The 64,143-nt window shown below is 36.4% G+C and overlaps 1 long non-coding RNA gene across 1 annotated transcript; it reads left to right on the top strand.

The window, feature by feature from the left end:
• The first annotated feature begins 10,916 nt into the window (after positions 1-10,916).
• Positions 10,917-39,876, top strand: LOC106887374. Its single transcript, XR_001411869.1, has 5 exons — positions 10,917-10,965; positions 22,199-22,272; positions 25,249-25,344; positions 39,536-39,619; positions 39,805-39,876. It is a non-coding gene; the product is annotated as an uncharacterized LOC106887374 (long non-coding RNA).
• The last annotated feature ends 24,267 nt before the right edge of the window (positions 39,877-64,143 follow it).

The raw sequence follows: 64,143 nt of genomic DNA, 5'->3' as shown, positions 1-64,143 counted from the left end.
CAATGGGCCCAAAAGTAAAAATAGGAAAATAAAAAAAAAAAAAAAAGCTTCCTTTTTTTTTTTTTTTTTTTTTTTTTTGTTTGTTACTGTAAGAGTGATCAAACAGTGGGACAAGTTGTCCAGATGGGTTGTGGAGCTTCCATGCCTGGAGATAATCAACACTTGACTAGACGTGGTCTGGGGAAACCTGTTCTAGCTGACCCTGCTTCAGATGGGTGATTGGAATAGATGACTTCCAGAGATCCCTTCCAACCCCAATGATTCTGTGATTTTGACTAATTAAAAGGACAAAATAGAAGTTTTCAGGATCCCCAAAATGAGTTCCCAGGATACTATGATTTAGGTTTTTGTTATTATTTAAGATGGTGCTGTTTAATTTAAGTTTTGTCTCATTTCCCTCTATTCTTGCGTTCTTTCTCCACCAGAAACCTTCTAGTACCCAAGAGGATTTTTTTCACAGAAATTAGTTATATTAAGAGAAAAAAAAATCCTAAGCTACCAGTGTCACAATGTTTGAAAAATGGTGGGGTAACCCCCTCTCCACGCCCCCCGCCCCCCCAAAATGATAAAAACAAATCTGTGAGAAAAGGGTCACATCAACATTATTTGTACTAAGAACATTAGATTTCACTTCCCAAGTACAATGCTAAAGGCACTGAGCAGAAAAATTACTAGACTAGAATAAATTTACTGGCTTGCCTTTGAGAAATTTTAATAACCAGAAATGTTAATAATTAATAATTACCAATAAAAGTCAGTCAGCTCGTCTTTACTCATTTCCCATGGTCATTTCCATATTCAGCACTTGATTAATGTGAATTCATTGACCCAAAAGTAATTACCCAATCATTATCAGACAACAAAATGAACCTTAGTAATAACTACCAATCAATATAATCACTAATGCATTATGTTTCACATTAATGATCCAACATTCAAACTTCAGTTTGCTTAATATCCAGGTTCAATAGTCCTTCTCTGTGTGGATACCGCATTCATAAGAGAATGCTTAGATTAAATATCCATTCCTTTAAATGTCAGTCCTTTGAACGTTACACATTAGATTTCCCCCCTTCACATTTACATCTAAAAACGTGTATTGGTAAATGTCCAACAATGGAAGTTAAGCAAGTACAAGCAAGCAAATTTAAAATTCAGTATACATCTACATTTACCCACAAGTTCCCTTCTGAAATGATTCTGTGGTCAGAAAGTATAATTAATAATATTTCAGACTTCATCAAATCAATAAAACTACTGACTTATGGATAAAGACAACTATTTCATGCAAGTTTACTTGAACACCCTGTTTATATAAGTTACACAGAAATGAGTCTTGCAAAACATTTGCTGGGTTATCATTAAGATACTGTTCATAGAGATAGAGATTCTTGAATCAAATTGATCTTTCCTTCACAATGAAACTTCTTCAAACTGAGATACAGCTAACACCATGTCTCTTCTACTTGGTTTCTCTGAGAACTGCAAATATATCCCCTCTTGGCTTGTGACATTTTATATTTCTATGGTTGAAAAGCTATGGCTGTCTAATAGAATTTTGCTTAATAAGTCTGATTATAGTTGTTAATGAAGTTTAAAAGCTTTTTTATCTAAAATACTTCTAATGTTTTCTTTTAACTTATGTTAAAGCTACATACCACCCTTTGTATACAGGTAGATCAAAATGAAATTGTTGATTATTAAAATTATTTACTTACGTATTAATTTCCTATTCAATGTTCTTTATACTCAGTGTTTTCTAGTTTAAAATGTTAAAAGTCATTTTCTATGCAGAATGGCCTTATAACCATGTTGACTCTGACTCTGCCCAAAACACCTTAACATTTTCCTTGGCTTCCCTGTTTTTGCCCTATTTTAACTCTCTCATCTTTTATTTAAAGTATTTCTATTCAATTAATAATTAGTGAAGTCATTACTTATATAAAATACATGTATATAGTAATGAACCTTTACTTGAAACCATATGTTTATTTTGTGCTACATTTAAATTTAAAATCATGACTTCTAAACCAAGCATATTTGACAATATTATTTAAAGGAATTCTCACTTTCTGTAAAAAAAAGATGTATTCTTCAGACTTAATGAAAAACACATGGATTTTAATATTACATTTAAAAATACCGAGCAGCATTTCTCTATTTCCCTTAAATGCATGATCTTAATATTACCCTCCCATGATGTTTCAAGATTTCAGAACAACAATGGCCATCTAAATGCTTTCAGAATGAGGGAGTTTTTTTGAATGATAAGTCTTTAAGAAATGTAAGTATTTTAATTTGAAAAAATGGAGAAATAATTGTTTTAATTCTGCTTACCAGGAAAGTTTTCCTTTTACTTCATTAGCCAGCTGTAGATTACAAACAAAAAGAAAATCATTAGCCTTTAAAAAATGCTGGCTTTAAAAAGATTATTTTAAAGGGGAAAGATATGAGTTTTCTATTTTTAGAAGCTTCATCAAATTCTTTCTCTTTGAATTATCTATGTTAATTAAAATTATCAAATAGCTTTCATGCTTTGTCTCAAAATGTTCTCTTAAAATATATTATGATTAAAAGTTCAGTCAACCTTAGAAAATATATTCCGACACAGGTCAATACAACACCACCTTTAAGGCATTTTATATATTCTTTATAACTTTGCAGGCCTCATTTATATGATGTATTTATTACATTTTATCCCTCAAGTTTACATAAATTGATACTTGTCTTCCAGATGTATAAAACTAGCCATTTGAGGAAAATTATTTCTAAAAATAATTATTGTCCTTTAAATTGAAGAATCAAAATTTAATATCTAAGAGAGAATTAATCACTTCACAAAGTCTTTCTAACCTGGTAAATTTACATACCTATTTATTCTGCACCTTAGTGATGAACAGTTTTTAATGCTCTCACCAACCAGGTTGAGAATTTATCGCTGCAGATTGTTCAGATTGACAAGGTACGGAAACCTCCCAGATTTTGCCAGTAAAGAAAAAAATAATCAAAGTTTACATAATGTAACAGTTCTACTTTAATGAATATTTAGCCCTCAAATGAGAATTCCAAACAGTTATACTATTTTATAGACAGTGCCTCCCGCATGCGAGGAAAAGTTTGCAATTAGTCTGCAAACCTGATAGAATTAGAGTAATCAGATGCTGCACTAGAAATAAAAAGTCTGTTACTTAACTGCATGGTCCTGAAGATAAATTGCTGCTCCAGAGCCCTGCATTCCCTTTGTCAGGTAGCTGCAGAGTTGGAAGTCAGCATGGCAAGGAGAGCAGTTATTGACAGCAGGGCTACAGGTGCCACACCAGACCTTAGAGGATGTTTGGGGAGGTTCCTCTATGCAGGGGCAATGTTGCATTACTCTCAAACCCAGAAACTCATGCCTCCAAAGAGGTGGCTCCTGCTGAGCATCAGCTGAGTGAGGAAGATGGTATAATGGCTGTAGGTGCTGGATAACCAATGTCAGGTCACCAGGAATTGCTCTGGGTTGTGTTGGGAAACAACCTCTCTTCTCAACAGGAGGCATGAGTTAGCACTTCCCACATCCCAGATGAGGCAAGACCTCAGTACTCAGAGAGGACAGCAAGAAAGTGGTTCAGAAACAGCTTGCAGCCAGAGAAGACAGGGGCACAAGGGGCACGGTGCTTGGCTGAGTTACTGTGGGCATCCCAAAGGAAGTTCTTTGTCCCCAGGATTGTCAGAATAAGACAGGCATACAACTGATAAAGATTAGAGACAACAGTGATTTTATCGTAAGATGCTGTGATTTTGCTTGACTCATTATTTTTGCTTTGTTTTGTACTTGCAAAGGAAATGTTCTATTAATAACTGAGGTGCTTTAATGGTTGGATAGAATATGAAATATAAGAGATACGTCATTGAACAAAAAGGTTTTCTCAATACTGATATTATGTCTTCATTTATCATCAGTACCTTTTCAGACCCAAAACAATGAACAGTCTCATTTGTCAGCAAAGCATCTGTGACACCAAGAAAAGAATTCTTAGGATGAGCTTATTTTTAATTGGGAAGGATATTAAAGAGCTTCTCATCATTTCTAAAAACCGGGGTTTTTTAAACCCTTTGTATTGGGGGAAAGAATTGTTATTTTTTACCACCAAAATGTATTAAGACCATTTAAGAGCAGGTGAAAGCATCTTACACAATGTGCTATACAAATATTTTGAAAGAATAATTTGAAGTCTGAAACAGATGTTGTAGTCACAAAATTTCTAATTATATTTTTTATCCAGTAAACCTCACTGTAAACAATATAGTATGGTAACATTCTCCCCAAAATGCATCCGGCAGCAAAGTAAAAACAGGTGCAGGATAGATTGTGGTAACATTAAAAAGTGCTCTTTTGCCTTTGGAAAGATGTGCCATTCAGATGTGGTCCTTAGATTGCCAGAATAAGTGATATGATTATTCAGGAGGTAGAAATTTACTTCTCCCAGTGGAGTGTTTGTGAAAAGGTTAACTTGTACTAATGCCCCTCATTTCCTCCCCCCAATACCATGAGGTAAATACGTTATGGCTCATACAATGCGGCTTTTAATGAGCATATAATGTTTCTCTGTCATTACAGATGTCATTACATTTCTAGGTTGCAAAATCCCCCCAAATTCTCAACTGCAAACCTTAAATGAAAATGAAATAGCATCATTAAGATATCTGTATATATCCAGATCAACTAAAAAAAAAGTAAATGTGAATTGTCTTCCTATTCACTAACATATCAGACTACTTCTTAATAAAACATTTTCATAGTTCTTGGGTTTTTTTCTGTTTTGTCTCAATAGGCATAAACGAGCCTATAACCATTATGTTTACTTTAAACACTGATTCATGCAATCACTTGGACTCAGTTAGAAACAGAAAATAAACTGACTGTGGTACAAAAGCTGAAGGACAGCACAGACAAGAAGAAAAACAGACCTGTCTGCTGGAATCTGTAATCCTGCCATCAGTGTAGAACTGAGAAGCCAGAATAAATGTACAAACGCCAAGATTTTGCTATCCAAATGTCCATAAAAGAAATTCATTTAAGGTCACAGTGTTGGATTCATAATAAGGAGGTAGCAATTCAATTCCTAAGGCTGCAAAAGGTTTCCTGTGAGAATGTGATGAAGTCATTTATTTCATAGATTTGAGAATGTTTTCCTAGTTTTAGGCACCAAATATCTCCTAACAATAACACTAATAAACAATGAAGCAAATTGTGTAAAGCTTGGCCTAAAGTACTAAAATACTTCGCTGAATCAAACCTTTTGAGTTGCTGTTTCCCAAGTGAAGACACCATATGCCCAGTTTTACTTCTGTGAACAATCTCCATCAGCAGAGATAAATCATTTACACAATTAATCCTGAGCTTATTTGGGTTGCCCTGGTCTTTCAGTACAAACAATAATGGTGCGTCTTTTCCATTCTTTATGATACAATGAACTTGATCCCATAAAAAATGGCAGATACCATTAAATTTTGGTAGAAGACTCTTTCTCAAAGTCTTATGAATCCTGTGAGACAAGAGGGAACCAGCGAAGAGTAGGTTAGAGGATAAAGAAGTGAAAATATAATTGTCCCTGACAGAGAAGAGCCTGAATTCAATGTGGGAACAGGCACAAGGCAAAAATCTATTTTATAGCGTCCCTTGCAGTAATAAAAATTGCTGTTGGAGGCCACCTTCTGAGATATTGCTAAAATAATTTCCTGTGAACTCTGAAGCTTGTTTCTGTACAGATATATATATGTACAAAACAGTCTACTATTGGAGGATAAGTGATAAAAGAACAAAAAAAGAAATTGAAGTTTAAATCCTATAACTAGAACTCAAAAACACTGTTCACTTTTCAAGCAAAGAACTGTCATTAAAAAATACATACCAGACTCCCCCATTTTCTTACAGAAATATAAAATTTAAAAGTAATAATAAATTGCACAGCTATTTTATCCTCAGTAAGTAGTTCAGATGAATCAGAAATGACATAAACCTTAAAAATAGTTTGATTAAGCCATTAAGATGGAAATCATCACACTGAAATGCCTCATCCATGACTACTGTGGGCATAAAATTTATTTTGAAATTATTCTACAAGAAAAATAATTTGTATTTTTTTTTCTAGTGACTTATGGTTAAACTACCTCATGTTTGGTTCTAGTACTTAAGGTAGCACAAAGGCAAAAATACAAAAGGAATGCAAAGAGGATTTTTGTGTTTGTTAATCACATTAAAATAGCCATAGGTCTTTTCTGCCTGGGAAGGTCAAAAAGAGCAGCCTGTGCCCGCTTATAACAGCAAATTTTCCTTCTGTTCTGTCAGCAGTCTCCAGACCATCCCATGCTCAGAAGAGATTTCAGTACTTAATATCTGCAGATATTTTGCCAGGCAAATCTGGGCAGGCTGCCTGCAGAGAAGTTGTACAGATGGGTGGTAGTTGGAGACAAAGCATTGGTTGCCAGTGTTCGTGGCTACGGCTAAACTACAGTTGAGGAAGTGGTAGTAGTAAAAATACAGAAAAATCACATCTCTGAACGCTGAGATAGGTGCTCTAGTGGAATGGATGGTGTCATGACAGAAACATGGTGAGAAATAGACTCTGCATTGCGTAATTACTACTGCTGTGAGCCTGTTGGGTGGAGATACAGATCCCCAGTGGGAATTAGGAGAGGTTTTGGCACTTAAGAGCATGCCAAGTGTGATCTCTAAACAGGCCCTTCACGTGAGAAATCAACTCAACATCTCCTTGGCATCTTTGCCAGCACATGTAACAAAACAGTCACCATATCTGTAAGGCTGAACAACTCAGTGCTTCGCTACTCAGCCTGAGGAGACCCTACTTCCTTCAGCCAATTTTGGTTCATGCACATTGCCACAGGCACTCCTGACAAAAACATATTAGCTGTGTACCCCTTTCCTACGTTTTCCAGGGAGCAGAAAGAGTGGGACTGCCCCATAACAGAGGAGGGACCAAGAGCTAAAAGCAACCCAGCACAGGCAGTATCCTCACCAAAGAGCCCTGTTGTACAGTAGCTGATTCATGCAATCTTTATTCTTACCTAGTGAGAGATTCCACCTTCTAAAATATATTTCACATTTTAAAAAGTACATTCTACCTTCTTAAAGTACATCACAACCATAGACAGGAATGGAGATAACTCAGCTTAGGAAAGAGGTAAAGGCACAGGCCTGCACATAAATAGGGCTCCTCAGCCCATAGGCAAAGTGTGTAGGTGGAAGTCCCAGGTGAAGTTGGGTTGGGTTATTAAGGCCTATTAGAGTCCTCAGAGCCCTGGCAACAATACCAGAGTGACTAGAAAAATTGTTCAAGATGATGAAAAACTCTCCAACAACTAGAGTACTACATTAAGCATCATCATTATATATTTTTTCAGGGTGGTGGCTCAACTTGTTTTTTGTTATTCCTGTTTACAGCTGTGTCCTTTGCCAAAATAGAAGGCAAGCCCCACTAACAAAGAGATTTGCTAGGGTTGGAGGGAGATGAATTCTGCGTCCTAAATCCAGTTACTGTTTCAAACAATTAGCGTAAAACTCAGATATTTCAATCTGAACTAAAACATTGCCTGTCCCTCACTTAGGCTGAACACAATCCATTCAGTCCTAATCTTGCACACTCTGAATTCATCCTGCAGTCAAGGACGTTTTGTGTCAAGTGACCCTTCCATCTGCCCATCCGCACAAGTTCACATTCATCTGCATGAACTCTTTAGTCCATGTAGACCAACCTTCAGAGGTGAAGTAATCCCAGACCCTGCTCCCAGTTTTGGGACCAGTGCCCTGGAATTGGGGCTCTGTGTAACAATCCATGGGGTGTAACTCAGGAGCTTGTCTCGCCCTAATGTATATACTGAGAGAAGGGGGGGTGAAGAAGAGGAGAAACTTCCTTCATATTGTTGTTTACTCCACAGCGAGTACTCAGTATTTTTTAAACTTAAGGAAAATTAATGGAGAGAAATTTAAAAAAATGTGGAATTCTATAATAGACTTCTCAAATCTCCCAAGGATTTATTTTATGACCACAGATTTTTTTTTTTTTAAAATACATTCCTGTGTTGTGGAGTTAATTTCAATTTGCTTAATGTGTTACAAAACCATGTAGAAATGAAAAATGTAAAAATGAAAATCTGCCACCTTGACTGCATTTAAGCTACAGTTTTTTGCATTTGGACATCAGCCTGTGGCAAACTTATCTACATCTAACATGATGAGTAGCTAGGGTTTGAGTTCGTACCTTGACTTTATGATCCAAATTGCATAAGGAGTAGTTAAATGTTTATATTTTTTTTTTATTACATCTTTCCATTTCACACTTAATATACTATTGCTATAAAGAGGACACATTGCACCTTTCAGAGCTGTTGTTTCAGGCTATTTGCAGAGTAGAGCACTACGTCTGTTTATATGCTGTTGGCATTTGGAGGTTTTGGCCATAGAAGAGTGTGTTTCTTGCTGTCTGCATCTGTATTGCCTAAGAGAAAAAAAATCTACTAATGCAGATGAAGTCTCTAAGTATCTAGGTATCCAAATGTAATAAATATCAACACTTTTTATTTAAATGAAAGATTAGATTCTGGCAAGCAATTCTATGGAAATGAGAGATTTCCATGGCACAACTGCAATCATAAAACATACCAAACTTGAATGTTGAGTAGCATTTTAGTAAATAAAAAAAAGACAGTATAAGATTTTGTCTCTGAAATTCAAACTTTTGTGTCTGTGCATAACATGCAGGATTAACATTTTGCTTTGATTTCAGATGTTGGTCTGCCTTGGCTTACTAGTCCTGTATGATTGACCGTTGAGATCATCAAGAGTAGCTTCTAGAGCCTGACTGGATGACTCAAGCTTTTGAAGCAGGAAAGTAATGAAGTATGACTTCTGAATACCAGCAAAGGCATTTACAAAGTAAATACTCAGATGAATAATTATTTTTGACAGCATTCGGCCAAATGTGGAGATTCAGAGTCTTTTTGACAGTAAATCTGAAGTTGCTTGAAAACTCTTAACAATGAAAACAATGCAGTTTAAAAGAACAAGAAAATAGCTACTTTATGACAGATAGACAGACAGACAGATAGGCTAGGGGCCAGCACAGGTCATGGACCATGGGTAAGCAGGTGTCCACAAGCCAGCAAATCCATGCCCTCCCCACTTTGTTCTGGTGGGCACAGTCCCACCACACTCCAGTGAGCTGAGTGAGGCCAGAACCAGGAAGGCATGTCCAGAGATGTCCAGGAGAAGCAGGTGCCAGAGTGGTGGGTCAGGTCAGATGGGCCCATGGTGGGGCAGGTCTTGGGTCAAGGGCTAGGGCTCTGAGGTGCTCCTGAGCACGGGGGAAGGACCCCTCCAACTCCTCTCCTGACTCCCTCTCACCCAGCACTTGCGTCGTCCCTGGGTGGGGGGATATTTCCAGGCCTTGATCTCCTGGCTGCCTTATTCCTTTCCTCCAGAGAAGGAATTTTAGAGAGTTTTGTTTACAGCTTCTGAACGACTGTCGTTCATCCAGGATACATCTTGGTTCTCTTGTGAGGTACCTGGTTGTCCTTAATTTCTGTTCTCAGGATTTTGTGGTCCCCTGTATTTCTAGAACATGTTCTTCCATGTGTTTGTAAAAGAGAGAAATCTCACATCTGACCAGCATGTCCAACCATTGAAAGTGCTGACCAGAGCAGAAGTAGTGTTACTGTTTGGCATGTGTTGATCTGAGATTTTGTGTAAGGATAGTCTCAAATTAGAAATACATAAAAGTACCTGAAAAAACCAATAATAAAGATCTCCAGATGACCTACTATCCTCACCCTTTTGTATGTTTGTGCACATACGCGTATGCATGGGTGATAGATACAGATAAACAGAAAAACTTACACTGGTGGGTTTGTAGCTTTTACTGGAAACAGTTTTATATGAAGCTGACATGAAACTTTGAAGCCTTATGAAAAAAATCAGGTCTGCATTCCAAATTAATGTCTACGTTTTCCTTGTAGTGGAAGCCCTTCCGCCCCTTCCCTACTCATGTTGTAGCGAGGATAAACTTTGAAATCAGTTATGTTCCTCAACCAGTTCAGTGAAGGACAAACTCTTCACTACATTTTCCAGAAACGCATCTGAGGGAGAACTTTTAAAAGACAAATCGTTCTCTTTCACAAATGCAAGAATATGGAATTTCTTACAGTGGGCAAAGTTGCAGGCATATTATGAAATTATGCTGCATTACACTGGTGTATATTCAGCACTCAGCAAACCAAGGAAAAAGTAAAAAAGCCCTATGGTCTTTTAAAAATGGATGTGTAAAGAAAGAAAAATATAGACCTGCCAAGTATTATTAACATAGTTTTCTTAAACTTCAAGCTTAGATCAAAACAGGTTTGCAGCCATTAGGTTTTATGTAAGTTAAATAAGTAACCTCATTTTTCAGAAAAAGGCAGCTATTGTTTAGATACTTACATCCAGTTTCTAGATTTTGCAAAGTGTTCGGCTCCTACTGAGCTGAGTCCAGTTCCTACTGAGACCAGTAAAAAACAGAACTGTGATGCCTTTTAAATGTTTTAGATCCTATATCTGCCAAATGACAAACTGTGAGGGCTCAGAAACGTGTCCATTGGGTGAATTCACCAGAATTGATGAGTATACAGTCAGTATGAGATGATAATCAGCTCCTAAAAAGATGTTACTTGAACCTTGTTGCAAGTGCCAAGCTTTGCATGTTTTTCTAAGGTCAGATCTGCGTCAAGCCTGAAGACAAAACAGGCAAAATTTTCTTCTCAGTACAAATCTGTTGCATATACTAAACACATTTCATGCTTGACATTTCCACTGACATCGATAAGAGACTTGCACGCAGTGCAAGTACGAAATTAGCAACACAGCTCCATGCTGGTGAGAGGAGGGATGAACAATAACAGCCAAAGCAAAGACTGCTGTAGCAGATGTGAAGGGTAAGATATTAAGTCTTCCAGAAACTTTTGATCTTTTTGCAGAACTTAAGTTTTACTGAATTTTCTCTAGCCTGTGCAGAATTGCTGTTTGTTCATCTTTTTCTTTCTTTCAATTCTTTTTTTAATTATCTTTTTATTCCCTAAACAGTTTTTATCCTTTATGTGTAATCTTCTTTTTCCCCATTTAGTTGCTTACCTACCAATTAAAGTTAGACTGAGAACATATTAACTCATTTTGTGTAAAAATGTTAATCACTCTGGGTCTTCACCTTCAGCCACATTTGGATTAACAGCCCGTTCATGGCAGAGAGCACCACCTTCTCTATTTAAAAAGTGTCTATTTTTGTTGTGGTCCTGATTCCTTAGTTCTTTATGTTGTGTCATTTGATATAATAACAATCTATTTAATTGTAGATTAGATAGAATATAATTCTATCTTTCCTGAATGAAACTGGAAGATTTCTAGTAATTCTCAAGTTTGCTGTTCTGAAATATAGGCATACATACCCTACAGGCTTCACAAATGTTAGTACAAAATTTCTTGTTTGGCTAAAGTAAGGATGAAATATAATATATAGATTAAATAGGATGCATACAACTCTAATTTTATACTGAGAGAGCTCATTTGCAGGCACAATATAAACACATTTATATGGTAAGGATATTTGTTCAGTAAATCATAAGCATTCACAATCTACAATATGCAAAAAGCTTGTAGAAATTTGTGCCTTCAATCCATTTTACATGATGTTTTTCAGACTTTCATGTTTCCTCAGCCATAAATCTGCCCGAGCTATTAAAAAGCCCACTAAAATCATAATCAAATAAATACTATGAATCTTCTCTCAGAGGTGACTCAGAGTAAAAGTAGCAAAAAGATGTACAGTAATACAATTCTTCTAGCATAATGCCTGTTTACAGTTCAAATCAATGTCTTCCACTGCCCAATCAATACCACCTTATTCTGTTTATCACTACTCATAAGCCTTTTCAATAATTCTAATTTTAAAGACTCATTACTGAAATTGTACAGCCATTGATTGTTTAAAGGTTACACATTGCATGGACAAATTCAATTTTAGTTTCAATTAAACCTGTTGAAAAATTGCAAATCATTTTCTTAAGAAAGTTTCATATCAGTCTTTCAGATGAAATCAACTAGCAACCACAGTATATTTGCTAATTTAGATTAATGGAGGATTTCATTTGTGGGGTAAAGTACCCTATAAGAGGGGTTGTACCCTGACCCAGGATTGAAACGGTTGTCCCTTGACTAGAGCACGGACCATAACAGGCAAACCTGGATGCCATTACATTCTCTGTCTCTCATACTGGATATCTTATCCAGTAGAACCACACACTTGCTGTACCTCTCCTCCAGTCTGATCAGATGCAAGACAGCTTGCATCTGTAAGCTCCAGAGCCATATTAAAATAATTGTAGGTGAATGTAAAAGTCCACAAAAAATAGGTTTCCATGATAATAGCTTCTGCATTTAGTGTCAGGTGTGATCATGCTGCAGGTATGGTCAGCTATTTTTCCGAGACAATTGGCCACTTACATGGACGTCTCAGAAACAGAAAGGCCTTTTAAGGTGTTGAGCTTTTTATTGAAAATCTGGCTTATGTGTAGGCTGTAACAGATAGCACAGTTCAGGGTCACAACGTCACAGCAACAAGAATTAGATGGGAAATTGTTACTGTGTCTTCTCTCAGGCCATCTAAAAGCAGTGGCTTAACTTCTGACTGTCTTTTTTTTTCTGGACCAGATAGATAAACATCTAGTGTACTGAAGAGAAAACTAAACTCCTAAATTGTCAGCTGCTCAGTATCTGCACTGTTACTGTAATTCCCTCTATAGCAACACTAACTCTGTGAGAGCATTTGTTTCCAGGGCTTTGCTGCAGCCTGTTTCTGGCCAAAGGATAGAAATACTGCCAGAATTCTTATAGTTCATTTGCATCTTCTAGGATAAGTTCATCATAATAATTTCAAACATGTCTTCCTTTTTCTCCTTTGTTCCCTTCCCATTTGGGAACTACAGTACAGACATCCCTTGCTGTAGATTTGTTTTGATTCACTCGCTCTTCTGTATTGCAAATAAATTTAAATGGAAGTCTCACCTGGTTTGCTCACTGATGGTGCATGGAGCTAAAGATGGATTGCAATCAATAGAAAAGCTTTTGTTAGCTTTCCCAAATTGAAGGGAACAGGCATGTTTTTATGTATATACTGTAGGTAAATCCCTGCTTAAGCCATCCACTTGAGTTTTGTTGATTTTAGATAGTTCTGCACGTCAGTCACAATTTCTTTAAACTATCTTAACTTTTAAGTAATAGTTCTGTTCAGCAATTTGACTACCATGGGAGTCACGCCCAAAATAAAGACATTTCTTAAACTTCATGAGTTCTATTGATAAGCGCTTTACCTGTTTGTGACTAAAAATAATCAAAATGGAATGGCAGATAACACCTATCTGCTGTGCAGCAAGTTTTTGATCAGTACTATCAAGTGGTTTCCTAACAGTCAAATTAGGAACAGGCTAGTCTTAGGTGCAAGTGAAAGTTGTGTTCTTCTACCTTTTTTGTGACAATGTAGCTTACACCATGTGTAAACTAATAATGTTTTTTGAACTTCTTGAATCATGTGATGGAGTTAGTTAGAAAACTTCAGTTGATCATTCTTCTCAGCATTGCTTTTACGGTAAAAGCTGCTGCTGAGGCGTGAGAGAGTAGTGTGAGCCTGCTCTGAGAGTCATTTAATGGCTAAAACATATAGGTAAGAAGGACTCTGTCATTCCACTTGTCTGCATTAAAGCAGCTAAATGGCTCTTTATACAGTAACTCACTTTGGTTGTAAAAACTGCATTGAAGACTCAAAATAATCTTCTCTCCTCTGCCAACAAGTCATGTTATCTTGGACACAGTTATTTCATATCACTGCACTTCACAGGACCTTCACTCCACCTATAAGAAGAGAATAACCTCTCATTCAAAGAAAGGGGAAAGGATCTGTGCAAAGTTGTGTTGCCAAAGACATTAGAAGGCTTACTTTTTAGAGAATTTGTTTGAATTGAAACCTGCAGACTTTGACATCTAATTTAGAAAGCACCTAACATTCAAAGATGTAAAGTACAAGGCTTTTAATAACAAAACCAACCTGTCTTTATAATCACAACCCTAGGAGAAATGGGACTGATACCAACCCAAAAACTCATGATCTGAGCATCACCAAATTTGTGCTTTCCAGCATCTGAACTTTCTATGTGGAGCTCCTGTGTAAAATGTACCAGAATTTTGGAACAGGAATATCTCAAACCACTGCAGGTCTGAAATTCAAATAAAGCTAAACTATTACATCATCCACATATTTATTAGCCTATGCAAAGTTTCAGTTTTAGTTCAATATGTTCATTAACCTTTTATGAAATTATGTAAGGATTTATACACAGAAACTCAATTACAGTGAGGTTGGATAAAATAGGAACAAATTTGTCCTTTATTTGAGGACAAATATAAACCCTAAAATCACTCAAATTGCTTTAAATATCCATGTATCAATTCCATTTTTGTTTAACAAAGAACTATGCAATTTTGCATGTTGAAAGTAAGTCTTTTACTGCATAATACTTCCTAGAACAAATACAAGTGCTGCTTGCCATTATATTCAAAAAGTTAAGAATGTATGTTTTTCCTCTGCCTTCACAGTACTTTCTAGTGTGTCAATTCAACAAACCTGACTTAAGCTGAGTATTACTTGGTCACATGTAATTCTCTGTCTGCTTTGAGGCTTCAGATAGAAGGATGCTTGCAGTTGTAGAACTGGGTGTAATAACTTTGTATATTTAGTCACTGCAAAAGTAAAAAACAAAAAGAGAAGCACACATTAATAATAAAAATCCTGGAAAATTAGTTCAGTCCTCTGACGACTACTTTCTTAAGTATTGAAGGCAAAAATCTATGTTTCTCTGTCATTTTGAAGGAACATATCTTCTTTACCCGTTCTGTATGGTTTTCTTCATAGACGCTAGAACATTAGTAGCTTTGTATTTTACCCACCTCCATATATGCATTCAGGTATTTTATTGGCATATTCTTGCATAGCAAAATAATTTAATGTTAAATAAAACCTCATTTCAGTCTGTAACCCTGCCATGGAAGAAAGATTTTCTAAGTTCATTCTGCTCTGCACTTTGCCTATCAGGCATATTTACAACTAAATTTTCATACTACCAAATCTCCATACGTAAGGCTTAAAACTTTATATCGTTTAAAATTTAAGCTAAATATGAATAGGAAATTACTTAGACAGTACACAGCAGCTAGAGATCAATGAGTAGAATATAAGGTTATAAACCTCTGCTGTCAAGTCCCACAGAGCAAATTTAGATGCCATCCCCAGTGAGAAATGTTTACGCAAATATACATTTCATCAAGTAAAATGTCTCAAATTGAATTTGAAGATAGGGAGACATTTACTTTCTTCCCTTTTGTGTGTGTAGTGAAGAAAATGAAATGGAAGGAATTAGAATGATTTAGAAAGCATTGCTTTTCACAAGGGACTGAAATTTCCCATTAACTGCAAGCAGTGCACATAATGAATGCACATGAGAAATGTTTAAGGACTCAGCACAACTAAGTTTTTTTGTTTCGTTTATTTATTTATTTACCTACTTACTTATTTCATTTAATCAGTACATCCTTGGCCAGGGGGAGGGGAAGAGTATTTGAGTCATAATCAAGGAGGGGGGAAGACCACAGGCACAGGGTTTGATTAATATTTTTTCCCAAAGAAGCTCTTTACTTTCAAAGTACGTAAGTACAAATTTAATTTCAGGTATCTAAAGTACTCGAATGAATTTTCAATAAAACCACTTTCCAGGGCAAGAATTTACACAAGAGTCTTAGCTTTAATATGAAAGCACCTTCGTATATATCAACTGAAATGGACCCGAATGCTTCTTGGAAAAATAGTTGTCCGACTGGTTGACCACCAGGAGACACTGTTGCTCCGTAGAGATGAAGATGAGGCTGTGGCAATAAATTATCGGAAGTAATACATGTAACAGTCACTGCTATCTTCCAGGTCATTCTCCATTCTTCATAAAACTTCTATTGACCCGGATGAAGTTGGGATTTTTTTTTCTGAGCATGCAGCAAATGTGTGATCTAACACTTTTCACTGTCAGAACCTGCAAAAAAAGAGGAAAAAAAATGGAATCTAGAATTCTCAGTGAAAGTAAAAGGGAAATGTTATAATTTTGTAATACTTAAGGAGATAAAGTCAAAGCTTTAGAATAAAAATTCGAAATTTAAAATACATTAAGATTTGCATTTTTTGTTTCAACTTTAAATCATACGTAATTTGGAAAATGGTTTTGAATTCGTATTTTAATTAGCAAAGTATTAGATATTTCCCAGAAAACATTTTAACAACTATGCTTCATAACTGATAACTTGTTTCTTTAATTTGTAAAGCCATATTTTGGTTGCTATTTAATTATTTATTTATTTAATTAATTTATTTAATTATTAAATAAAACATGAATATGTAATAAAACATTAGATTTTTTTAACTATTATGCGTAATATATAACATATATTACATACATATATGTATGTAATGTTATGCGTAATATATAACATAACACAATAATTAATATACTATAATACAACTGTATACTATAACTTTATACTATAAGTGTATAATATAATATACACGTAGAATACAGAATATTTTGTATATTACATGCTATCGATATGCTGTATACCATATAATATATTAGAGTTAATTCAATATTACATATATAACAACATATATAACATATCTATGCACACATATATACACGTATTCCAACCTAGATGATTCTAAGATTATATATAAATACAATTATATATAATATGTATATGTATATATATTTTACCATGAAATAACCAATAACCAATTATATAGTCAATCATAATGTAAAACTGTTTACAAAAAAACCCTAAGACCTTAGAGCTGAAATAAAATTTATTAGCTGTTAAAAAAAAACAACATTTCAATGTAAAGAAAATTGGATTGTTCAGCCATATCAAAAATCAGCCTTTTCAATACCTTTATTTTTAAAATTCTCATCAAATTAGTGTTACATAAACTCTAATATTCCTGTAAATTTTATGCAATACTTTCATAAGTATATGCAATATTTACAGAAGTACATATACACTTATGTCTACAAGTCGTATTTTCATCTAATTGGCATTTTCAGATCATTTTTGTTCACTTTCCTTTAAAAAGTCCAGTTTTTATCTAGCCATTGTACATTATGCTGGGATTGTAAAATATCCATAACATGTATATACGTTCTGCTTATGATACGACAACTCAGTTGTAATGCTCCAGAGCCATAAAAGGTCGTTGACTTGTACGTACAGAAGGATTTTTTGAGTTTAAATGATCTCAGTACAAGCCGTAAGACTCCCACTAAGCTCTCACCGAGTACCTATAATCTCAAACAATAAACCTTCTCAGGCAACTATGGTTTCTGCATCTCTGCATGTCCAGAACTGCCTTGGTTTGATCATCCTTGGTCAATTTAATTTTCATGTCTTACCCCGGTTCAAGGCACAGACATTCAGGATGGAAATGCAGAGATTACAGCTCAGAGACGATGAGGTTTGTCTCCTTTTCGCAATAATCTTCTCATTCAAGAATCCACCCTACACTGGGGAGTTAAGAGTTCAACAATTTCTTTTTCATTAAGAAGATTATGTATACGTGTACATGTACATAAAATGCATGCATGTATGTTAAATGTACACATATATACTTTATATAAAACATTAAGATTTTTTTAGAGTTTATTTGCAGTAAAAAAGGGGAGTTCTGAAGCACGTTTTTCACAGCTGCCTAGGACCTCTGTCTGACAAGCCTTTCTGCAGGCAGGTAGCTCTAAACCATCCTGTTCAAGACCTTTCCGAGGGCAAGAAAAAGCCTTCAGCAGGACATAACAGAGGGATTTTTTCACTTCACTAGCTAATCAAAACAATATTGGTCTTTCCTAAGTTTGGAACATAGCCATATTTTATAATTCCAAGTTTTATAATAATCTATGTGTATGTACCTAAGTAAATTTTTTTGTGGAAATAAATGTCAGATTCAACGTGTTCCTGATTTAATATATTATGAGAGTTCAAGGTTACGTTTGCTTAGATTTTATTCATTGCTGTTTTAAAATGGATTACATAGTTGTATCATCAGATGATATGCATTTAATTATCTGTGATACAGAGAGTGATTTTAATTTCAGAACTGAGAACAGTAAAAGTATTTAATAGTTTTGAGATCTGTAAAACAGATCAGTTCTTATTTTAAATTTTAATTCTATTTAAAATGGTAAGGTTTCTACTCTTCATTAAATGCAAGAGAATCCAGGAGCTGTAAAAATGTGAGTTTGAACATATCTACTTTATCACTCAAGGAAAGCTCTAGGTGATACCAGGAGCTGATGTAAATCACTGTCGTTTGACAGAAATCCATAGAGTTATGCTTCTTTGCAACAGATAAATATCTATTCCTTTTGATCTTGGTAAGTAGACCCTGTTTACTGAAAAGTTATTGTCTTTGATAGTGCTTAAGGCAGATTTAAAATAAATGAACTATTACTGGTATTTTCAATGACACAAATGAAAAGTATAAGATCTCTCTTGTCACTTTGAAATTTTACTACGGCTACCAAGAAAAAATAGGTAGTAATATATTTTCAGTTTAGTAGAACTGAGTATACAAAAGTGGGAGACATTTATGTTCAAATTTTGAAAAAAAAATATCTTTGGAGACTGATTTACAGCCAGTGACAGTAATACTGTTCAAAATAAGGCTGTTTTCTAGAATACTGTGGCAAAAAAATCCCAAGAGGTAGAATTGGTCACCTAGAAAACTGGCCTCACACCAATTTAGATATGAGCTATCTATTTTATCCAGCAAATGTTATGTTTAAGGTTAGTTTTCCCATCACCTGTAAGAACCTACAAGTTTAAGATAAGAAACTATTTGAAACATAAGCAGGGAAAAAGCACAACAAAATACTGGAAATGACTCTAGACAAGTTCAAATAAGAAACAAGTGTGAATGACTATCAGCTGGAGAAATATACCATGACTATGGGGGAAAGTTTATCCTTTGAAGTGTTTGAACCAAGATTAAGTGTCTGCCTGAATAGCACCTACTTTTGCTCAGGTGGAAATTACAGGTCTGATGCAGGAATTCGTTAAGGAAATTCTGTGGCCCATTGGATGAGATGGTCACCACAGTCGTCTTCGGTTTCAAAATTCTGTGAAAAGAATGGGAATAATACAGGTATAAAACAAAACAGAGACAAAAAGATTTATCACCTCTGCTGTTTTGTTATTTTCAACCATGCGCTTGAATTGATTGTGTCTGGAATGGAGCTGTTTCCTAACAATCTAGACCTGCCGTTTCTAATTATTTTTAATGTAATTCATGTAGGGAAGGAAGGCAAATTCTTTGTGATTCAGTCCATTTGACCTTTTTTAGAAATACACTTTCTCAGAAAACACCGTTCTGAAGTGATAGTGTCTCATTCAGAGTCTTGGTCTTAAATAAAATTGATCCAGATAATAAATAAGATAAATAGAGGTAATAAAGGCCCAAATGGCATGACATCTTAAAGGTTTGGAAGCTGAAGTGCTGATGCTTATTGATCTTTGCTAGTGATTGCAGACTATTTTCTTAGGCACATGGTCATAGGTAAAATTCAGCAATTTCAGAGGACAGAATAACCTTCTGCAGTCTTTGACTAGGGCACAGAAATTGAACAATTACCATTAAGGCTGGAGTTTTGGTAGGTGTTATAGTGATTTCTCAAACTGCTGTTAAAGCAATGCCAGACCACCCATTTTCTCCTTTGGCTGCTCTTTTTTCTGGCAGTGGCACTGACTGTGCTTGGATATGCAGGAAGACCTGTCTGATTCTTTTCCATCTGTAAAAGTTTGGATCCAAAAGGTCTGACCTCCTGAATGACTGCAGAGAGTCCCAGCAGTTTCACATCTGACCTTGCCCTTTCAAGCTTATCTCCTACATTTCTTATTTCCCAGAACTAGTTGATGTTCAAAACACTGTATAAAATTACTCCCTGCCTTGCCTTTTGAAAAAATTAAAGATTTTAAGTACATAAATATGCTTTACATGCTATTGACATGTCTCAATCAAAAGCGTATCTTGGTTTTTACTCCTCATCCATATGCTGAAGGTATTGGTTGTTGTCAGACTTTCTTACTTGCTTTTTTCTTTATCTCTTTTTTTACTATTGTATATATTAATAGATACAGTATAAAGACAATAAAATTATTTTGCTGATAGAAGAATTTCTATAAAGGAAAAATGCAGTTTTCCTAAATGAACATGCATAACTTTGATTACCACTTCTCGAAGGACAGTTATGGGCAATAGGCAAGTAAAATAACAGGATATATAAGCAATGAAATGAGCCACACAAAAAAATTAAGTGCTTAGAGAATGTCTTACCCAAAGATAGCCAAAGGTCTGAGATTGCTCATGTTAGCAAAATGAAAAGAGGCTCTTAAGTATAATAGTCTAGAGATGCTAGACTGGGAACACCTGTTAATTGAAAATGAACTTCAGTATCTCTAAATTAATTTCAAAGTTTACTATAAAGCTTAATCAGACTTTTAATGTCATTTGGTATTAATAAAGACCTTGAGAATATTCGATGTTCAAAAGAATCTCCGTATTCTCTGTTTTTGGGAAAAAAAGAAGCTCCAGCTATTTGAGATGAAAGTATATGGAAACAGAATAAAAACCAGCTATTGTTTTTAGCCCTGTTATACCATCTTTTATCCCCACTGTTTGGTAAAGGCCTACTGGCCTGTCAGAAGCATGACATGTTGGCATAAACTACTCTAAGTCTTGTTACCTTGGGATGGCAACATCCACAACCTTCATAAAGGCCTTTTTTACCTACTGGGAGTTTTTAATTTAGAAAATATCTAGGAAAATAGGAATATTTTGTTAAAAAAAAAAAGCCTGTTTTGACAGAATACTTACAACCAAGCATTATACACCGGATTTCTTGCATGTATGTGTACATGCTGTAAGCGGCACAAAACGCTGGGTTCAGTCATCTGACTGTACAGTGGTGGAGCAATGAGATAGCTACCTGTAGTGTGTTCTTAGCTTCACTGCAGGGCTGTTGTCCCAGGAAAGGCTTTCTTAAGACGTATAATTTTCATTACTTCTTTTTCACTGTCATGGCACACATTTGTAACTAAGTTTGTGGAACATCAGTATTTACCACTCTAATAAGACTTGCTAGCAAGGAGTAAGCACTACTCACACAAAAAAACACTAGGTTGGACTGGAATATTATTTTGCTTGTGTTCATATTTCTTGCTTACTTCACTGGAACAGTTCTGAGAAGCATATATTAAAAATACAATTAATTAAAAATTTTCTATTAAAGACTATAACACTACATTTTTCTAAACTTCTCACAATAATGATTATCAACATTGTGTTGTTTTATTGTGTCTCAGCCATGTGATTTTAGTGACATTGACAGTAAATGCAAGGCTAACTAGGGATACTCATTTTCTGTGTTTATCCCAAAGCATGTATTTAGTTTCTATAAATTGAATACAAAGGTGATAGAATATTTTCAACATAAAATTACCATTTTTTTTAAATGAAGGCTAGTTAGTCAAATGCACAGTTGCAATTTTTCCATTTCTGTCTTTATATTTTTCCAGGATCATTGACTATCCAAAAGAAAATAAATAAATTCATATACCCACTAGCTTAAAAGAAGATGCCAGATTCTACAAATTGTTCTTTTTTTATTTCCTACTTACCAACTTGTTTCTTCTGGATCCCCTCAGAACTTATAATATCCAAAAGAAAATAAATAAATTCATATACCCACTAGCTTAAAAGAAGATGCCAGATTCTACAAATTGTTCTTTTTTTATTTCCTACTTACCAACTTGTTTCTTTCTTTTCCTTCCAATACCACACTGTTATCTCCACTTTACAGACGTGTTCTTCAGACAAAAGAGAGGCTAGTTTCAAAGTCACAGAGATAACTGTTCCGTAGCCGGAACCTCCCTCAACTTAGTCCACAGCTTGTACCTTCCGAGTTGGTCTTCATATAGGTTAAGCTTTAATTAAGATCTGTTACTTCTGGAAATCCCATCAATTCCTACATTCTTCCTCAGGTACCAGACATCCAAAGTCGGCCCCTGAAAGAGGAAGCCAATGGCACAATAAGGACACCTGAACTGATTTCTAGGTCAGTACTCAATACACCATTTCTCAAATTATATAGACCAGGAAACAAGTATTTAATTATTGAATATTAAATCTATATAACATATGTTTACTGAAGTAACTTCAGCATAATTGGCTGTTATGAGACCGTGTCAGAAGAATCATCAGAAGACACCTAAGAAGATCTTCTTGGTAGGTATCCTTATTCCACCTTTTTGTCAAATGATAAAGACAGTACATTCTACCCTTAATGTTGCTGTCACATTGTCATCTTAATATAGGGAGCTAAAATCTTACCTGAGGAGTTATAACTTAAAAAAAAAAAAAAGTATTACTACAGCAGACGTAAAAATATTCTATTATTTCCACATGAATAACAAAAGTTGAGAGCATTCACCTGTGTGACCATCCTACAAGTTATGAAGACAAAAAGCATTCCTGGCATACCTCTACATAATTCCATGTGCCTTGAAATGTCTGCATGGAAACATGCAAAAGAAAGCCTTATGGAAAGAGTAAGTGCTTAATGCTACAGTCTGTTAGCTGTCTTCCGGTACAGTAGGATGAATATTTTCATCTATCAATATATGTTATATATGACTTCTGGTGATGATCAAATTTGCCTGCTATAACAAATAAGTTTTAGGAAGCTTTTTGTGAAAAAATTGTTTATCATTCCTCAAAAAGCCAGATTTTTCCTACTGTAAATACAGGTAATTTCCAACAGCCTCCTCCCAGCTAAGACCCCCTTCCCGACTTGTCTCCAGGACAGTATGCCTCACACGCAAAAAAGCGCTCCTTAAAAAACTTCCAGAGATCTAACTAATCTAACATTGCATCTATAAACTTGTGTGCAACTCTTTTGCTATGAGGACAGAGTTTCAATATTTGCTGGTTAATTTTTATTACTAAACAGCTGACGGCAGAAGCAGCAGACTGTGTCATTCTGAACAGAGTACATCTACAAGCTTCTGTGTATTAATTCCCTCTTTGCCTTTGTTTGGGTTTCCCAAACAAAGCCATTGTCAGAGATTCTGTACACTTTTCCCTGCTCCCCTAATATCCTCAGCAAAAGCACATCACAATACTTTCTAAAATTTGCCATCTGTAATTTCAGAACCTCAGGTATAACCGAGCCAGCTATCTGCAATTCACAATAATTGTTTAATATGTCATAATTTTCAGCATTCAAGCATTCTTTTTCACTTGGAAATGCAGAAGGGGAGATTCATAATGGCACTGAGATTTCCTGCTAAATTTCCCATCTGGTGATCCTCTCTCACTGGCACTACAAAATTCCGGATTTCCATCCATTTACAGCTGTGGCTCCTGCCCCTGTGAGAACAGAGTTGCACCTGGCTAAGCAGCCTTTTAGAAAATTCTACAAATAGTGCAATATGTCATTTTAAATGGCGACTACTCCTTTTGGATTAGGAGGTGACAGCAGGCAGCCGGTAACTTGCTGGCACACCCTACACAAGGCACTTTCCCAATCAGAGTATTTCCATCCTATTTAAGTAGATTTATTGATTTGCTAAAGGCCACAGAACAGATCCATTTTGAAGGGGAGAAAGCATCTTTAGTGGCATCCACAGGCCAATAATGCAACTTAAAGCAGCTGTTCTTAAGCTGCATTAAAGGCAGGACAAGCCCTCCTAATTAGGCAGCTCCTTCCCTGCCTAATGCCTGTGCCGTGCAGATATGCACTGCAGGAATGAAAAGAGTTGCTGCTCTTCATGCTCAGTGTTTTGAGGAATGACTGTGAATCAATGGCTCACAATTGCTGGAAGCGTTTGAATACATCTTGCTTATTGGTTTACGATGAAGGCATTTTGCTGGCCCTGTTTTTTGTGACTGTTACTTATAAAAAGCAGCCATGGAGGCCGCTGGACAGAACAGCGGGCGCAGCCCCAGGAGACCCAGATCCTATTTCTTGTCCTGCCAGCGGCTTGCTGGGAAACCCTGGAGAAGTCAATCCCTTCCCCTAGCAGAATTCCCCCTTCTCTAAAGCCTGATTCTTCTAAAAATACGCTGTTGAAAATCTTCCCTTCATTCAAATGCCATTTTATCTAAATCCATTGATCTCAGAATCAAAACACTGAACAGTGCTGAAAATGACAAATCAGAATTAAATCACAGTTGAAGGTAAAAATGACAAAAGGAAGTTTTAACTCTATTTACTGTTACTGAGGGTTGTTGCATATTACCTTGAGACAATTTTCATTTCTTGTGCCAGACAGGATTTATTTTGTTGTGAATACTTGGTTTAACATTTTACTTCTGAAATCTCAGATGGAGATTATTTTGTTTCTGGAAAAGAATTACAAGAATTCTTTAGCTGTTTCAAGACAACATGCTTGGCAATTAATAACAAAATGCAGCAAGCCCTATTTTCCCAGGTCACAGTTACAGGTAAAAACTGTTGAAACCTGCTGCCATACTGCAACACACTAATGATTAAATCAGGAAGGGAATGGATCTGCTAAAGAATCTGTACCATTTCAAATGGCAGCACCTGAATGTAACTTAAAATAATGACAGGTTCCTGCTTAGACTAGCCTAATCTCTGCCAAAAAATCTGTCAAAAGTAAATATGGACTTGTAGTCATCCACTTGGGTGTTTTGGGTTTTTTTGGCTATTCTTTTGTTTTCTTGAGGTTTTTTTGTTTGTCTGTTTTAGTTATTTTTGTTTGGGGTTTTTTTTTTTTTTTTTTTTTTTTTTTTTCCCTTTTTCAGAACTTTACTCACCTTCAGAAATATCTGTAGTGCTCCAACACAACTTTAGTCAGTTTTTAGGTATTCCCAGACTCTAGGTGAAGTCCCAGTTGGCTTCCTTGTGTCTGTCTGGGTTTGGTTTTGTTTTTTTTTTTTTTTTTTTTGGGGTTTTTTTTTTTTTTTTTTTTTTTTTTTGAAGGCCTGCTACAAATAGTATGAGCTGTCATTCTGTTAGATTTTCATCTTGTCTGAAAGTCTTTTGTTTTCTTTTGTTTTTCCACAGTGCTCCATGATAGGACCCAGACTGTAGCTGCCAGAAAGAAGCTCACCCCTAGTACTTCCCAGCACCTCTAAGGCCGATACATTTCCTACAGTGAAGGTAAAATTAATTCCACTGAGTTAAAATCTGGTTTAGGACCTGGGACATGTGGGATGTGTGCGTTTCCCATGTCTACTGGCAGGCCTTGTGCAAGCTCCTTGAGACGCATCAGTAACCCCACATAGCCTTGGCTCTGGCCAGCCAGAAAACACGCACAGTGGTTTTTGTCCCTGAAGTAGCAAAGAAGACAAGAGGATTAGCAAATCTGGATCTCACTGTAACAAATTTGAGTTTGCATAAGAAAAACGTTTACTAAAGCTATCTATAGCTGGGACAAGGGGAAAAAAAATCCCATTTGGAGTTCACAACATCCACTGGAAACCACTGTGAAAAACAAAAGATGCTCAGAAATTAATATTTTGTCACATACTAGTACTATTTTACAAAAAATTACATTGAAGTAAGAATAGGGACTATAATACCCTGTGTTTTAAGGTCAGTCATAAATGACTATATGTGAGACTGAAATAGCTACAACTCAAACTTTTCCATGGCCTACACACCACATCTAAATTCATCATTTCCATTTCAGATGCACTTTATTTAGATAATGATAGATTTGCATTCCTGAGATTTAAATATAAATTTATGTGATAAAGATTTAGATCCTCTAAAATTGGCTGTATCCAGTCAATCTGAGCCCTCCCAGAGACATCTGAAATTTCAGAGGGACAGAGATCAGTGTTTTTTGAAAACAGGTTCCACCACAGTACCTGAGGGCATAATCGGTGTTAACTTGCGAAACTGCTGTTCAATGAGATTAGTTTATGTGGTCATAATGGAAATATTCATAAAGCATGTATTATATGCACTTGTCCATTTCTTACTCTGTCTTGGATGCTCGTGTTTATCCAATAATGCAGGAAATTTCTAGGCCAGACTGATCATATGGCAGGACAGGTAGTACTGGTTGTGTTTTATTCCAAGTTTTAACAGACACAGAAGCTCTACTAGGGTATTTAATGCAGTCTTTGTAGCAGGTTCCCTTAGAATAGTTGGTTCACTGCCAAAAACATTTGAACAGCTGAAAAAATGAATTTACATGAAATAGGCAAAGGTTACATATTTTTTCCTATCAGTTTATACTCTGGTAAGAACTGAACATTTCATTTTGGGTATGAAGGTTTTCCACAGATTTTGAACAAACTGCTAGTAGTACTAATGACCCTAAGACCTGGTTTGTAAAGAAACTTTTTTTTTTCCCCCTCCTAAAAAAGGAAAAGCCTGCTTTGCAATCAGACTACTTGGAAAGACAGTGAGAGACTTGTTAACACATGCTGGGATTTGTGCACTTGAGCTCTGAAAGGAGGGAAAAATCAATTAGCAAGAGAATGTGTATCTTTTTTTGTCACTTTCACATATAAACGTTTAGAGAGAACATGAAGTCTGACATTGAAGTATACTGCAAAGGCAGAAATTGTAGATTCTGTAAGATATGTCTAGAAGGACAGAAAACTCTACTGAGTGATTTACTGGCTGTCTGCCATACTCTGAATAACTACCTGTCAATGCCACATGTGACATCTTTCAGATAGCATATTCTTTCAAGCAAGTCCATAAAGGTGGCAGATATCAAGAGAGAGTGTAAAAGAGTGCTTGTGTTAATGCTTGAGAGCATTTATATTAACAGTTTAAAAAATAGAATTGCTTAGGCATTGCTTCTGTCGGTAACAATACAAAATGATCACAGTCACCCATTCCCCTGTAACCAGCTGTGATTTGTATTTTGAATCCAGGAAATCCACATATTTGTGTCTCTTGCTGTTTGAAAGACTTTCAGTTTCCTACCATGCAAACTGAATTCTGGAGTTGCAAAAGTCCCTTCCCATGAAATGGTTTCTAATTCTAATTCTCTATTTCTATCTGTGGTCATGGTTATGCTTTCAATCCCTTTCATCGTAGACCTACAAGCTATAAAATTAATTTATGGTCTTTGAAGGAAGGGGAGCAGCAATAGTTCAAAAGAATTAGGTGCTGTCTGAGGCATAACAATATACCTACAGTTCCTTTCTCCATCATAATCCCTCCTCAAGGATCATCACTGCTACGCTATTGTTAAATAGCAACTTATGATGAATATGCTCAACCTAAAAGATGAATGAGAATTTTTTCTCTCTATAAGCTATATGTCCTTTTTACATAATAGGTGTATCTTCGTTACAGTCCCTATAAGTTACCAAAATTTAAGTGAGAAACCTAACCATGGATTTGTGCAGGAGAAATCAGTGTACTGTCAGTCATCACTGTACTTTTAATATGCCTATCATATTAGGCAATAGTGGAAATTTATAGGTATTTATATAAATCAAAACAATCAGAAGCATGTCTCCTGTCCATGCTGTGTAATGCAGCTCACTCCTGACTCCGGCCACTGGATCCTCCATGACAAGTTTCTAGCTTGAATTAGAGCAGATAAGATGCCACACTGTTGTTAAAGTGCAGACCTAAAGCTTTTTTCAGCTAACGCTGCTAAATCAGCTGGTAGCTGTACATTTAAGGTGGCTGTAGCTTCTAAATTGTCTTCTGTGAACAGTAATACAAGACAAGTAAAATCCACTACAGAAGCAATTTTTGGCAATCCATATCTAGAAAAGAAATCTGCTGATGTCCAGAGCAGACAAGATTGAAAGTCTGCCATAGGTACCTGTGGTTCCTGGAGTCTCGGGGACTTTGAAACATACCCGAAATGCAGATCTCTTACAATATCGTCTCATCTAAATTATACATTGCGTTCATTCCAAAGACTGTCTGTGCTTCTCACATCTTTAATGAAACAGCAAACTTTTTGTTTATATCCACAAAATAAGCTCAGACTGTTTTCCTTCTCATTCGTTACTGACTAGGTACTTTGGATATTCCTTTGCTTCTTCTAAATGTAAGTAAAAAATGTCTATTTTCCCTTCCCGATGAAGGAAAGCATTTTTTTATGCTCCCAATGCACTTGTAACTCCCCAGAGATCAAGAGGATTTGATAAACAGGGCCATCTGCCTTCAGACTTGCTGGTTATATTGTCAGAGAACACAGTATCAGGTTCTTGGCACCACGTATTCCATCTATTTATTTCCATTGTCAGCACTCGAACTTTGTCTGCAGAACAGCTTAGGTGATCTATGTGAAAACAGACTCCGATAACATAAAAGAATAACCAAAAAAAAAGGTGGTGGATTAAGAAGAATCAATCCCTGATAGTGCAGCAGTATGTGTTAATTAGGCTATTATTACAATAAGCTTGTCTAGCTCATGTAGTATTAAAGAATAAATAAATAAACTGTGTCTGCAAAAGCGAGAAGAAGGACTTTGACTTAGGAAAACTCCCTGATTTTCTGGGTTGGCCCAGACTAGAGAAAAGCTGAAGAGCGTAATAAAGATGAGTTTCAGCGCTGTTAATACGTATCCCCTGTGCTGGGATGAGAACATGTGAGTTTAATCCAGGAACAGGGTATGGAAATCACTGACCACCAGCACAGCTACCCAGATTCCCTTAGGAGCACGAGTTCAGCTCTTTGGTTCTACTCTGCCGCTAAATGAGCCAAGTCTTAGCTACATCATCTTTTCATCTGCTCTCCAGAAATTTCGTTTATGGCTAGAAGTCAGCGGTATTTTCGCTACGCAGTTTACTGTAAAAATATTTGGAGATTAAATCATGTAGTATTCCTTAAAACCATTAGAAGGCAGTTCTGGGAATCAAAGAGATGGGAACAGCAACAATGTAATTGATATAGATGGAAAGTGTGCAACAGTCTGCACATCTTAAAGCTAACTCTTGTTCCTGTCACTCCAATATTAGATTTGTGTTTATTCCTTAGCTCTTGAGACGGACAAAAACGACCAAGTAGTATTTTTTAATAACAAATTTTGTACTGCTAATTCAAAATACCTTGATGATAAAAACCTGAGGCAAAATTTTTCATTCTGTTCTCGGTAAAAATTAGAGTTAAAAGTATAGATGTACATGGGAGTTAGTTGAAATAAAAATGAAATGAGTTATGACCTGGAAAATAAGTGAAGGTCATTGAAGAGATGAAATGCACTACTGAAAATACAGAGATTATTAGCCATACTGTTTATTTAAACAATACATTAATTACTGAGTCATTAATTGAAGTTATTTTCCCTTATCATTAGGGGAGAGCCATATTCGGGAACAACTTCATTTAACAATATTCTGTTTGAAATGGTGTTACTTTACTACTGGCCTAAATTGTATCCTCTGGCTGAGACACCACAAGTTCTACCAAGAGGGAGGGCCATGCTACATAGTCCAGCTATGTCCTGTTTCCAAAGTTTGATTGCATATAAATAAGCAATGCTCCTGAACTTTTCCGTAATGAGTGTAATGTCTCTCCTGAATCTGTGGTCTTTTTTACACATTGTACAGAAAATCTAAACAAAAGGAGGACGTAAAAAAAGAAAAAAAATAGAAAAATTCACATTAATAGAGCATTATGTAAACAGTTATTGTAAACAGATTGGGAAAATAAGTTCAGTATCAACTCTTGGAAAAACTGTTACTGATTTATAGATGTAGCAAAGAATTGCAATAATGAAAATAAGATCAACTAATAAACATAAATCAATTTCTTCCTTTTCTTTATCTAAAATATTCTGTTGTAATCATGATTTGAGGTATCTGGCTATATTTATAATGTGTTCCACTTTGTTATGAAGTTCTTCCAAATACCAGTTAACTGCAACTTTATTTGGTTTTTAATTTATTTTTCCTGGGAAGTAATGTGTCCTGCGTGTTCCTCGCTTAAGAAGCTGTCCATATAACTTGCAGCTGTGGCTTCACAGATAAGATTCAGTGATTGCTCTTTAAAAAGCAGAAGTCTTATCCTATGAAACTGTCCTAGAGTTAGCTACAACAGCCTATATTTCAACGCATTAAAAAAAAGTGTTTTCAAAACAGTTACATACTTGTAGCTTTCATTTATTTCTAAAGCAGCTGCAGGTGCCCTGAATTGACAGTAATTGTATTTATGGTCAAATATGATTAGAAATATAAAGAGAAAAATTGAAAAGTCTGAAAACTAGCGTGGTGGGTTGACCTTGGCTGGATGCCAGCTGCCCACCAAGCCACTCTATTGCTCCTCTTCCTCAAATGGACAGGGGAATAGAAAAACATGATGAAATGCTCATGGGTTGAGATAGACAGGGAAAGATCACTCACCAATTACTGCTACAGGCAAAACAGACTTGACCTGGGGAAGTTAATTTATTACTGATCAAATCAGAGTAATAAGAAATAAAACCAAATCCTAAAACACCTTTTCCCCATCCCTCCCTTCTTCCCAGGATCAAGTTCATTTCTGATTTCTCTACGTCTTACCTACCAGTGGCACAGCGCAATGGGGAATGGGACTTGCAGTCAGTTCATCACTCATGTCTGCTGTTCCTTCCTGCTGGCAGTCTTCCACTGCTCCAGTGTGAGCTACCTCCCATAGAAGACAGTACTCCATGAACTGCTCCAACGTGGTCCTTTCCACAGGGGTGCAGTTCTTCAGCAACAGATGGCTCCAGTGTGGGTCCCCCACGGGGTCACAAGTCCTGCCATCAAACCTGCTCCAGCATGGGTTGCTCTCTCCACAGGGTCATGGGTCCTGCCTGTTGGCTGCCAGGGCACACTGTTGACTCATATTCAACTTGCCTGAAGAATGAAAAATTATAATTTTTATATATATATAAAAATAGAATTTTATGTATAGAAATTTAAAACTATAAATAAAATTGTGCATAAGAAACCTGAAGAACTGTAAAGCTAAACGAATTTTGATTTATACTGCAAAAAGCTTTAATCTTTGCTTTACTGATTGCTGAGAATCTGACTGGCTCTTTTATACTGAAATATTGTGATATACAACTGTGATCCTAAGTGACTACCTTAGCTTGAAATTTGAAGTGGTTATCTTCAAGAACAATTCTCCAGATGTCATTTTCATACAATCTGCAGAGCACGTTAGAGCAAAAAAATATATTTTTTTAAATTTAGCAAAATGCTGTGTGAATTAAAGTAAACACTACAAAACTGGAGCTGTCAGCTAAACTAGAGTAATACATACACATGCTTGTATGTATATATTAAGTTAATAAGAAAAAAACCCAACTAATCTGTGTGAGTGGTCGTCTATGTCTTTGTTGTGTTTTTCCCTAGAGGAAGGGGAACAAATTTAAAATTCACATTTTTCTTTTGCAATGCTGCACTTGATTATTCAAGCTTCATTTGTGAGATAGGTAGTTTTTTTCTCAACTAGGGTTTAACTAGGTTTAAATTTCTCTTGGATCTTCACCCTTACATACATCACAATAAAGTACAACTCAATTCCAAAGCCTCCATTTAGAAGAAAATCCAATAGAAAATTGATGTACTGATATAACGCAAATGTTACAAAACTAATTCAGAACTCTTACATTTCCATTAAGCTAGACGCTTGAATGTTTATTTCCTATCTTTTTTCCAAATTCATATATGAAAGATAGATGAAATTTTTTTGTTGCTTATGTATCAAAGATTAACAGCCCACAAAATATCATTAGCAGTTCCTGCAGTATGACAACAAGAGCATCTCAAACTGTCACATCCAAATAGACAATTCAATGGGATGTATTCTTTCTGCACATGTGCATTGAGGGCACTGACACTCTGAATATGGATAAACACAGAAGGTGATGATGGAGAATCAGTGCTGCATCTGACAGTTAGACCTGTATCAGAAACAGCATTTTGAACTGCCTTTATAATGCACTGATATGGGGAAAAGACCTAATTAATACACGGCAATGAACACTAATGGCAAAACTATCTGACCAACGGATTACATATACACTAAAAATATGATATTTAAAAGTAATTCTTTTGCAAGCTGAAAATAAAATGCAATATCTTAAAAATAGTTGTGTTGTAAATACTCCCTCTCTCTTTAAAAGACAAAATTTGTATTCTGACTACAGTTACTTCTATTTGATCTGACTATTCTTTACCACAATAAGCTCAACCATCTAAACCTAAGAGTTTTGAATTGAAAGAATGGATTTTTGTTCCATTTAAAAACTTAATTTAATACTGAAAATTTTCAAGGTATTTGAGAAAATGTCAATTTAGCAGATTTGTCAAAATTTAACCATTCATAGCAACAATTAGTTTCAGTGAATTAGCATCATTGCAGAGGAAGCAAGTTGTTTGAAAATTTCCACCCAACATTTTTTCAGAGCACAATGACTAGGCTGTATTTGCTATTGTGTGCAGTTAGGGCTAAGTACAATAAGAACTAATCTGTAATACTCTAGCTTAATGTCACCTAAAAAAAAGATAATACTACAAATAACTTGTAAAAAGCCTTCACTATCAAGAAAAACTAGTGGTTGTTCTTTGAGTAACAAAAAAGAAAAAAAGCATAGAGAACATCACTAACTTTACAGATACCTGTCCAAAATTATTATTGCAGTCAATTTGTTTATCCTTGCTACTTATAGCAGTATACACAATATAAAAAGCACTACTAAAGTCAGCCAAGTAACTATGTGTTTCTTTGCACCATATGGAGCAGACTGTGATTTTTTTTTTCTCCCTTCCCCCAAATTAGATACAGGGAAGAGGGAAGCAGGGAAGAATGAAAATAAACTGTAAAGTTGTCCTTAAATAATTTAATGAAAAAGTTCTTTGAGGACCAAATGTCTTGGCTTATTTTTACAGCTTCCAATTATGGCAAGATGGAAAAAGAATTTTCATCCTCCCAAACTGGTGAAATTGCTGGCATAGGGTACAATACATACAGAAACAGTATGTGCATCCTCAAATCCTATCCATTTCCAGTTGTTCTTACTAAATGTCTCAAAAAATCCCCAAAGTAAGATCCAGTAGAATAAATAGGTGAGAAGAAGAAAATTTGGGAAGGTTGTGGGGGAGACCGTTTCATTTCCAGTGAAACTTATGCAAATAAAACTGATGTCCCTAATTTTGAAAACACTGATACGGATTTAGAATTAATCATCCTGCCCTCATCATAAGGAGCTTCACCAGCTGAGCAGATGCCAGCTCAGCAGAGCACTTTGACTTATTCCATCAAGAGTGGGTGTGTGTCTACACTGGCACTCAATTCATGTCTTTGTCTTGAGACCCTTCAGTTCTTACATAAGTACTAAATTTCCATCCATTTCAATTGAGGTTAACTGCATACCTCAGTGCTTTGAGGAATCAGCAGTCATAAGAAGCTTTTTTTTCCCTTAGTATGATTTTTTTAATGAATAGCTTCAGTAATTTTATGTCCATAAATTTGGAGGTGTGCAAAACCAGTGATGTTTAAAAAGCTTTTAAAAATATTCTGAAGTACCATTTATAATTGGAACTCAATGGGAGATGAAATTAATCTAAGTACTTTGAATTGTAAGTGTAATGTGCATTATATAGAAGTTTTAGCTGCTCAGCTACTGTCTGTGATGTAATTCCTTCCATGAAATTTTGCTTCTTGATCTCTACAACCTAATCTCATAGGTTTGTTTCAAATACAGTGTTCATAAGGGTTACAGCTATCTGAAATATTAAATCCCTCATTTATAAATGCTGGAAGAGCAACATAATAATTATATAACACTTCAAGGCATCCATTTTTTAGCTTTACTACAGTGAATAAAACAAATCACAAATGGCCACAACTCCATACCTGCAGAAACAGTGAAACAGGGCTGTGAAGTGACCATCAAATAAACAGGCAGCTCTAACCAAAGAGATTAGAGACAGTGCAGGTGCATATAATCATAGTGATGTAACTGTGTAACATATACTTGCCAACAATTACAGTTTTAGAGCTGAACAAGCATTTGATAGGCCCTTGATGCAATTTGATAGGCCCTTTTCTCAATTACTTTGAGCAGCTCAAGACTCAATAAGAATCTTTTAAAAAACATGGCGGTCAGTGTATCTGTGTATGTATGGGATTGTGTTTTCCAACTGTATATTTAAAATGCTAAAGGAACTTAAGAAATGATTTAGTGAAATTATAAAGCACATATTGGAATAATTTGTAAGTTTTTTGGAGTGTTCTTTTAAATTCAGACAGTTCACAGTTCATTCAAAAGAAAACTTCATGGCGGTGTCTGCTCTGGAAGAGCCACGTGGTGGTGAATATGGTAACAAGCAGAGTAGGTGGTAACTACACAAGTCTGTTTTGCTGCTGCTAAAAAAAATACATGGGGATCCATGCCCTAAAAAATGCCATAAACAGTTGAGCTTTCTCTTTACATATTCATGAGTATGTGAAACAGGGTGGCACACTGCAGAGATATTTGTTCCACCTCAAATATCTGTTGCTTTGAAATACACAGCACAAAACATTATTGTTCATTCCATTTTCTATGGAGGCAATAGAAGTCAAGTATTCTGCTTTCATACTATTTCTGTAAGGGACAGCATCTAAATATTTTAGCTGAGTGTCTAATAAATATTTCTTAAGTAATATGATATGAATGTACATTCTTTCTTACAAATATGCAAAGAATCATTAATACCTTCTTCCCATGCTACAACAATGTGAACTATTTAAAACAATTCTTGTTCCATTTGATAAAAAAAGTAATACCTTGAGAATTTTAGTGAACTAAAAACTCTCCTACTTTACTTCCCAAAATTCAGCTCAGATCAGTGTTTTCATGCTGCATTTCCAGTTCAGGTTTTTAATTTTTTTCTGTCATTTATTTTTCATTTTTTTACCTGACATTAAGCTTAACGTCTAAAACTAACAAATTTACCTAAATAGAGGTACTTTGACAATATCATAATATTATCTGGAAAACAATGAATTGTTTTTTTTTTTTTCCCCCTTTTTTTTTTTTTAAATAAAGCTAGAAAATTCCAGGTCAGCTTTCTACACCCTCAGGAATCAGCAGAAAGAGCCCAGATATTTTTACCCTAAGTAAAAACAGCTGAATTATCTCATTAAGATAAATCAATTATTGATTGTGTGTTCTTCTAAGTAAGCATTTTAGTAGAAAGGAGGCACTACTTTCTGCTCATATTAGCAAATCTAGGGAAGCTTCAAATAGGAATGCATCTTATCGGCATTGACTAGTTATACAGAAGCAAAAACTACATGTACCTCTCTATATAGTAGATTTGTGACCTCTAATCTGTATTTTTTTACCTTGATACAGAAGCACATATCTCTTTGCAGTTAAGAAGCAGTTTAGGGTTGCAATTTAACATACACTTTATGTCAGGAAAGAGGGTGCTGGCACAAAAGGAAGTAATTGAGTCTCCCTCCTACCTTCACATAAGTTTCAGCCATTTATCTGGAGCCTTTAACTATAGTTCTATGGTCAAACAGTGAAATCATATTGATCTAGATAAATCCAGAAATATACACACATATATGTATAATCACTCTCTGTATGTATAGATTTATAAACATACATATATTTAAAAGTCTGCTTTAATCCAAATCACCCCACAGCTTGCTTTCTTGCCCAGACAGCACAATGCCCTTTACAGCACAGAAGAGGAAACGAGCAGCAAGAACCTCAAAGGAGGACAGTGAAAGTATTAACTTTAGTCATTTTTATTTGTAGGTTAAACTATAGGAAACACAGTTGAAAAGGACTGTAAAATATGAATTATCAGGCAGCAACTTCTACTCTGACAGTCTAAGGGCTGACGATATTAACAAATGCAAAAGAAAAAAAAGACTTCAAATGTTCCCAATAAATTCTAAACTTACATTTATCATAATATACTTAGAATTTAATTTAAACTGACACTAAGAAAAGTGAGTGGATTGAATTTATTGTTCACAGGCAGAGGTACCTATAAGACTTTCAGACTGGTAGATTTTATAGAATCATAGAATCATTCAGGTTGGAAAAGACCCTTGGGGTCATCAAATCCAACCATCAACACCACTCTACAAAGTTCTCCTCTACGCCATATCCCCCAACACCATGTCTAGACGACTCCTTTTACCTCACTTCTACATAGAGACTGAAAATAAGAGGAAAAAAAAAAAAAGCTTTCCTACTTCTTTTCAACTGTGGATGACCTAGTAATCTATTTTAATTAACTGGATAAATTGAAATCAAGAAAATATTCTCTTTGCATATGCAGCAGAGGCTACTGTTTCGCAAAGCTACTGTAGCATTTATAGCGAATTTGCTTAGTTAGTGACTTTCACTGAGGGGTTTGTTTGCCATCAAAAATTTCAGAAATACATGCTGAAAAAGAAAAGATAATTGATTTTGATCCATTTTAGTCAGAACTATAGTTGGTTAATGACTTCTTTCTAGACCCTTATAATACAAATTATCACAGCATCATAAACAAAAGAGGTTTCTCTTTGTGGTCTGATTATAAAGATAAGGCCAAAACAATGTATTTGTTTTGTGTACCTTCTGAGATGTGAAAATTACTCTGATTTGCATTTTAGAGCTTCTTAGAATCCACATGTCATTTTTAGTGCCGCTTATTTGTTCCTGAGAAACTCAATAAGACCTGCATTTGCTTACATCAGTTTTACATTCAGTGCACTGTCTCCAGACTGCCCTGATTTCAGAATACCATCTAGGCATGTGCTTAACTGTTAGTAAGAGTTAGACAGACCTAGAGTTTCATTTAAATATAATGACTCATTGACATTCAAAAATCAGCTAAAAAAAAAATAAAAACACCTGAAAAATCATCATTTCCATTTGTTTAGTTTCTGACTTCTGCAGGACTGCCTACCTGCAGGCTTTGGGAACTTTGCAGGTTTGGAAACCTGCAAAAAAAAATAGTTGGGAGCAGGGACCCTTCTGTGTCACAGAGCGTGCCGGTGCCCTGGTTTGTACCATTGCAATACAAATAATAAAACAAAGGGGAGAGGCATGTCTGGGAAACACAAATACTGTATCATTCAGATTCCTTTTGTTTTGCGTTATGTTTACTTATTTGATAGTCTTGTTTGTCCTTGATATGTTAAAGAAAAATAGTGTCAGCTTTTCCCTGTGCTGCTGCCGTTAATGAATATTTCCTCAAGAAGAAACTCCAGGGACATGACAGCTTTGTCTGATTTCTTTCCCTGCAGGTCCACAGAGAGAGCTGGCTTTGGAAACACATCTTAGAGATGATTAAAAGCCATTTTGACTCTCTCCAGGAAGTAAATGAGAAAAAGCTGTTGACTCCTGGAAAAAAAGCATGAAGTACTAACTGGTACCTTACTGGAGGTACCAGTAAGGAAGGTCAGCCCTGACAGGAAGAACATGCTCATTAGCAGGCATTTTAAAAGAGAAATTTAAAAAAAAAAAATATCAATTAGATGAATGAGTTAAAATCCCTGGATTTCAGTCATCTCAACAGTCAGCTTCAAAGATGGAGACTCACATGATGTTCCAGTGAAACAGCTGTGAAAAGTAGTGGGTGTACAAAATCAATACAAAACAACAATGCGCTCTGCTGTGGAGAATTCGGGGCAACCATGTGGGCACACACAGGTGCCATTCAGCGAGCAGAAGGTTGTTCCAGACACGACATCACTTATTGATACCCTCTGCAACAAGGCAAAAAGTTTTCAACCCATTTTCTATCATCTTCTGCACCCTGGGCATACCTAATAATTTGAGACATACCTGCCTGGAGGTGGTAGGACTGGCTACTTCAGATGAGACTGAAGGACTCATCATGTACATTTGTACTGGGGTCAACCTGACAAGGGGCCAGCAGTAGCTGCCCGTGAGGTATGACAGCAAATATAGGGCGTTTCTTGTCTCTTCCTTACTTGGGCATAAAGGATCATACCTTAACAACAGAATGTGACCAGAAGAGGAACTGATGCCCCCAATTCAAACAAGTATGACAGGCGGTTTGTGCACTGTGAAGGTTGGAGCTGACAGACCTGCTGGTACCCGGGAGCTTCTGAGCTCCCGAGGACTGGGGCGTGCTGAGTGAGGGCTGAGCGGACACAAGCAGCTCCTCTCAACTGCACAGCTACCGACCGACTCAGGCAAAGCAAATGAAATTAAAGAAATCAATGAAATTTTTCCACATTATCTCGTGTATTTTGCAGAGGTGTTCAAAAAGAAGTAAAGCGCAACAATATGATTTTAAGGATTGTTCTAAGGATCCTTCTTCTAAGGATTGTTCGCTTCCTTTGTTCTTCAAAAGTTTTGCAGAGGACTCCAAAATGCATTGTGAATGAGAGATTATAAAAAATAAAACATACTGCACCAATTGTTTTTCTCCTCTAGCAATTATATATGCTAGTACAAAAAACTGTGACTGAAAATGGTATTTAAAATTAGAATGTAATTTCTAATATATTGTCTCAAATCAGAACACCAAAGGAAAACACTGAAGAAAGGCAGTCACCTGTTATCTAAAAAAAAAAAAGCAAAAAAACAAGAACATCTTAGTCTTCAAAGAGCACAGCACGATACATTTTAAAATAAGATAGAAAATGGGAGTACATCTACAACACAACCAGTTCTGTCATTAGAGACAAATTAATAATTTTCTTCACTAATCTGTCTATATGAAGCATAACTGTTTTCTATTAGAGCATGATGGCACTTATTAACAGAAATCCTCCTACTTAAAATAGTCACTGGAAGGAAATTTCAAATAAAGTTTTTTGAAGAAGTTTACTTACCATTGCTCAGCCTCGGTAATGTAATTGTGCTGGTTTGTAGACCATAACAGTATTCCATTTCTAGTGTCACGAAAATACAGTCTGGCACTGTGTCAACAAGACCCAGCTTCACCATGCACAACTTGATGGCATGTGGTACCTTCTTTAACTTATCCAATGTCCAGCTTCCCCCAGGAACAGCTGTTATATGTATATATACACATACACACACACCCTCCCTTCTTTAGTACTAGCAGATACTTAGCTTAAGCCTGACCCTGAAACTAAGCAATGCAGCATTTTCAAGGCTTCAGCCTTTTCATTTAACAGTTATCCCACTATATACCTTATTCTTGGTTGCTGTAAGGAATGCTGGATACAGATGAGAACACAATGGCAAAATTTTTTGCTTGGCAAAGTTAATATCCTTATATTAGTTATATCCTTAATATCCTAATATCCATCACTGACTGAGAACAAATTGTTTAATTATAATCCAAATTACTTCGGCATTAAATTGATAATAGATAAGCAACACAGTGAAAAGTGACTGTACAAGTATATAGTTTTCCCTTCAAACTTGCGATTTTATTTTATTACTTTTTAGCTCTGTCCCATGGAAGGCAATGAAGAGAAACCACCAGGGCTGAGAACAGAATGCAGGCTAAACAAAACTGATTAATAATGGGAGGTAAGATGTGACTCACATTTCAGAGTGCCTAATAAGTGCTTATTAAAAAGCGGCTATTACAGCTAACACTTATTTTAGAAGGTTTCTTCTTCACCAGTGCTTACAACCAAAATTAAGGTATGGTGCTAAATAATGGTTAAGGATTGAAATGGAGCTTATTTTATTTTATGGTTAAATTAATTTAGGTATCCGGCGCCCTAAAGGGCAGAAACAATGTACAGTGACCCAAACAGCTGCCACCAGAAGCGATATTTTGTGGTAAGACACACCAGACTTATATCCATCCCGAGCAACGGGTTAAGAAATCCCTTGTTACAAAGACAGTGGAAACTTTGGTTTGAAGGCTTGCAATACATGTTACCATTGTTCTGCTAAGACAACATGTACATTATGGCTGGCAAAGAATAATGAGTAAACAACTGGAAAAAATAACATTTTTCCCTCAGTTTATATTTCCCTAATCATATGTAAAGAAAAATAAGGTACCCTTCAGTGACACATATAAGCAAAAAAACTTCTTCAAATCCATCCTTTAGCAGAAGTAGAATTACACGAGAATCCAAGCTTTCAAAGAAAGGAAGAGGACAGAAAGACAAAAAAAAAAAAACAAACCCAAACCAACACAACCAAAAACCCCCACATTTTCTAATATGAATGGGTAATGAAACAAATAGCCAAACTAAAAAAAATAAATTTCCTGAGCCTTCAAAAAACTTTATACCATAGCTATATTTCACTTCTCTAAAAAGTTAATGTTATCTACACAACAACTCTTCATTCTGAAATATAAATGACTTTAAAAAAAATTCCATCATTTTTGCTACAGTATCGTTCTTTTCCTACAATGAAATGCTGCAGAATCTGAAAGCCATTCCCAGAGAGTCTTGACCTTAACTGAAACCTTCAGAACAATTTAGCAAGACGTAACAATTATGCCTCAGATGTTAATATCAAAGAAGTGTATCTAAAAGATTGTTTAGTGCATAGTATTGCTACTTAGGCTAAGTCTTTGATAGTTCCAACTCGACTGATATTTAGCCATTCATATAAAGATAGAAAAAGCCTGTTGTATTGTTTTGTGTCAGTTTTCTTGCTTTGCTTTTTTGATTTGGGTTACTATTCTTGAATTTTATGCTCTATACATTTCTGTTTCAGCTCCTAACTCAGAAGACTGTCATCAGAACATAAATTATATGAACTTCCCATGAAATGAGTGTTGCCAGCTGTGCAATATTTTGCCATCATTTCTGCTTAGTCATTTTATTGTTTTCAGCCTCGCTGAGTGTCTGCCTTTTGCACATTAAGTAGTAGGACAACCATTTGGCACAGTTCTGTGTGAGCAGTGTCTCCTGTTAAAGACAGAGGACCTAATTTTCTACATATCAACAAGCAGAAATACATAGACATTTTGCTAACAGTGTAAAGAAAAAAAAAAAGACCAGAATATTTTAGAATAATTAGAGAATTATTGCAATACATGAAGTAAATAGGGTTTATAATTCTATTTCCTTACTATTCTGAATGCATATGTACTTTATTAAAAAAAATAAAGTATCTTCCCATTGTAAAAGAATTTGGGGTTTGAAGATTGGAGTCTGGCAGGGTTATTTGATTATTTCTTTTCTATAAGCCTGGCTGTCCTCTGAGATGTAACTTGTGGATTGAAGGACATTCATTCTTTATCATAAAAATAAAGATGAAATGAATGTGAGCGGGCAAAGGCCATAAAATATTGCTGAATGGCAGTTAGGATCTTGAGGTTATTAGTGGGGGGCTTTTGAAGCTGTCACCAGTATCAGCCTCCTGCTGCCAAGATACTTCAAAGGACACTGGTCTTTTCCCCTGCAGTCCTGCCTTGTATTCACAAGTATGGAAGAAAGAACTGAACAGCCTTGTATCGAACTTTAAGTTCATCATGTGGAGCTGTCAAGTAGTTCATAGTTCCTAACACTGCATTATGACAGGCAAAATCCAGACACGTAAATAAGCTCAGCAAGGAAAACAATCCCTCAGTCCTAAAGTTGTTGGGGATGGGATAACTTGAAGGGGTAACTATTTTTCTGGATAGACAAACAAAATCCTTCCCTCTTCACTCGGTACATTCACTGGATACACTGTTACTAAAGTTTTTCTGCACTGAAGATACAGTATTTCATAGCTTTTCAAAGTTTGAGGCATTTAAAATATATATATCAGAAACAAAGGTATTTTAGGACTCTGTCGCAGTTTAGGCCGGATTGGCCAATGACAAGAAGACTGATGCTTTCCCCACCTCTCACTCCAAGGAGAGAGATAAAAAGATTTAAGAGTTTGAAAAAATATACTACTTCTATGAATACTAATAATAAAATTCAAAAAGGGAATAATGAAATAGATAAGTTATTGCAAGATATAGCAAGATGTCCCCAGCGAGTACTAGGGAAGTTCCATACTGGACTCAGCAATGGATGGAAACTGGATTCTGGAACACACTGATAGGGAGCAAAGGCAGACGAACAGCCAGGGTCCTCCTCAGATGTTGGTCATTGAAGAAAGAGAGCCATTAAAGAATCAGCCATTGAAAAAGTGCTGACCCTTTGCTCCCTCAAGATGGCATGGGATTGAATACCCCATTGGTCAGTTTGGGTCGCCTGACCTGTCCACTCCTCCCCACAGAAGCAACCCCTCCACAGGGTAAACAACCAAATCAGCTGACCCATGGTGCCACAGCAACAAATATAAGTGGGAGCCTCTCTCACTGGACCGAAAGTTGGCTCTGCTCCACCCCAAGCCAGGACAGACTGTTAATCTAAACACTCAACAATCATGGATTTCTTGTATGGTCTCAGTTGCCATCAGTATTTGTGCTGACAGTATGCACAGGTGCTTCATTTTTTTTCTGGACTGGCTTCTGAGATCTTACACAGCAGGTCCCACAAGGAGAGAGGGGACCATTGACCATGCGGCAGCAGCAATGCTGTAGCTCATACCTGCTGTAGGAAAATGTAACTTCTTGCTGGGTTCCTCCAAGTGTGCAGGCCAGGACACAGACCTTTCTACTGCTCTGTGATCCCACAGAGGTAGATGTAGTAGGTCAGCAGATCTGCAGGCCAGGCTATGCAACTGTCTTTGGCATAGGTGTTACCATAGTGTGTAAGCCTCTTCTGTGCAGAGGCGCTGGGCTGAGGAAGGAACATCCCAAGAATGACCCAGACCGAGTCCCCCTGGCTCTGGCAGTTTTGTGCATCTGGCCAGGTAATTTGAAGATCTTACTGCTGGCTGCACCTCTGGCTTTGTAAAATGAGAACGACAGCAGCCTTCTCTGCACTTTGCCTTGAGACATGCAAATAAAAGCTTAAAGCAGCATTATGGGTTCATTAGTAACTAAAACTTTGCTTCACGTGAGCGAACATTTCCAAGCAGTAGTTTTCTTGCCTTGACTATATTAGGATGATATCCCACACCTTTCCGAGCCAATTTAGGAGACTGCCAATGCACCACTACCAATGCACAGCACTCAGTTCACTTATCCGTTTTCACGAAGAGGTCTCCTAAGCAGGTGCCAGCAGTGAGGCTCACACCAGCTCAAGCGACAAAAAAACACCCAGACATCTGGGTGTCTCCTGGGCAATGTGACATCCAAAATTCACCATCATCCCTCATTTCCATCAATAAGATCATGACTGGCCCAAATTCTTCCTGCTTGTTTTTAGGGCCTTGAGATGACTAAAACGCTGTCTTTAAGTCAGAAAAGAGAGGCAGGCACCTCCAAAGATTGATTTCAGTTCATTGAGCCTTATGCTGCTCATCTTTGTAGGCTGAACTAAGGTACAAGCCTAGGCATATTTTGCATTCTTCTTATGCAGAAGAACTTATATTTGTTTATAGATACAGCAACTGTATTGGATTGCCATAGAAAGCATTTACTAGTACACTAGTAAAATGATTCTGAACTGCTTTAACACTATGATATTTTCACATATATATAAGAAATCTTTTTTTTTTCCTAAAATGTGAGCATAAATTGTACAGGAAGTCATGCAAAACAGAATAAGTTATGCTAATAACATTCTTTGAATTAAGTCTTATGCTCTGGAGTATGCAGCACACACACTGAATGCTTGATTCAGGAAGCAGTAAGAGACTTTAAATTTACATTATATTCTGGCAATGATCATTCGTGTTGCTCCTTTCTGACCATCAGAAAATTACTTGCTGAACTTCAGGACTCCTTTACCTCTGTTCTGTTTTGAAAATCCAGTCACATGGGATCAACTCAAAAATCTCATAATTACGACTTGACATTAGTTTGACAGTTAGAGCATGCAGTGTGAGCATAGCCTGGTTGGTCTGACATTCTGAAATATAAAAATGCAAAGCCACCTGAGAAACCACATGAAAGAAACTCTGCTACCCTGGACCAAGCATATTAGGAGACTTTGAAGCTCCCTGCATAAGCTGATTTGAAACCCCTCCTTGTCTGTGATGAAAAAGTAGTACTGCCAGGCTTTCTGGTAGAAAGGTGAAAGTATCAAGTAAGGTAATCCTGGAATAACACAGAGACCTTTCTCAGATGGTAGCACATCATTTAAACTAAGGTCACAGTTAATATGCACCATCTCCTGTCATAAGAAAAAGGAGGAGGAGAAGTAATATTTGCATTGCTTACTATATTAAATTAGGAGATTCTTATTATTGAATATACAAAAGAGAGCAGCTTAATTCATTCCTTAAGGCCACAAATACTCTGACACATGTTCTTAAAAAATCAAATCACAGTTTTGACACATTAGGTTGATTTTACTTTACTACCCATTTCTTGCTAAGAGAAAATAGAACTTCACCTTTATATGAAACTAAGATTGTATTGAGAAGTAACACCAGTCAGCAAGGGGTTATTTCTGAAGGAAGGAGGAAGCTCACAGCCACAGGTGGGATGAGGCTTAAACCATGCTGCCAAAAGTCTTGATTTCAAAGACCCCTCACCATGTAAAGGAAATACACAAAGCAGAATTTCTTTCAGAATTACAGGATTATTCCTCTGATAACAAATTACCTCATTTAATACATCTTCCACTAAATATCTGATCAGATTGTGACATGTTCTCTTTAAAAGGCCTATCTACACCTTTAAATTCCAAAAGAAAAGTACACTTCACATTCCGTCAGAAAGGAATATTTTTAAAAAATCACTCCAAGAGTCAAATTGCTTGCGATCAGTCACAGAGTGCTATGCCAAGGTATGGGCTTTCAATTTCCACAGGTATTTAAGAGAGTGCCATATCAGTGAAAATTTAAATGGAAGTGAAATACTCATCAGACAGATGGAAAGTATCTTTCATGGTGGCTAAATGGCTGCTTTAACACAGACAACTTTTACCTTTTACTGAGAAAAAGATACTGAGAAAGATTTCCACAGTGAAATAAAGAGGTGACCTGGCTGTTAGGGAATAGGAAGTCACTGAGAGGAAAAAAAAAAAGATAGGGGAAAAAAAACCCAACAAGCTCTGATTTTTGCCTCCATCTCCACCTTTACCATCCCATCCCCCCATCCCGTGTTGTGTTCACAACCACATCCCCTGTCATTACCTGCCATGAATTTCTTTTTGAAGCATGTGAGATGCCATACTTTAATTCTGCATGTATTAAAGTAAATACATTGAAGAATATTCCTTCGAACAATAAGGTGTACCCATGAACTCCATTTTTGTATACTCTATAATGTGGCTGTCAAAATATACCCTTATATATAAAAATATATATCTATTTACAGAGTGTTTTTTTCTGGAACGCAAACTAAACATTTTCCACTGTAAGGAGAGATGGAGAGAAAGGGAAATTACTTGGAGCCTGAAATACTCTTCTTCCTTCCTTTCCACCCATTGCTAAGCAGGTCTCCATATGCCTGTAAGTGCACTATGTGGGTCAGCATCCAGATAGCATTCAGTATTTTCCACTTGTTAAATCAAGAAAATTGACCCGTGATAAATGTGCTTTATTCAGTGTATTCAGTATCGTTTAGAGAAGTCCATCCATCTGAAAAAAGTTATCAATTTCCTGCCATATGCAAACACAGCTCCAACAGACACGACTTCTTGCTCTGCACAATTGGTCCCCCAGAGCAGACATTTAACAGTGCAGGCTCTATGGTAACCTATTCTGAGCTGGTCTCTGTGTAGCAACTGATATTTCCTCTATTTTGTATTCTACAGTTATTTTCATTTACATTGCTTTGCTTTTCCAGGACCAGACTGCTTAGTATTGCTACTTTAATTCTGAAATGGGCCTTGTAAGACTTAAAGGAAGCTTTTTACTGTACGCCAGAGAAAACTGTCATATTTGATTCCATATAGTATTGCAAAGGCACAAAATGCCAACCAGATAAGATGAAGAATTGAGCTACTTTAGGGCAGACAGGATATTTTCTTTATCTGATACTGGTCTTTATATTAGCTCAACAGAAGGCTAGAGAAATCAGCTTAATCTATGGTATTCTGCTTAATATTTGCCATTGCATAAATTTGTGCAAAGAATTCTGAATGAAGTTGAATTACTTCCTCTGCTATGTGGCTTTGTGACCTATGAATAGAAAGGCTAATAGGAACCTCTATTAAGATCTTTATAATTGCTTTCTGTAATAGCATTGACTTATCTCCAAAGTTTGCATTTAGTCCAGGTAGGAAAAAAACACAGTAAAATCAGATAAATTTTAGATCATTAATATCTTGGAGAATTTGATCTCCGTAAAACTAACTTATTCTGAAAGCTTGTGCGAAACCCAGCTGTAAATGTGATTCTTTCTGCTATAGTCTTCTCAGCTACAACCACAAAGGTAGATTAATTTAAATATCAATGAAATATGTTTATGAAACAATGTTCTCTTGAAGAAGAAAATGTGAAGTAACAGAAAAGGTATAATGAACTTTCCTTGCAAGCTGTTGAGAAGTACAACTGTTGATCTTCTGCTATAAATGCATTATATGCTTTGGGAGGCAGAAACAGAGCCCCAAGATAAGGCAAGGAAAATGCACAATAATCACATTAATAAAGGCCCCTGACAGGATACATCTGCACAACTTATTTAGAAAGGCTGTTTAGAAAGGACATGTTGGCTCATCGAAGCTCCTCTCTACTGCAATAGAGTTGCCAGTAAAATGAGCAGGTACCTATAACAGGTACCTATAGCTGCTTAGAGGTTTTTTTATCCCCAGACTGGGGTGTGAGGGCAAGAGCAGAGAACCTGAAAGTTTTTGAAATAATCAGGCGGGACAGTGAAAAGTAAATGATAACCAATGTTTTTTAAAGATGACTGAATTCACTCTTTCATCATGATCTAAGTACCCAGATATAAAATTAGAGGTTTATATTATCCTTAGTCTAAACTCACAAGATGTGGCATGTGTAGATTTGTTGATTTATAACGTTGCCACCCTTAGAGTCTGCCCTTCCTCTCCATCGGAAATTTACCACAGCAGTGTTTGTCGAGTCAAATCATGCTGGCTCTTCAGCTGCTGCAGCTTACAGTCAATACATTCATATGAACCATGCTCTTTGTCAGTTTTAGCTAGTACTGTGCACAATGAACTGTAACAGAAGTAAATGTGTTGCAGTAGAAGCAAATGTGGGCCTTAAAACTCATTCCTCAGCAGTTTCTGCTGTTTTACTGTTGAATGAGCCGAGACATTAGCACATTTTATTTTCCAGCTAGAGCTAAAGTGCAGTGGTGGGTTAGGGCAACATCGTAAATTGTGCAACATTGCAAAGCATCCTTGGCTAAATCCCTCACATCAGGTGAGACTGGAGATCCAGCTGTATTATGGACAAGCTGTGTGTTTTCATACCTGTATTTCAAACTGTCTGTCATTTTAATCCCTTTAGTCCTTTTCTTTCTCCAGTTACTGGCATTTAAAATCAACAACCAAAAAAGTAATTTATTTGTTATTTCAGTTATTTTTGGGATAAAGGAAATATATGCTGTTCTTTCTACTTAGTACTCCTTTTAGTCTTTATTAATTAAACCCTGTTTCTGCTACAGCAATTCATCAGTACAAAGATCTTAGAACCAGATCTTTCATTGATTGTTGATAAATGAGTGAAAAGTGAATTCAGCACGATCTGCTGACATATGTGTTAACTCAAAAATATTTACAGCCATAAAAAATATTTATGTGAATTAAATTTAAAAAGAGATCCACTTTTCTAGCTACAAAGCAGTTACATTTTAACAGCCTAAGCTGTGACTGTTCTACCTGCTGGATTTATTTATTGATGTGTATTTTCTCATTCCGTCAATTTGTTTTCTTTTTGAGTTCTACTACTCAATAACCGTAATTAAAAGTCCCTCATTATATTTAATTGCTTATATTTTCTGTGCATTTTGTTCCTGGTTTCAAGAAAGCTGTTAGCCATTTCAATTCACTGTCTGAACTTAACTAATGAAACTTGACACCTGAAGTGTCTCCTTCCTTCCATTTCCTTTTTTTTTCCTCATTGCATTTAGAAAATCCATTCGTGTTCCCCTCAATCCTTTCTGTTAGCATATTACCACAGTGATCATATTATTCTCTATCTCCTTGAGTACCACATTTTCCTGTATTTTCTGTATTAGCTCTTTTTTGCCTTCTATAAATCTTGTGGCAAAATAATTGATACGGTTCAGAACTTTCACATTTTTCTCTATGCTACCACACAATCCAGGAATGATACATTTTCAAAAGCCTTCTCAAGATTATGGAATTTGCCTTGTCACCTAAACACAGAGAAGCATATTTCTGAATTAAAAAGGCATGAAGCCTATTTCTGCTGTATCACAGTATTGTAAATTACTTCATCGAAATCCTAACCAAACCTAAGGTAATATTGTTCTAAACTCTACCAAGTCATCCTTTATATAGAATGTGGAAGGGGTAAGAGGGAAAGAGCAGGAATGACATTAATAGTTACATACTACTTTTCTAGTCTACTGATATTTAAACCTATTTCTGAAACAACAGCTAGATCTTCAATTGGATTTGTCATTCTCGCTTTGACAAGCAACAATTTCTGGCCTATTGTCAGAATGAAATAACAAGGCACACTGCAGGATGAAGAGCTGCAATTCAACAGAAAGTAGAAGTTTACAGATGACAACAGTACATTACAGAATGAAACTACAGGTGACTGATCACATATAAGAGCCAATTAATTAAAAACTAATTTCACATAGCATTTAAGCTTTGTTATAAATTTTTCATATGGTTCAATGGCTTTCTTAGATAAAGCAGTAACTAGTTTTTTTATTATCCTACATTTCCCTCCCAGAAAAAAATGGAAAAAATCATTTTGAAAAACTGGCAACTCTTTAACTTGTTAGTATTTTATATGGGTAATTATAAGAATGGTTTTATTTCATATTATTTCCTCCAGTGATCTAAATAACAATAGACCTCAACAACTTACTCTTGTTGCAGTACTGTACATTGCATGCTAAGACAAATGGCATAATGAATTAACTAGTTGAATCTTATAATACAGAAACTTGATTTCTACTGTCTGATAAATCAGTGTAAATTCAAAGTCAATAGAAAGATCCAAAATTTATGCCAGAATAAAGCAGAACGTGCTTTTCTTCTTTTTCTCAAATACTGACTGAAACACAGGGCATTTCCAGGAATTTAAGGACTGACTCGCTTTAATGACTCCTGACTGCAGTTCATACCTGAAGCTTCTCTCACTAGTTATTAATCCCCCAAAGTTGTCTGTACTTCAGTCACAACTGTTTATATAATTAATTTCTTTGAACAGTTTGAGTAGATTTTAAACTCAATCAAAGTATTTGAGGCTATAAAAGTTTTTTCACTTGTGAATACGTGCAGTGGAAGAGCTTGAAGTTTTATTTGCCCAAGGTGGCACCAAAAATGCACACCCACCTTCCAAGCAAGCTGGCATAGGTCTTTACTAGCTACCTTTCCACTTGGCTCATAGTTTCTGCTTGTCAGAGATAGCTCTCCCCATCACTGGATTATGCAGCCCAGCTTCCACAACAGACTGAATTGAATTGTGTGGATTAAATTATTTCCCCCCAGAGCTTTCACTTAGGTCAGTATTATAAAACAAAGAACTCAACATTCTAAATGGAAAACTAACTTCTCTGCCTTTATGTGTGACCTTTATTGTATAAATGTCTCTCACCTTTCATGAGCTTTCAAGTTTAGATGTCAAAACTTCATACCAAAGAAACTGACAGTGTTTTTTCTGATATGAAATTATACTATGAAAAGCACACAGAAAAACTAACCCGTTCAAACAACATTACACTTAAAAAAGATTCTGAACTACCTACAATTACAATCATATGTGAATTTCTCCAGAAAAAATAAAAGGAAGGTGTAACATCTGCACTGAATCCTGTCAGAAAATAAAAAACACAATGGGAAAAGACAAGAAGTTTCAAGTAAAATCTGATATGTGGTCTACAGCTAATGCAAAGGCATTGTCTTTCTGTTGTGCCTGTAGTCTCCTATGACACAGGTCTTCAGGTTGTAATTCTTTGTATGTAAAGTACATACAAATAAACTCAACCAGAAAACTGTAAAATTAAAGAAGAAATGGATGGTGTCTATCAAAAAAGGCAACTATCTTTCTTCCTTTACATCTTCTGATTCCAAAATCAGCTTTACAAAAATCAAAACTATGCTTATTACTTTCTACAACACCATCAAAAAGGTGAGAAGCTCTCACAAAAAGGTGAGAAGCAAACTTCTCAGTTATTTACGTGATGCCATGAATTTGCTTCCACTGTAGAGAAATCAGGAGGTGTACTAGGGGTAGTAGAAACTGTAGAGACACATACCAGGAGTCTCTGACAGGAAATTTTAATAATGAAAGTAACCTGGGGAACTGTCTGCAGAGACAGAAACAGCTCTAAAAGACAATGGAGACCAATCCAGAAGATTGTGATTGTTCTTGTTCCCATATCTGGAAGTCTCGTGGCTTACAAATTGGTACCTCCTACTGACCCAACTGAAACAGAGGCAATAGTAGAGATGAATTCAAATCTTATGGGGCCAACAATAGACACAACTCTGTTATACTTGTACAGATATGTTGAAAACCCTACATGAAGCCCAAGAAAAGTATGTGTCCCAGTTCCCTTTGATAGGACATATTTCCTCATTTGCACATCCCAAGCATCAAGAGATTGACACTGAGAAGAATTAACTAGAAGACATGTTTACTTATGTTCGACAGACAGATACCAAAGGTGTCTTTGCCTTTCCTCGGTTTTCCTATCACTGCTGACAGTGGTTAAATAGCCAAAGCCTTTTAGAATGAGCCCTCCTGCTTTATGCCCATTCGTTTTCCAGGGCTGGCACAGTCCAAAATATAAAAACAATTTGTTGCCAGCCTTGCAGTGAAGTGCTGCTTACTGTGGGGTTTCTACCATCTACACATGACTACATGCTCATAAACTTGCAGCCATATAACAGCCCCTGATATGAGTCTCTCACCAGGTCGCTGATCTCTGCAGATTCACACCAAGATGACTCAGCACTGCATTAAACCTTCAAATGTATTTCCACTGAATGAACACCCTTCTCATTTCCCTTAACCTCACTTTACTATCGAACCATGCTAGCTTGTCACTGTGGACAAAGTGACCTTTTATTGAGGGTACACTAGGTGAAATTTTCTCTCTTCATGTTTATAAAAGGTTATTATACTTAAACTCAAAACTTCACTGTTGTTTCTTATTAAGTACTCTTACAATTGAGGCCCTAGGATCTTTTCTGTTTTGTTTTTTTTTTTCCCCTGTTTGTGCCAGCAGAGATTTCCCACCTCTATGAAAGTTACATGCCTCCAGGAATTTGCAGGTAGGATTTTCTGGGCCATTCTCACTCTTCACTATGAGCAGATGTTGCTACTACAGCTCCCCACTTAAAATCCCCACAAAACAATTTAAGCCATAGAATGCATAGTGATTTCAGTTGCTATATATCTGTGCCTATGTTTCAGCTTTTTCTGATCAAAGTGTTCTGCCTATCAGGTACTGCTGATAGGCTTTTTGTATGCTTTTTTTTGGTAAGAATACTTACAACTTTCACACATGAAAATATAAATCCCTTCCAAACTCAAAAGACTTAAGAAATGGAATAAACAAGAAAAATTATATCTTTTTTAATCCTTATAAATAATTTTCACCTTCTTCCTTATAGGGATCAGAAGTGACAGTTGTTGGATCTTCTGACTATAGGGGTCCTATGCATAGTAAATACAATTTTTATATAAAATAGCCCAAATCAATTATGGATAACACACAAGTAAGCAAAAATTTAGTTTGGTTTTGAATATCACAAATGTACCTGACCTTATTTTCTCCAGTGGCATTTTTGCCATTCACTTCTTGATTCTTTCTTCACAGTCCAGGAATAAGAAAAAAAGCCAAATAAACTGAATAACTGGAAATAGACTTTAAGTGACAAGCATGCTAATAACTTAGTGGAGATAGACAAGATCAACATTATGGAGTCTGATGAATAAAAGCTAGAAAGGTTGGAAACCAGGAACAAGGGAAAGTTATTAGCTTTAGATTTTTTTCGTAAAAGAACAATCTAGAGAAAGAAAAATAGATGAGCCATGTAGGAAAATCATGAAAGACTTTTGCAAGAGAGAGATAGCAAGTATTTTCTGGCAACATTGGTTTTATGAGCCAGTTATGTGTGTCTTCAGGCAACATAACAATGAAATTAATATTAGCAGGGTAGTGTAGGAGTTGTTTACACTTATCCAGAAGGAATGTTGATTGTTTTCACTCTGCTTCTACCATGCAAGTATCATTTGAAGGAATAAGAAAGAATAGGCAGCAGAAAACATCAATATTAAAAACCACTTAAAAAGAACATTATCTTAATTAAGAAAAGAAACAAAACATTAGAAACAAATCTTATCTAGTCAGAGAGAAATATCTAACTGAGGAGGAGTAAGTTGATCAGAATTCAGAGGCTGCCCCATGGGGTGCACTCTGCAGTATTGCGTTGCTTTATATTGTGGCAAGTGCAAAGCCTTTTGATCCTCATCTAAAAAAAGCTATTCACATACACATGTCCACACGTTTAAGCACTTAGATCTAATTAGATCGGTTTAGATCTAAGTGCTTAGACCTAAATGCTTTCCTTGATTGGAGTTTAGCACTGTGCAAGTAGCAAGCTTTTACTGCCTTTGAAAACATGACATACACCAACCAATATATAGGCTACTGGACTGAAACTTAGGAGACCAGAAGTCTCTGCTGTGTTGCACGGACTCACGAACCTCAACTCAGAGCATCTGTTTTTCTGCTTGTTCTACTTGAACTGCAAATAGTTGGGGCAAGGAGTGTTTCACAACATGTATTTATTAAACCATTAGGTGGCCTAAGGGGGCTCTGAGCTTAGTGTGGTTCTCTGTGTAAATAGATTAATAAAAGAATAGGTGTACCATGTGGATGCTAATTATTCCAAAATTAGGATTGTGCAATTTAAGGCAAAATTTAAGTGACTGGGCTTGTTTTCAGATGTTCCAGGCATGCGTACCTTGGCTAAAGATGATAGAATTCATAAGCACTTAGGCTCTTCTGCAAATTTGTCTCTTTTTTGCCTCAAAGTCTTCCAAATTTCCTTTCTATTCTGCCCAAAGTCAGTACAAGCTTCATCTATAATAAAGTTTCTAACTTATAAATAAAATATAAAAAGCTGTCAAACTAATACATACCTAGCAGTGAAATGTATTTTTTTTTAACAGATCTACTCTTTAAACAGGTATTAATTTGTGAGGGCCCTAGGGTTTTTATGAAATATATTCATGTGTAATGCATGGAAAGTATATTCATTTATCAGGTCAGTAGTCTATTGCTTTTCCTCTTTAAGGTCTTAGACATATTCATTTAACAAGCTTCTTTCTTAATTATTCATTTATGGATACTAGGAACTATTCTTAACCACGTACTGCACAGAAACACAGTCTTTTTAAATGGTTACTTTCTGTAAAACACATTAATCTGAGGGGGATCCACATTGGCAAAGTACATTACAAATAGTACTTGACGTACTCCCAGAGCGGCAGCCTTAGGCTCCTACTGCACTGCACAGACAAAAATGAGTAAAACAAATTACATGATTTCAGAAGTGCATGTAGTGCTTGTCAGACTACAGACCTGTGGACAGCAAGGCCGCACCGGTTATCTCAAAACATCACCTATTGTTTTTTAGCTGATCTTTCTGCAGAGTAGCTGAGAAACAGCATGTACAGGTCACAGTCACTCTGTCCATTGCACCATAGCTTGACAAATCACAACCCAGCTGCAGCCAGACAGTAACTTGCCGTGCGTTATCACACAGAGATGTGTGCTTCTCGTTAGGTCCTGATGTATTACAACCATCAGAAATACTTCAACAAACTGTTTGTTACAGCATTAGCAGGAACATGATCAACAACGACAACAGACACTTTGAATTTACAGTGCTTATTCGATGAATAAATGTTGTAGAGTTTTAAGGAAACCAGAACTGCTACTTCTCTGCTACAAACTTTTACTACTGAGAATGCAGTGCAAACTGAGGAATCAGCACATTCTGCAACAGACCTAATAAACTAAAAGCCAGACTTTAATACAGGTGAATCAGAACAAGTGAAATATTTCAGAGCTGAGAGCATAACTTCATTCATGTTTCAAGGCTGAACTAGATATTCATTTCTGCAATGTGAACACATTGGTCATAGTGAATATCCTAAGAAAATCAATTACAGAATGAGAAGGAAAGATTATACTATACAACATAAATTAAAAACATTGTGGTTTTTGAGGCTTGTTTTCCTCCAACGTTTTTTTAATACGTAAACACTTATTTCCCTGTTTCACCTCATTTTGTGTCTGACAGACACTTCAATTTCCTATTCCTAGCCTTAGAAAAAAACCCCTAAATTACCAAGACATCTCATTATCACCACTTGTATTAAATGCGCTGATCAAGGGCAAGTTATTTATGTGGAACAGAGAAAAGATAACAAAAGTAAAAAGAGGTCTACTTACAGTCCAAAGACTGTGGGTTTCTCAACTTGCTCTAAATTTCAAAAGCTAAATAAACTAAAGTTTAATCTAATAAACTAACAGTTTGAAGAACTTTTTCCTTTCAAGGAATGAAGGGTGAACTCATAAGATAACTGCAATCTGTTCAGGGTGGCCACAAATAAATACTTTCTTTTATTTGTATCTCTATGACCATTAAGGAGTACAGAATTTCATAACATTGTTGAATGAAAAAAAAGTAGGCCAGTCCCAGTTAAGTATTCTGAAATAAAAAAAAAAATAAATTACATTCACTCCTTTGGGAGGAACACCTCAGTAAAGGATTTGAATTTCTTCCTCATTCATGCCTGTCTAGCAGGCAGGTAGAAGATGCACCGACAATCACTATTCTCTCTTGTGAATTGGACCATGTAATTTCCTGCACCTGATGTATACACTGTCTTTGATTCATGCTCCACTCGCTTTACCTAACGGTAGTCAGAGTGAATGGGAACTCACCAGCTGAATCAGACAGAAAATAGCTGGCAGGAAAGTTGACCTACTGACACCACAGGAAACTGCTGAGGACAGAAAGAGCTTAAATAGAACAGAACACGTTATCTTTTGACAGCTCCTCACACTTCATTCTCAAAAAAAAAAAAAAAAAAAAAAATGGAAAGAAAAAAAAAAAAATACAAAAGAAAGAAAAGAGAGAGAGGATGTAGTAAAAAGAAAATTAAAATTTATCTGAGTTGAATGGAGATTTTATCTTCCATTCTGCCTAAAATTTTAAAAAAAAAAAAAAAAAAAAAGGTCTGAAGTATCAAATCAACGTTTGCCAAGGGGCATCTACGTGCCCCGTATGAATGAATCACATTTATGCCCATAAATACCTCAGAGACCTGCCATAATCCAGAGATGTACTAAGTCTTCCACTTTCATTTTCAGTCAGTGTTGTCCTTCACCTTGTTTTCCCTCAAGAGGAGGCGTGCTGGCAGTACAGTCTGAATTCTGGTACTACAAGTGTCAGACGCAGTTGATGGAATGCATGCAATTCAGAGGGGGTCAGCAGTCAAAGAAGCCCTGCTAGAGGGCAAATTTTCCTCTGTTCTATGCCCTGGTTCTTCCCCACCAGTTGGCCTGGCTGGCTACGTAATATGAATCAGGGTAAAAACCAGTCTTACTCTGTCATTGGGAGCTTAAGTGGGATGTGTGAGAATGTGTGTGGAGTCTCTGGTGTATCTACTTAAATAACAGCTCTGAAGTACTGAAGAAAATAATTTTTCAGATTCTTCTCAGGACAATGACTTCAACCATGAGTTTCACTTCAATTTATTTTTCATTTTAGCACTTGCCTGAAAGCCACACTGAACTGACACCAAAGAAACAAATCTATCCTAAAGGTCAATTGGCTTTTGAAATAAAATCTGCATCTCAGACATAGATCTTAACTATATATAACATATCCAGAACAAAAATATTCTGAATTTCTCCCAGAGAAAGCGGTATTGAGTAAAACAAAAGGCAAAATTAAATCCTAATACCAGTGAACATATGGTTTGATCGTATTTGATGTATGTTGCTAGGAAGGTAGAAATCCATTGTAACAACAGATTAGTTTTGCTGTCTTTTGAGGAAATCACCTTGAAGGACAAAGGACTATAAAGGTATTGCAGTGAAAGACTACATACAACAGAATAAAGTCACTTTCCTGTGTTTGACTGACCTATGACTGAAACGCTTGACTCATGGTTGTGTGGCACTGCTTCTGTTGACAGCACTGTGATCAGGAATGCTCTGAACTGAGCTCCTGGCAAGGGTTAAAAGATACCCAGAATATAGGATACAACACAGTCTTTTATTCTGTTTGGTTTTTGGGTATTTTTTTTTTTTTTTTTTTTTTTTGGTTTGGTTTGGAGTTTTGTTTGTTTGTGGTTGTTTTAGGTTTTTTTTAAACACTTTAGAGGTAAGTTTTCCCCTGTTAGCTAAAATAAGTATTCAATTTAGTAACAGTTGCTACTCTGTAACCAGAATCTGTCAGAGAGAGAGGGTCAATAAGCAGTCTAATCCACAAATTTCAACTAAACAGGATATTTTTATTATAGTGTCTGGTGAAACTGAGTTTTATTGATGACTTTCATTCAATTTTATGAATGGAAATTACTTTCCCCAAAACCAGATATCACTGGTACTGATGCACTAACCCATGGTTATTCTGACAAGCGAGCTTTTAGTTCCAAGGAACATATTAGAAATTACTAGTTTCATTATTCAAAAGTAGTAAGAAGCTTTGTGCTGCAATGAGTAATGCCCAACTTCAGGTGGTGATAGGTGTTGATCAGATCCCCCCTCAGGCTTCTCTTCTCCAGACCAAAAAACCCCAAGTCCCTCAGCCTTTCCTCATAAGAAGCATGTTCTAGGCCTCTAATCATCTTCGTAGCCCTTTACTGTACCCTCTCCAGCAGTTCCCTGTCCTTCAGCTGGGGAACCCAGAACTGGACACAGCACTCCAAACATGGCCTCACCACAGCAGAATAGAGGGGCAGGATAACCTCCCTCAATCTGCTGGTCATACTCTTCCTGCTGCACCCCAGGATGCCATTGGCCTTTTTTGCCACAAGAACAGATTGCTGACTCATGGTCATCCTGTTGTCCACCAGGACTCCAAGGTTTTTTTCCTCAGAGCTGCTCTTCAGCAGGTCAGCCCCCACCCTGTACTGGTGCATGGGGTTATTTCTCCCCAGGTACAGCACCCTACACTTGCCCTTATTGAATTTCATCAGGTTCCTCTCTGCCCAACTCTCCAGCATGTCCAGGCCTCACTGTGTGGTGACACAGCCTTCTGGGGTGTCAGCCACCCCTCCCAGCTTGTATCATCAGCAAACTTGCTAAGCGTACACTCCATCTCCTCATCCAGGTTATTGATGAATATATTGAAGAGGACTGGACCCAGTACTGACACCTGGAGAGCTAGTTACAGACCTCCAACTAGATTCTGTGCCACTAATCACACCATTCAGAGCTCTGTCTTTCAGCCAGTTTTCAATCCACCTTGCTGTCCGTTCATCTAACCCACACTTCCACCTATGAGAATGCTGTGGGACACCACCAGCAGGACTCACCTGTCAAGCTGGCAGAGCTTCAGTTCCTTCCTACGTGGCCTTTCCCAGCTCCCTGCGCCTTGTGGTGGTGCTCCCAGGTGGCACTCTGGGTTGCACCCACTCACTTGCTCAGGGCCCAGCAACCAGGGCACTAAGGCCCGCAATGGCCTCTTTATGGGGGAGAGTAGGCGGGGAGTGGCTCCACCTGCATCTCCTCAGCAGCTGCCCACACGCTGCCTGCTTGGCCTGGCTTCACAAAGCCCTCAAAAAGAGCTCCTTGCCGACCCTTTTTGCCATCCCAAATCAGTAAGCATGGGTGAAAGCAGTCCTCAAGGCCTACTGTTTTCAACAGGCATTTTGCAGTATGATTGAAACAAGCTAAGCTTCCTCATGGCTTAAGAACGGAATCTTCTTATGAATTACATAGAAATCCATCCAAGAACCAGCCCATAAAATAGTTTTCAAACCAATGCAACTTATAACAACTTACCAAGCTTAAATTCATAAAACGTTTAAAAAAATTTTTCCACATCTGAATTCCTTATTAAAAAATATGCAGCTTTCCTCCTTCCTAAACTGTCATGATTATAAACATGTCCCATAGCATAAAATCAATTTGGATATGTCACAAGTCGTTTTTTGATACTACTGATAAATAAGAAAAGTATTATCCTGTAGCATTGTGCCAATATGTCCCAATTCCATTTGATTATTTTGGTCTAAAAATGCTCTTTTTGTATGATTTCTTGAGATACAAAGTTTTATTTTTTGTATGAGTATAGTAACCCAAAATGTAGTGGAATGATGTAAAGAAAAATATAAGATAAATGTTGGGAAATCTTTCATGACAAGAACACCAGAGAGTTTTGTAACATTCTATGCTAGAAAGTGACAGAAATCCATTCAAATTTATACTGGACAAACTGCTAGAAAATGTAAAAAATGCATTAGCATTAAAGCAAACAAACCTAAACTGGCAAAGCAAAAAACTAGAATGAGACTTAGCTGGTCCTGCTATCTCCAGATATCTGCAGTTCTGTATAAGAGATCATTGTGAAGCTGAAGAGCACCCTTAGTATTTTTTTCATAATTTCCCAGTCCGGTCAGCAAACAAACCTAGTGTGTAGTCTACCCAGTTGAAGGCTCAGAAATTATCATGATTGTCAGATTTTCATTTTCCTTTCTACTGCATTATCCCTCTTTTGTTACAAATTTCCCCATTTCAGTCATGCTACCAGGATCAATTCTGAGAACCTCGATATATGTTACCTACAAGAAAACACAGAATTTGCCACCCTCGAAAAAATTGCTGAACCATCAGGTTCACATGCATTTGGAAGTACTAGATAACCTGATGCTTCCAAACATGGGATGGGGAGGGAGAAGAGGAGAACCTAGGAAATTTTCTATAGTAGGAAAGAGTCCAACATGACTCTTGGAGTGACCATCCTAATTTTTCTACTAGGAAATTTAATTACCACTTTCTTACATGCACAAAATTCAATCCTATTACAGATAATAAATTTATTCATCTTTACATATCCATCCTCTCTTCTGCACTCAAGTTTGCAATCCTCCGCTAGCCCTTTCCAAAGACTGAGTATATACTCTCTGAAGAAGCAATTCATTTAACTTGATCTACGTTTACCTGTTTTTAGTTTTTCTCTAGTGATCCATAATTCTTGTTTGTACCTTTTAAAATCCAATTTAGGGATATACTAAAAAGCTGCTCCATATAGAGATGCTTTCTCTAATAAAATGCTTAACATTGACTTTGGTTCTACCTCTGTTCAACTTCAACACTAAAAACTGTATCTGTTCCTGTTTTCTTTTGATAAGAAAAATCAAAGAAGTGACACAATTTCAAATGGAGATCTCCAAATAAAATATAGTTTTTGGCAAGGCAAAGTGAATTATTAAAAGTCTGACATTACAGCCCTTCTCCTACAGAAGAAGAAAAAAGAAAAAGGAATATATTAATGGAGGAAATGAATGAATTTTAATCTTTTTTTTGTGTGTTTTCATGGCAGTAGACTGCACTCAGAGACACAAATAAAAAAGTATTACAATTGCAGATCCAACACAGCCCAAGACATGGAACTTGTCTCACTGTTTCTATTGTTAGTAGATCTTTTATGTTTAAAACTTGCCCATAAATTGAGATGCTTTAATTTCTCTGAGTTTTATAATGCTGAATTACTTGCATAGCACAGTTTTTCAACATATTTCTAATTTTAAAGTATCCTTCCTTCAGTTTTGTTTTGTTTCTTTTTTAAACCCAGCTACACTTTATGCCAATGAAAAAGCTGTCTTCTTTATGAGAAATCTCCAACTATTGATTCACAGAGGGCTATCCACCACTTTTTCAGCTGGGAAGATGTGCAGTGATCAATAGTGCAGCAGGCAACTACGATCACTGTTTTTGCACTGATCTGACCTCTAACGCATACATTCATTAAGATTTTCTGAAATTTCATATATTGGTGTCCAGATGAGAGACTGCTATTCTTTATCAAGACTGTTACAGTCAGATCCAATACACACTCATCATACTTCATCCCACAAAGAGAGTATCAGATGAGGAGTATATCCTCAAAGCCGAACCTTGCTAGAGGCAGTTGCCCATTTTGGAACATGTCTTCTCTCTAAACTGCTAAGACATGATCATAGAACCATAGAATGATTTGGGTTGGATGGGACGTTAAAGATCATCAAGTTCCAACCCCCCTGCCATGGGCAGGGACACCTTCCACTAGAACTAAAATCCCCTTCCAAACTAGCCTTGAACACTTCCAGGGACGGGGCATCCACAACTTCTCTGGGTAACCTGTTTCAGTGCCTTACCACCCTCACAGTGAAGAATTTCGTCCTCCCCATCTTACCATGATACTTGATATTTGGCCTCCCTTTATATAGTAGTAACTACCATTGTTAAAATAAGAATGGTAGATGGGATGATGAATAGGCTTGGATAAGATTAGATTCTATAAATGGGGCACCAGCCCCCTAGAAGAAGAAAATTTCAGTGCTTTAGTTTTTAATAAAAGATTTAATGAAATATTTCAAAATAAAACTCACTAGACAGAGAAACTGCAGAAAACACTTGGAACAAAGCTGTAATAGTATGGGATTCAAAGAGAGCAGAAAATGAAGGCAAAATTATATTCAGCTTGGAGTAAGAGATCTAAATACTCTTTTGGAAAAAATACAATCAAATGCACCTATGGAAAGAGAAACTAGTACTTTTTTTTGAGAATGGGGTTTAGCAAAGGATAAACTGAGGTCAGCAGTCTACCTAATTCTAATTTGGACATTATAGATTATATCTACTTATCCCAGCCTAAAACACCATTCATGTTAATCTACTTTCTAAATATACAGAAAATAAAAGGCAGATGCATGAAGAGTTGGTAGTGAGAACTAAATTATACATTTGTTTGATTATGATATGGCAGTAATTATAGTACAATAAAAGTGTGAATACTGAACGCAAAGACAACGTATCATTAAGCTCAGAGACATTGTTCCTATATGATATTCTTCTTACAGCCTTGGAGATATTTTATTTTATTTTATTATGAGCATCAGACTATCATAAAGATAGAGACATTTTGCAAGTTCGAAAGAAAACAACACATTTCAGAGAGCTCAAATTACTAAATTATACAGAAAGAATTAAAGCTTTAAGCAATGAGCTTAAATGTGTGCAACACCCATATAGTTCCAGCAATTTCTGTGAAGCCCTGCTACACCTGTTGTTGCTCTGTTAACTATATGTTTCTTAGCTAACAGAAGGATAAGGGAGCAGACAAAACCAGTTACAAACAATGGGATGGCATTCAGAAGACTTCATTTTAAGTCCAAGTGCTTTTATCAATTTCCTGTCTTATTTAGACAAAGTGCATAATCCTTCTGTGATCCTGTACTGTGCTTACAATGGTGCTTTCTTTATACTGTAAATTCTTTGTAACAGAAAATATCCCTTACTATATTTATATGTCTATAGTACTACATTACATATAGTACTACATTCACAGGATGACTGCTATGAAATCAATGCTTAGAGACAGAGGAAGTATTTATGGCTTAGCAATTAGGACAAGCAGGAAAAGTGGACTAAATTCAGATGGCAAAGCACAGACAGAATATAAGAAATAGATTGTTGCTAATGAGAATGATAGCTGCGAGTAAAACCTCATTGCGTACTAAGGGCTTAATTGCAGCAATTCTCTGAACACACAGAGGAAACTAGGCTTATGCTTAGGATGGTCTGAATGACCAAAAGGTCTTTTCTAAATTTTAGGTACAAGATGCATCAGTATACTAATTACACCCCACTGAAAAAAGAGGAAGGTTTCTCATAATATCCACTTAGCAAGATAACCACAGTCATTAAAATACATTTTTTAAGGACATCGAGAGTAAATCCAAATTGGCTGAGAACAGAGTTTCAATAGGTTAGTCTTTTCAGCTAAGTCTCTGAATTGCCAGAGGCAGAATTGGAAAACATACAAGACCAAACCCTGCTCTTACTTTTTACCCCTATTCCTCTTATCTGCTTACAGCCTTTTCACAGCTTCTTCACATCCCAAAGTAGTCTCATCTACTGCTTTGGCTGTACCTCAGTAACTTTCCTCTTGTTTCTCCCAAAGGTGATAAGCTGCTTATAGTGGGGCTCAGAGCAAACTCAATTTGTTGTGCTGTGACCAGCTCCTTCATTTAAAATACGTGCTCTTTGTGGCTTCCTTAAATTAGACAAGTCCATAACATATCATTTCCTCTTGTAATTATTTACAACCTGCAAGATTGGAAGACAACTAATGTTATAACCTAGTGCTCAGTGACCAACTAGATTAAACCTATGAAGGTAGAAGGCTGAATGAAAGAGAGAATGATGGTCTCCTTCATGCTAAAGTTCCAAGACAAATTTACTAAGGTTTGATTTATGCAACTTTCATGCATCAGGAAACCTGGAGATCTTTTTGGTCTTTGGTCTATATTCCCCAATTGTCTGAAATACTTGAAGAATTAAAAGCACCTGAGGCAAGAATACTGAAAGCTGCTGAAAAGTAGAAGCTGATATAAAGCGATTGTAAATAACACAAGAAGGAGTGTTTTGCAGAAAAGTGCTAAAGTGTCTTCAGCTGATTACTCCAAAAAGAAATTAATAAATATTATACGGCGGTCCACGGCAACAGAAAATCACTGCACTATAAAATTTTAAGATTCTGCAAACTGAAAAGAGGTTGAAAAATGATTAAAGCAGAAGCTGACCCTGAGTGGCATTTGCTTGTTGCAATGCAAAACATTGATCTCAAACAATCATTCTTTGCTCTATGAAGTTTCAGAGAAAGTTCAACATAGATTCAAAAATCATGAAGTGCTGATCATCTCTTTTTCCCCACTTTTTATCTATTTTCTGTAATTAATCAAATTATATTCTTTTTTTTCCAGTTTGACATAAACCAAATGAAACCAGAACAGAAAGAAAATGAAGAGTGTTAATCACCCATTAAATGTTTTGCCTATTAGTAATAAATTTTGCTTTGTCAACCAGGTCTGATATAAAGTGAGTTCTGTGGTGACATATAGCTGTGCTGCATCAGTTACACAACTGGGAAAAGATCTGTTTACTTGCTGCCAAAGTCTATTTGCCTTTGAAGGTCTTTCCTCACTTGAGCAAGGTGAAAAGGCTTTGGCATCTATTTATGATGCATATTCAGCCATCAGGAAGAAAATTTTTTTGGCTGAATTTTTTCCCAAAGCCACCTGAGAGATTTGGATGCCCAGTTCCTATTAAAATTAAGTCTACTAGGCAGCTTTCAAAGTCACCGCTTAGCAACAAAAACAAAGAGCTGTCAATGCACAAAGGCACTTAGAAGTATGAGCCATATGTTGTCTCTGTAGGACACCCTAAAATTCAGCAGGCATCTTTGTTTCTATTGTATTATATTACAGAAACAGAAGTTTAGACTTTGTGTTGGTTTCTTAAAAATCAGGCTTCACTGAATTCAGATGATCTCTATCCAGAGACCATTACAATCACTGAGGTTATTCAAGCTGAAATCGCTTTTATATAGTAGCTTCTTTTGCTCCAGAGCTCCCTCTCTCTAACCCATCAACTACAGAATACTAAAAGACAATGGATTTAAACATATCTCTGCAGAATTCCTGTGCAAAGCAAAGCATATGTACATGTATATTTTGTTAAGTGATACACTTTACTCTTTGATATATAGATAGAATCTTGTTCTGTATATCTATTCAACATGAGTGGAGTGAGGGAAAATTATTTTAAAAAAAACAACCCAATCCCAAAATTTAGTCTGGAGTGCTCATTCTCATTCAAGTAAACTGTACATGAGATGAACTGAAGGATTAGGTTACATGATCCCACTCCTCATGTGGGTAGGGAAGAGCCT

This window comes from Calidris pugnax, unplaced genomic scaffold (genome assembly GCF_001431845.1).
Source record: "Calidris pugnax isolate Ruff unplaced genomic scaffold, ASM143184v1 scaffold8, whole genome shotgun sequence".
NCBI lineage: Eukaryota > Metazoa > Chordata > Aves > Charadriiformes > Scolopacidae > Calidris > Calidris pugnax.
The sequence above is the reverse complement of the archived record's forward strand: the minus strand, read 5'-3'. Positions and strand labels throughout refer to the sequence as shown.